This window comes from Bombina bombina, chromosome 4, assembly GCF_027579735.1.
Source record: "Bombina bombina isolate aBomBom1 chromosome 4, aBomBom1.pri, whole genome shotgun sequence".
Classification (NCBI taxonomy): domain Eukaryota; kingdom Metazoa; phylum Chordata; class Amphibia; order Anura; family Bombinatoridae; genus Bombina; species Bombina bombina.
In genome coordinates this window covers 436796060-436868148 of record NC_069502.1, presented here as the reverse complement: position 1 = coordinate 436868148, position 72089 = coordinate 436796060, and positions in this window count along the sequence as shown.

Genomic DNA, 72089 nt, shown 5'->3' with positions numbered 1-72089 from the left:
TTTATTTTCACACTTTACAAATTACAATTGAATGTATCTATGTGTAACTGTATAATTGAACTACATCAGTAGCTGCCATATCTCCTGTTCAGGAGTTGGCCATCTGTTATATCTCTTTAAGTCAAAATATAACATTTACCAAAATTATATTTCTATGAAACGTTGCAGTACTTATAATCATGACCACGTTTCAATTTTTAATCTTATATTTATAATTTGGTACAATCATCATTATGATATCTCATAATGGTTTATTTTTGTTTTTGTTATAGCTGCTATCATGATTTTGTATCTATGCCACTTATTGCACCATTTATAACAGGATTACTTATATTGTATATTCATGTAGGAAAGTATTTCATTTATACATAGATACACTTTGGTTCACATTGATTTTGTATCCACTTCATTAGTGTGTGGATAGGGTAGTACATGCATTGTCTGTCTAGTTTGCAAGTATGTTCATTGCAAAATACTGAAAATAATACATAGATTCTGGTTCAAACATTTATAATGTTCTTCAGTTGTTCACTAATGTGTATTATAATGGATATGAATTCACACGTGGTGGTTCAAACCATTAGGTAACAATATAAGTTCTTCAACAAATATATACAATCACAGCTGCTATACAATGATTGTAATTATGAGCATCCAATAGAATTTCAGTACTGCTTTTAAATATTGGCGTTTTTGTCTGTAGAGTTAATGTCTAAGATTAAGGCCATTGGCCGAAACATGTCCGACTTTTCTTACTGAATTCTGTCATAGCTTTTAACCTGACCATTAAAGTTGGACTTTTTAAATTTAAGGCACCGATGGCTTCTTCTTTTCTACTATATATAAAATATACCTATATAATATATATATATATATATATATATATATGTGCGTGTTTGTGTGTCTACAAGTTATGGGATGCTCACAGCCAGGCTCCAGAGTACCTGAGCTCGGCTATAAGTGTAATTGTAAAAAAAATGGACGTTGGTCAAAAGTTTGCATTTACCCCAAAGTTTTTTTGTGGCTGTTGTCTGTCATGACTTTAAACATTAGTTATATTATTAATGGGCTTTATTAATTATGTACCTTAATAAATATACAAAATTATTGAAGACAGTATTTTTAAGGTGGAATACAAGTTTTTCTCAGATCAAGGACCAAGTGAGCTTTATTGCATTTATATATAATATATATATATTAAAAAAAATAGGTAAAGTTGTGGTTGCACTCTCACCAAAAGTCATCAACCACCAGGGTGCTGTTCCAAATAGCAAATACAGTTCACATATAAAGCACTCACTGGACTTCAGTCAACTGTGATAAAGTGTTATTTATTCAAAGTGACTTTTCAGGATAAAAGAGCCCCTTCATCTGACAAACAAACGTGCAAAATACAAACTTATAGTATATAGGCCTGTTGTACTCCTAAACAAACTCCCAATCACAGAGAAGCATTTGCAAAAAGGACTCTACAGAGCATGCACAAAAACTGTCAGTATCAATAAGTCAAAACAGCAATGGTTTTTATACCATTTAGTGAAAGGAATTAATATAGTAAAGTGTTAAATAGACAGCCTGTATGTGAAGAATACCCAGTATAAGCTCCATAGCTGACCAAATCAATAAGATAAAATATGAAGGAATGTCATCCACTGTGCAAAAACATAACAAATCAAGTAAATACACTGTGAGCGTATTGGCCAGCACAAACCAGCTCCTACCAATCGCAACAGATTACAACTTACTTGGGGCAAGGAGCGCACTATGCGTATGTACTTGATTTGTTATATTTTTGCACAGTGGATGAAATGACTTTTATATTACACTGCAGGAAAACCAGATAGCAATTTAAATATGATAAACTCCCAGAACATGATGACGCTAAGGTCAATAGTTTAGTGTCATGGGAGGCAATGGATGGCCTTAAAAACACTTTTCATTTCCTAATTTAATCACATTTTAAGAATTGCACTAATCTTAATGACTTAAGTTATGCATAGGCTTTATTGTTATTGCTAAAAGATGAATAAACAAAATCCATGCAGTACAGCACAGTGGTAGCGGGTGGTGCAAGCTGTGGGGGTACCACACAAATCCCCAATGGTATAGCACAGTCCAAAAGAAACAGCAGCACTCACCACTTATGCAAAAACTTCCATCTTTATTGAGACTTTAAAGAAAAAGAAGACCTGAATAAAACCTGTATAAAATCCAGATAAAGTTCATTTATATAAAGTAATAATGTTTTCCAATATTGACTCAAAAGGAACGTGAAATTCAAAATTAAACTTTCATGAGCATGTCATTTTAAGACACTTTTAAACACACTTTTATCATCAAATTTACTTTATTCTCTTGGTATCCTTCATTGAAAAGCATATGCACATATCCTTAACAGCAGAAATATACTACTGAGAGCTATCTGGTGATTGGTGGCTACGCACATTTATCTCTTGTTAATGGTTTAGCTAGTTCCCAGTAGTTAATTTCTGCTTTGGCACTGACTTTAACTATGAGTTTAATCCATATGCAGATGTTAAACACTTACGGCTAGATTACAAGTTTTGCGGTAAGAGCGGCCTCGGTACCAACTTGCAAGTTATTGCCACCGCTTACCTCCCTATAGCGCTGCTATTACAGGTTTTCATAAACCCGACATTAGCAGGCAATATGTGAGTGTTGAGCAAAATTGAGCTCCATACCGTACTCAAATACCAGCGCTGCTTTGAGCGGGTTTTATGTGCTCCTGCACAATTTCCCCATAGACATCAATGGGGAGAGCCGGCTAAAAAAAAAGCCTAACACCTGCAATAAAGGAGCGTAAAGCTCCAGAACACAGCTCTATTGATTCCTATGGGGAAAGAAAAGTTATGTTTACACCTAACACCCTAACATAAACCCTGAGTCTAAACACCCCTAATCTGCCGCCCCCTACATCGCCAACACCTACATTACACTTTTTAACCCCTAATCTGCTGCCCCCGACATCGCTGCCACCTACATTATACTTATTAACCCCTAATCTGCCGCCCCAATGTCGCCGCCACCCAGCTACACTTATAAACCCCTAATCTGCCGCCCCCAATGTCGTCGCTACCTACCTACACTTATTAACCCCTAATCTGCTGCCCCCAATGTCATTGCTACCTACCTACACTTATTAACCCCTAATCTACCGCCCCCAATGTCATCGCTACCTACCTTAATTTATTAACCCCTAATCTGCCGCCCCCAACGTCACCGCCACTATACTAACGTTATTAACCCCTAAACCTAACCCTAAGTCTAACCCTAACACCCCTAACTTTAATATAATTAAAATAAATCTAATTAAAAATTCCTATCATTTACTAAATAATTCCTATTTAAAACTAAATACTTACCTATAAAATAAACCCTAAGCTAGCTACAATATAACTAATAGTTACATTGTATCTAGCTTAGGTTTTATTTTTATTTCACAGGCAAGTTTGTATTTATTTTAACTAGGTAGACTAGTTAGTAAACAGTTATTAACTATTTACTAGCTACCTACCTAAAATAAATACAAATTTACCTGTAAAATAAAACCTAACCTGTCTTACACTAACACCTAACCTTACACTACAATTAAATAAATCACATTAATTAAATACAATTAATTACATTTTAAAAAAACAACACTAAATTACACAAAATAAAAGTCTTCATCCAAGCCAGCAGGAGTCTTCATCCAGACGGCATCTTCTATCTTCATCCATCCGGCGCGGAGCATCCTCTTCTCTTGACTGCTAATGAAGAATGAAGGTTCCTTTAAGGGACGTCATCCAAGATGGCGTCCCTTGAATTCCGATTGAATGATAGAATTCTATCAGCCAATCAGAATTAAAGGTGAAAAAATCCTATTGGCTGATGCTATCAGCCAATAGGATTTAGCTTCAATCCTATTGACTGATCCAATCAGCCAAAAAGATTGAGTTTGCATTATATTGGCTGATTAGAACAGCCAATAGAATGTGAGCTCAATCCTATTGGCTGATTGGATCAGCCAATAAGATTGAAGCCCAATCCTATTGGCTGATTGCATTAGCCAATAGGATTTTTTTACCTTTAATTCCGATTGGCTGAGAGAATTCTATCAGCCAATCGGAATTCAAGGGACACCATCTTGGATGAACCTTCACTCTTCGTTAGCCGTGGAAAGAAGAGGATGCTCCGGCCGGATGTCTTGAAGATGGAGCTGCTCTGCGCCGGATGGATGAAGATAAAAGATGCCCTCTGGATGAAGACTCCTGCCAGCTTGGATGAAGACTTCAGCCCGGTTGGATGAAGACTTCTGCCGGCTTCGCTGAGGACTTCTGCCGCTTGGTTGAGGATGGATGTCCGGTCTTCAAAAACTGTAAGTGGATCTTCGGGGGTTAGTGTTAGGTTTTTTTAAGTGTTTATTGGGTGGGTTTTATTTTTAGATTAGGGCTTGGGCAGAAAAAGAGCTAGAATGCCCATCCAAAAGCCCTTTTCAGGGCAATTGTGAGCTTAGGTTTTTTAGATAGGATTTTATTTGGGGGGTTGGTTGTGTGGGCGGTGGGTTTTACTGTAAGGGGGGTTGTTTGTATTTTTTTTACAGGTAAAAGAGCTGATTTCTTTGGGACAAGGCCCCGCAAAAGGCCCTTTTAAGGGCCATTGGTAGTTTATTGTAGGCTAGGGTTTTTTTTATTTTGGGGGGGCTTTTTTATTTTGATAGGGCTATTAGATTAGGTGTTTGCAGAGGCTTAGATACAAGGTAATCACAGAGGCAAAGTGTGTATTATTATAACTGTGTTGGTTATGGAAAACTGGGGATAGACTGCACTATGTGAAGACATATGTCTCCAATGTAATCTGGGAATAATTTTGGACCAGGAACAAGCATCATTAGCACACTTATTCCTGAGTGTAGGTTATTACCAAATTATTGGAAATGAGGGCATTCTTTATAAAATATAACTTTTATTAGTTTATCATTAAAAATAGAGAAATGATGGACTATGCCATCTGTACATAACATACATTTAAAAACACGAAAATCTTAATAAAGAACTAACCTCTCATATATCCAGCTATGACTATCTATAGTAGGGAGCTTACGGTAACTATTAAAGAATGCTAGGGATAGGAGCCATATCACAAGTAAAAGTTAGGTTCAGGTTTAAGCCAGACCCACAAGATAGTAATAGGGAGTATAAGACAATCACCCACCCCTTGTAATTATTCTGTGTGAGACCTGCAGAGACCCAATATTGTCCCTTTTAAGCAAACACCTAACTAACCCCCTATATGCCAATTAAGGCCAACAGAATTAATTTAAAGTAGCTGGTATAGAGAGGCAGTGACGTGCATTTCGCCACTGCTACTTTAATTTAATTCTGTTGGTCCAGCTACTTTTATTTAATTCTGTTGGCCTTAATTGGCATATAGGGGCTTAGTTAGCTGTTTGCTTAAAAGGGACAATATTGGGTCTCTGCGGGTCTCACGCACAATAGTTACAAGGGTTGGGTGATTGTCTTATACTCCCTATTACTCCCTTGTGGGTCCATCTTAAACCTGAACCTAGTTTTTATTTGTGATACGGCTCCTATCTCTAGCATTCTTTAATAGTTATCATAAGCTCCATACTATAGATAGTCATAGCCAGATATATGAGAGGTTATATAATAAAAGTTTTATTTTATATAGAAAGCCCTCATTTCCAAAAAAATGGTAATAACCTACACTCAGGAATAAGTGTGCTAATAATGCTTCTTTCATATACCTTTTTGCTTGTTCCTAATCTACGATTTGGCATTAGGCACTGCCTCCATAAGGCTACATAGGCTTACCTTAGGGGGATAGTTGTTTTGAGTTTAGGTTTACAAACCCCATTTTGCCCTGGGCACACCCAGGGATTTACTTTGGGCTTTGATCAAATGAATGTCTGCCTGCATAATTTCTATTAACTGGAGCAGTGGCGTCACTAGGGTTGGTGTCACCCGGTGCGGTAAGTTATGGTGTCACCTCCCTCCCCCCAGAAAGCAGACACACACAAACACAAAAACACAGGCACACACACATACAAACACTCAGACAGACTTAAAAACACACTCAGATGCACACACAAACACTCAGAAACACACACAAAAACACACACACAAAAACACTCTGACACACACACACACACACACAAAAACACTAAGGCACACACACAAATACTTAGACACACACACACACAAAAACACTCAGACATACACACACACCAACACACACAGACACACACATACACACAAAAACACAGACACACACACAAAACACTCAGACACACACACACAAAAACACTCAGACACATACACACACACACACACAAAAACTCAGACACACACACATTCAAAATATGTAAACTGCACTGCATTAATTATAAAGCTCATGCCTAGAGCTGCTCCCTGGCTCAGCAGACCATCAAATGAAAGATGAACAGAGCACTCTAAAAATAAATCACTAAAGAAAAGGTTTATGCATGCAAACTATGAAAATTCTGCTCTCTGACTCTGTTCCAAGTCTGTCAGTACACAACCCCGGGCCGCGTACCTATCGCTTCTTATGGCCAATCACCTTTGCACTCTGCCCACCCACAGAGCCCCGCCCGCCCTCCCCTCCTACCTCTTCAGAGTGCACTTAGTGTACCGTAACCGTACCGGTCTGGTGGGCATCATACGTGGCTCCTTCACTTTAGAGACAGTGTCAGACAGTCATGCGGTCAGGTGCCAGGCATCCCTCTCACGATTTCCTGGTTCCCATTTAGAGAGACAGCACATCAGTGAGTGACTCCACTGCTCCACACGTCACTGAGCACAGATAGGCAGACAGGTTTAGGCTAGCAGCGCAACTTCGCAAGCCCCACGGCACGCCCACAACATTCATAGTGAAATTGGGCAGGGGCGGAGCAAAGTTCAAACAAGCAAAAGGAGCTGCGAAAACTATTTGTGGAAATTGCAGCGCTGGCTCAAGGGGCAGAAAAATGAAGTGTCTACAACTTCCCCAGTTCCACTAATGTTCACAAATGCTGGCCCCTCTAATAAAAAAATCTATGCATCTCTACATTGTATTTCTTTGAATTTCAATAAATAATTTCCTGGTGGTGTCACTCCCTGGAGGGTGTCACCCGGGTGTGGCCCGCACTCCCCACACCCCCCTAGTGATGCCACTGAACTGGAGGACTGGGATGGCACCTATATAGTTACCCTTCAAATTAATAATCATAATGGGCTAGATTGCAAGTTTTGCGGTATAGTGCGGTATGGCAATACCGCTAAAAAATCGTCCATTGCACGTGGAATGGAAGGTAACGCATATTACAAGTCGCGACAGTATAACTATACCGCAAGCATTTTAGCCTGTAATGCAACATCCATTCCGCACTCAAAAAATTTGTCCAGGATTTTCCATAGTGCCGTATTACAGGTTTTGCGGTCCAGCTAATATGCTAAAAGAAACCTAATTCTACGGAAAAAAAATAAAAAATCTAACATTACAAAAAAAAAACGCTAAAATTCCGAAAAATGAAAAAACACTGATTACAAAAAATAAAAAACGAAATTATCCAAAATAATAAAAATTACACCTAATCTAATAGCCCTATAAAAATAAAAACAACCCCTAACCTAACAATAAAATACTTGAAGCCCTTAAAAGGGCCTTTTGTAGGTCATTGCCCTAAGTTAAACAGCTCTTTTACCTAAAAAATACAAAGTCCCCCTAAAAGTAAAACCCCCCACCCAACCAACCCCCCAAAAAAACCTAAGTGTAAAAAAAATCCTAAACTACCCATTCCCCCTAAAAAGGCATTTGTATAGGCATTGTCCTTAAAAGGGCATTCAGCTCTTTTATTGCCCATCAAAAAATCTAAAAAAAAAACACCCAAAAAAAACAAAAAAAAAACACTAACCCCAGAAAATCTACTCACGGTTCCTTAAATCCGGGCATCCATCTTCATCCAGGTGGCATGGAAATCTAGCGAGGAGGTTCATACGGTCATCGCCGTGCACTGAAGCTGAAGATTATTAGTATTAATATTTGCTGTAAATGATAGACCCATTTATTTTTTATTCAGATGATCAACAAAAGAATGTGCTGAAATAGAATTGCCCTCCCAAATTAAAATCAGGTTGTCAATGTAGCAACCATAGAACACCAGGCTTGCCCCAAATTCCAAGGAATAAATATATTTCTCCTCAAAGGCGCCCATAAAAAGATTGGCAAAACTTGGGAAAAACCTGGTGCTCATCACCGTACCCTTGATCTGTAGGAAAACTGCTCTTGATAAATAAAATAGTTATGCTGGAGAACAAATTTGATTGCTTCCAGCAGAAAACGTTTTTGTTTGGTAGACATAAAAATATCCTTCTCCAAATATTATGTTACTTTAGTAAGAATTTTATTTTCATATTGCCTTTACATAAATAGGTATTGTATTTAATATGGCTGGTACTTTTTAACAACAAAAGTTTCTACCCTAAAATTATTTTGATTTTGATCCTTTGTTTCAATTTTATAAACAATGAATTCCCTGAGATATGTTAGCAATCATATTCTTAGTTTAGCTTTTGTTTTCTTCACTCATTAGGATCTTTCCTCTGATGAACTGCATTCTTTGACTTCATGCATTAGGATTTGGGGGTTTTCAGCGGTCAGACCTTAAGGTATGTAGTATAGACCATTATTGGCCTGTGTGCCTTAGGTATTTTATGTCATTGCATTCTTTATTTGCAACATAGGTATAAATAAGGGAAATTCCAGTGGTACCAGCAGATCTACATTACAAAAATGTATCTTAGAACTTGGTTTTAAAGATCACACTGTCACCATAAACAGGAAGCCCTGTGGTCTGGAGGAAAAATGTAGAGAACTACCATGACCTCTTCAACAGAGAATGTAGTGTACTATTTATAGCTGAAACAGGATAAAGATAGCCTTAACCATACCATTCTGGTCTCCATTATGTATATGAGTGTACAGTATATGTATCTCATTGTAATATTTCACTTCAAATTGCTCATGTTTTAATATCTTTAATAGTAATTGTTTAATTAATGATATTTGATCATTTCAAATAACTGCAACGCAAAGATTTTTTGTTTTTCATTGTTTTTTATTGAGGTTAATACATAAATTGACATCCAACAAATCCCAATATAGTATTTACATCGCTAATGTGACCATCCAATACAAAAAAAAGAAAACGTAGTATATGAGCTTGATACAAATGATACATTCTACATAAAATAATTCTGTGCAATTGCCCATAACAAAAAGAGATATGTTACAAGAAGATAAATACAATTAACATGACAAATACAGCAGGTGTATTAAAGTGATGGTAAAGTGTATTTATAATGTAAGTTGGTGAATGCTTTATGTCATGTTGCAGAAGTAAACCGCGTTTAATTTTTTTTTAATTCTTACTTTAGTATATCATTTTTTTTCTTTCAACTTCTAATTCATGTCAAATTTTTAATGTCTCTGCCCCCAATGTAGTCTCTCAGTAGTTGTAGCGTATCATGTAAGCCAGACATCGCTGAATGCCGACAGCATATGCTGTCGGCATTTATCATTCTAGTGAACTGCTTCTGCAATGCCACCCCCTGCAGATTTGCGGCCAATCAGCCGCTAGCAGGGGGTGTTAATCAGCTCGATCATATAGGATCGGGCGGATTGATGTCCGCAGCCTCACAGGCGGTGGACCAGTTAAGGAGCAGCGGTCTTAAGACCCCTACTTCATAACTGCTGTTTCCAGCGAGCCTGAAGGCTCGTACGAAAACAGGGGCATCAGTGGCCGTTCGTTTCATGGAGCTAACTATCCAAAGTACTACAGGATCACAAGAGTGGTGCTAGTCACAGATAGAAACATACTTGGGTCCAAAAAGTAACAACCTTTAACAGGGTTATCTTATATTTGCAGTTATAAACATTTACATTTTTTGTCTGGGTGATGTACTTACGTATATCAGTAAAACATACTGCAAAATCTTTATGCGTAATCTCAGATTCAGCAAAGCTTAATAATATAGTGAAGTCACTCTAATTTCTGTATAAGAATTTCATGGAGCTGATTAGCCACAGTACTACAATATTCCATTTGAGAACAAGATTGGTGCTAGTCACAGATAAACACTTAGGGCCACTAACTGCGTGAAGTTTAAACGCGGCTGGATTAGTGCATGTATTACAAGTTTCAGGCTGAAAAGTTAGTGCATGAGCGAAACTCCAATGCACTCTAACTTCAGGTCTTTGGATATAGCTACCAAACTAACTTCTCCCCAAAGTCTTCAATGGAATGAGCTGTTTAAAAAAACGTAACACAAAGAAAACAAGTTTTTAATAATTTTAACACAACACTAATGTTTTAACTTGGAAATAGTTCAGAAATCAATATTTGATGGAATAACCCTGATTTTTAATCACAGCTTTCATGCATCTGGGATTGCTCTCCACCAGTCCTTCATATTGCTGTTGGATGAATTTAACAGGGTTATCTCATATGTGCAGTAAGGACCATATACATTTTTTTTATCAGAATAATGTACTTTTGTGTATGAAACTAAATAATAAACTAGACCCTTACATCCATTAAAAGTACAAAATCTTGTATTTATTAATATAAAAATATGTAACTGCAACAAAGATAAAAACAATGTAAGGCATCAAAGTCACTCTGGGTATAGCACTAATGACATAAAACAAGAATTGCAATCTGATGTTCCAAACTTACAACAGTCCTTGATAAACACTCCGCTTAACTTCAGCTCTAAAGTGCCAGGAAGTACCTCACCTTTACTGGAATTTTAAACTGTTCAAAGCAGCCAACAGGATTTAAGCAGCTCTTATTCCTATATTTGAATTTTTCAGTCAATAGAAATGCAACGGTACCCCAATAAAAAGGGGTACCTTGCTTTCAATCTTCAGTGTGCGGCTGTTGATTGCATGAAGAGGACCTCCACGACGGACCGAAGGAAATCCGCCTGGACCTCCGAGCATCCACTAACTGTTCTGCCTCCGCTGGGATGAAGATAGAAGATGCCAGTCCCGCGATGGATACAGATGGAGCTAAGTGATGTGTGCTCCATCCTTTCTCCTTTTTTGGGTAAATATGGGCCATTATGAGTGCTGATCTCCCTCTCTTTTCAGAATTAGCCTGAATAATTCTAATCTCTGCTAAATGTTTTTTGTATTATATATATATATATATATATATATATATATATATATATATATATATATACACTTTGGAACCCTTTCCATTCAAATACCTTAGAACTTAAAACTTTAAAACTAATTTTTTAAATTTTTAATCACTTTGTAATATTTTTAAATGTGTTTTACTGTGTATTTACTGTAAATATATTACATTCCAATGTTCTTCACATAGTAGAAAAATGTATTTTCATTTTTAAATACATATTCCTATATATATATATATATATATAATATATATATATATATATATATATATATATGTGTCTATATCTATACCTGTATATATTAAGCTAATTGTACTGATGATAGCATGGGCTATGCATTGTCATATAGCATGTCATTTAATTACATGTCATATATTTGTGTTTGAGGATCATTGTTGATTCTTCTTTCTCTTAGTAAAAATAAAACTTCTAAAACACATTTTGATACACTGTATACTACTGCTCTTGTTTTCAAAACCAGTTGAATTAAAGCAACAGACAAAACTACTCTATCAAATCATTAAAAAAAAGTTGGATTTCAATAGATAAGGTAGTTTTCTCTTCTATTTTGCTCGATAAAAAAAGGGCTCTGTAGACCTGGAGATAAAAATACCAAAGTAGCATTGTTATATTGTTGCTTGTTTATGAGCACTAGAAGAAAAAAAATGTATTGAACTAGAGCACTGATGAGCATGTTATATCACATGAATGTATGGCTATTAATCACACAAATTATAATATTTTAAAAATGTACAGTGACGCAAGGCTAGGTTTAGGTTGCAGGGAACCTTCAATATGTTCTTTTCCTTACCAAATAACACTTTGGAGTTGTAGCTGCCTTGTTGGCCTATTCACCAGAATCCTCTAAAATGCACATTTTAAGTTCCCCTTATTTGGATGGTGCAGATTATTCTGCTTTTTCCCATGGGACACGTAAACTAGTACAATGGGACGCTTGTGCACATGGGCCACCAGTTGGCTATAACAACACTAGAGCACGTATTTTTCCATTACAATGATCTTGAGATGCTAAATTATTAATTATCATCAACAAGAATATCTAGATTGTGTAAACACATAAAACTGTATTTATTTGAAAAAAAAAATTACGTAATAAACATTAATGTTTATTAACAAGATCATATAGTTTTGATTTATTTTATTATTAACAATTTAATTCATACAACTTTCAACTTCTCTGCCCCAAAAAAGATCACTTAACACCTTTCAATTGTCGCATATTTTATGCTGCTCACAGAAGAGGGAATATAAGGCAGCGCACCAGCTACCTGTCGCAGAAGAACAGCAAAAAAACAGCGAGAAGGAGAGTTCCTAGGATTTTTAGGATCAGAGCTGTAAAAGAAGTACATAGGTAAAAATTAAAACTGATACAACCTATCAGAAAAAAACTTGTTCACATCCACAGGTATCATTCAATTCAGCATTTTTGGTGCAACATACTGGCTATGTGCGACAAATGAGTTGCCCATTTTGTGGCGCACATATTCACACGTTGTTACATTTTTCTATTCATGTAGACAAGATTGTTAAATTATACATATCCAAAAAAGCACATGTGAAGTAAAATTCCAATGAAATATCAATGCTGGAGATTTCTCAGTGTAAAGTGAAAAATAAAAGCAAGCTATCAAATAAATAATGCATTCATTAAAAATCATGTTAAAAATATGTTAAATTTTATTTTGGATTGGTAAGACCCTGAATTTGAAAAATAATTGAAATTTTAATAACGTTATATGGTGCGTACACGGGTTAAGGTGCTGTAAAGGAGGGATCAGTATGAAATATGTTTGCTTAAAAGAATATTCAGGAAGTATGTCAGATTTCAACAGTTAATTGTCTGAAACTCTGTTGTTTCTGTTGCCAAAGCAAATATGTTTTACAGACAACCTATGAATTGTATGATGACGCCTTTTTAAACATTGCACTCTACAGACACTGCAATAAGAACGATGAAAGGGTTGATCACTATCATTTGATATTTTTTGTCTTACTAAAAGCTGTTGATGAGCACTTATTGATTTTGATGCAACAACAATTAGACATTTTTATGTTGTTCATCTTTATCACTTGTCAATTTGTTGAAAAAAATGATACTATACGTGAAGGGACATAAAATTCGATATTTTTCTTTTGTGATTCACACGAATCATTCAATTTAAAAACAGTTTCCAATTTATTTATTTTATCACATTTGCCTTGTTCTCATGCTATTCTTTGTTGAAGAGATATATAGATATATTCCGTAGAATTTTAAGTGATTGTGTCCTTCAAACTTTGCTTTCATCAAATAATCTTCCATGTGCATCCTTGCAGACCTTTTGCAATCTAGTTGTCAATTTGTTGATGTAATCTGAAGAGATTTCACCCTATGCTTCCCAAAGCACCTCCCACAATTTGAATTGGCTTGATGGGAACTTCTTATTTACCTTATGGTCAAGCTGCTCCCATAACAGCTCAATAGGGTTGAGATCTTTTGACTGTGTTGGCCACTTCATTAAAAACAGAATATAAGCTGACTGGTTCTCCCTACATAATTCTTGCATAGTTTGGAGCTGTGCTTTGAGCCATCTTGTTGTAGGAAGAACGTAGCTCCAATTAGAAGCCATCCACAGAGTATGGCATGGCGTTGCAGAATGGAGTTATAGCCATCCTTCTTCAAGGTCACTTTTGCCCTGTGTAAATCTCCCACTTTACCACCACTAAAGAATCCTCAGACCATCACATCCTATCCACTATCCTTGGGGTCAAGTACTCCTCCAACAGCTTTTCATTTGGTCTGCATCTCACAAATGTTCTTTTTTGGGACCCAAACACCTCAAACTTAGATTTGTCTGTCCATATAACTTTTTCTCAGTCTTCCTCTGTCCAGTGTCTGTGTTCTTTTGCCGATTTTAATCTTGTCTTATAATTGGCCCATCTGAGATAGACTTTCTCTTTGCAACTTTGCCTAGAAGACTGGTGTTCTAAATTTTTTATGGGCCCATAAGAATGCAGGACCTGCATCACTTCCGGTGACGAGGCATCAGCTGTTCAATGTGTGAGGCACTCAATGTGCATGTATGTGCGGCCCGACATTGCACAAACAGCTGTTCCAGTTGAATCAAATGGTTGAGGACTTCTATAGACATTAGCCTTCATTGCGCATGCACAAGCAACACCCACCGTGCCTGCACGCATGGCCCGAATTTGCATGATAGCTGTTCAGAGAGTCCAGGAATTTTATAGGCAAGTTGTCTTCAATGCGCATGCGCATTGCCATACATTAATAAAACACTTGGAACCTATATGAAGCCAAAATTAACAACATTTACAGCATAGAGGGGCCACAAAATTTAACGGTTGTCTAGACTCAGGGGGTACACAGACTGGACAGTACACTACACAGTAAACACAATCAGGAAAACATCCATAACATTTCTAGACCAGTCTATGCGAATGCGTGAAACGTCACTTAAAATTGCTGATTGGCTGACAATGTCTTTTAATATTATACATAAAATATTTGCTGATCATGTTTAATGTGTAGGGTATGATCCAGCCTGTGTACCCCCTGAGTCTAGACAACCGTTACATTTCGTGGTCCCTCTATGCTGTAAATGTTGCTAATTTTAGCTTCATATATGTTCTCTGTGTTTTGTTTTTTTATGTACGGCAGCACGCATGCACACTGAAGGCAACTCACCTGTAGAAATCCTCGACCCTCTGATTCAGCTGATCATGCAAAGTTGGGCCGAACGCATGCATGGTAAGTGTTGTGCGCACCTGCGCACCGAAGGCGACTTGCCTATAGAAATCCTCGACCCTCTGATCAGCTGATCCAGTTAATCAGAGGGTCGAGGATTTCTATAGGCAAGTCGCCTTCGGTGCGCAGGTGCGCACAACACTTACAGCGTTGTTAAATTTTATATTCATGTAGACAAGATTATTAAATTAGACATATAAAAAAAAAGCACATGTGAAGTGAATTACCAATGAAATATCAATGTAAAATTCTCTCAATGCAAAAGAATGCTGGAGTTTTCTCAGTGTAAAGTGAAAAAAAAACAAGCTATCAAATAAATAATGAATTAATAAAAATTATGTTAAAAACATATTTTTTTGGGATTGGAAAGACCCTGAATTTGAAAAATACATGAAACTCAAATAACGTTATTTAGTGCGTACACAGGTTAAGGAGCTGTAAAGGAGGGATCAGTATGAAATATGTTTGCGTAAAAGAATATTCAGGAAGTATGTCAGATTTCAACAGTTAATTGTCTGAAACTCTGTTGTTTCTGTTGCCAAAGCAAATATGTTTTACAGACAACCTATGAATTCTAGGTGAATAAACTTCTGGGGGAGAGGTGAATAGGGATTGTTAAGTCTCTTATAGAATCCTAAAAGGGGTAAACCTAAGTATCCTCAGATAGGCAGTGCCTAATACCCAAATATAATAAGACATGGACAGAGAGGACAGCTCTAACTATTAAAGTGTAAAATATAACTTTTATTGTTCAGAATTTAAAATAAATTCAAAACATATAAATACATATATAACACATTCAGATCATACTGGAATTATAAAAGACAAATTTTACTCGTATCAGTGTTGGAATAAAAGTCTTTATATAGTATTATATTACAAAGTCAATCAATATAAAACTGATGAAAAGATAAATCTCTCTATTCCATTATTGTTAGATGTGATTACGTCAGAAAGAGATTGAGAGACATACAAAGGGGAGCGCATTAGAGCATTTGGGTATTACTCATGAAGGATAGAAAATGTATGAATTAGAACTTAACTTTATTCATTGTGACAAATTGTCTAGATTTTGGGGCCTAGTTATCATGCCGTCTACTTACCTGCCTTCGCCGGTTCAATACGCCCGCCTAAGCTCGCCTACCTTCGCCACCGCGGACCTGAAAAATTTAGCCTAAATTATCAAAAAAGCTGTCAAAAAGCCGCGCACCAAGTACTGTGATAGTTATCACTCATCCGATCTTGCTGCTCTTCGGCTTTTTGACAGCTTTATTGCTAGCCTGTCAGTAAGCACCCACACTAAACTACACTGTTCTACCCCCTATACCGGTGCCCCCGGAGCCCCCCGCAACTCAATAAAGTTATTAACCCCTAAACCGCCACTCCTAGACCCCGCCGCAACTCTTATAAATGTATTAACCCCTAAACCGCCGCTCCCGGACACCGCCGCCACCTACATTATACCTAGTAACCCCTATCCTGCCCCCCCTATACCATCGCCACCTATAATAAAGTTATTAACCCCTATCCTGCTGATCCCGGACCTCACCGCAACTAAATAAAGTTATTAACCCCTAAACCGCCGCTCCCGGACCCCGCCGCAACCTATATTAAACTTATTAACCCCTAATCTGCCCCCCTACACCGTCACCACCTATAATAAATTTATTAACCCCTATCCTGCCCCCCCTACACCGCTGCCACTGTAATAAAATTATTAACCCCTAAACCTAAGTCTGACACAAACCCTAAAACCCCCCTAACTTAAATATTAATTAAATAAATCTAAATAATATTTCTCTAATTACCTAACGGCTAGATTTAGAGTTTTGTCGGTAAGGACCCGCGTAGCTAACGCTGGCTTTTTTCTGGCCGCACCATAAAAATAACTCTGGTATTGACAGTCCACATAAAGGCTGCGTTAGGCTCCAAAAAAGGAGCGTAGAGCATATTTAACGCAGCTTCAACTCTCGATACCAGAGTTGCTTACGGACGCGGCCAGCCTCAAAAACGTGCTCATGCACGATTCCCCCATAGGAAACAATGGGGCTGTTTGAGCTGAAAAAAAACCTAACACCTGCAAAAAAGCCGCGTTCAGCTCCTAACGCAGCCCCATTGTTTGCTATGGGGAAACACTTCCTACGTCTGCACCTAACACCCTAACATGTACCCCGAGTCTAAACACCCCTAGCCTTACACTTATTAACCCCTAATCTGTCGCCCCCGCTATCGCTGACCCCTGCATATTATTTTTATCCCCTAATCTGCCGCTCCGTAAACCGCTGCTACTTACATTATCCTTATGTACCCCTAATCTGCTGCCCTTAACACCGCCGACCAGTATATTATATTTATTAACCCCTAATCTGCCCCCCACAACGTCGCCTCCATCTGCCTACACTTATTAACCCCTAATCTGCCGAGCGGACCGCACCGCTACTATAATAAAGTTATTAACCCCTAATCCGCCTCACTAACCCTATAATACACTGTGTGCAGAATTATTAGGCAAATGAGTATTTTGACCACATCATCCTCTTTATGCATGTTGTCTTACTCCAAGCTGTATAGGCTCGAAAGCCTACTACCAATTAAGCATATTAGGTGATGTGGATCTCTGTAATGAGAAGGGGTGTGGTCTAATGACATCAACACCCTATATCAGGTGTGCATAATATTAAGCAACTTCCTTTCCTTTGGCAAAATGGGTCAAAAGAAGGACTTGACAGGCTCAGAAAAGTCAAAAATAGTGAGATATCTTGCAGAGGGATGCAGCACTCTTAAAATTGCAAAGCTTCTGAAGCGTGATCATCGAACAATCAAGCGTTTCATTCAAAATAGTCAACAGGGTTGCAAGAAGCGTGTGGAAAAACCAAGGCGCAAAATAACTGCCCATGAACTGAGAAAAGTCAAGCGTGCAGCTGCCAAGATGCCACTTGCCACCAGTTTGGCCATATTTCAGAGCTGCAACATCACTGGAGTGCCCAAAAGCACAAGGTGTGCAATACTCAGAGACATGGCCAAGGTAAGAAAGGCTGAAAGACGACCACCACTGAACAAGACACACAAGCTGAAACGTCAAGACTGGGCCAAGAAATATCTCAAGACTGATTTTTCTAAGGTTTTATGGACTGATGAAATGAGAGTGAGTCTTGATGGGCCAGATGGATGGGCCCGTGGCTGGATTGGTAAAGGGCAGAGAGCTCCAGTCCGACTCAGACGCCAGCAAGGTGGAGGTGGAGTACTGGTTTGGGCTGGTATCATCAAAGATGAGCTTGTGGTGCCTTTTCGGGTTGAGGATGGAGTCAAGCTCAACTCCCAGTCCTACTGCCAGTTTCTGGAAGACACCTTCTTCAAGCAGTGGTACAGGAAGAAGTCTGCATCCTTCAAGAAAAACATGATTTTCATGCAGGACAATGCTCCATCACACGCGTCCAAGTACTCCAGAGCGTGGCTGGCAAGAAAGGGTATAAAAGAAGAAAATCTAATGACATGGCCTCCTTGTTCACCTGATCTGAACCCCATTGAGAACCTGTGGTCCATCATCAAATGTGAGATTTACAAGGAGGGAAAACAGTACACCTCTCTGAACAGTGTCTGGGAGGCTGTGGTTGCTGCTGCACGCAATGTTGATGGTGAACAGATCAAAACACTGACAGAATCCATGGATGGCAGGCTTTTGAGTGTCCTTGCAAAGAAAGGTGGCTATATTGGTCACTGATTTGTTTTTGTTTTGTTTTTGAATGTCAGAAATGTATATTTGTGAATGTTGAGATGTTATATTGGTTCACTGGTAAAAATAAATAATTGAAATGGGTATATATTTGTTTTTTGTTAAGTTGCCTAATAATTATGCACAGTAATAGTCACCTGCACACACAGATATCCCCCTAAAATAGCTATAACTAAAAACAAACTAAAAACTACTTCCAAAAATATTCAGCTTTGATATTAATGAGTTTTTTGGGTTCATTGAGAACATGGTTGTTGTTCAATAATAAAATGAATCCTCAAAAATACAACTTGCCTAATAATTCTGCACTCCCTGTAAATAGTATTAACCCCTAATCTGCCCTCCCTAACATCACCGACACCTAACTTCAATTATTAACCCCTAATCTGCCGACCGGAGCTCACCACTATTCTAATAAATGTATTAACCCCTAAAGCTAAGTCTAACCCTAACACTAACACCCCCCTAACTTAAATATAATTTAAATCTAACGAAATTAATTAAATCTTATTAAATAAATTATTCCTATTTAAAGCTAAATACTTACCTGTAAAATAAATCCTAATATAGCTACAATATAAATTATAATTATATTATAGCTATTTTAGGATTAATATTTATTTTACAGGTAACTTTGTATTTATTTTAACCAGGTACAATAGCTATTAAATAGTTAAGAACTATTTAATAGCTAAAATAGTTAAAATAATTACAAAATTACCTGTAAAATAAATCCTAACCTAAGTTACAATTAAACCTAACACTATACTATCATTAAATTAATTAAATAAAATACCTACAATTACCTACAATTAAACCTAACACTACACTATCAATACATTAATTAAATACAATACCTACAAATAACTACAATGAAATAAACTAACTAAAGTACAAAAAATAAAAAAGAACTAAGTTACAAAAAATAAAAAAATATTTACAAACATAAGAAAAATATTACAACAATTTTAAACTAATTACACCTACTCTAAGCCCCCTAATAAAATAACAAAGACCCCCAAAATAAAAAATGCCCTACCCTATTCTAAATTACTAAAGTTCAAAGCTCTTTTACCTTACCAGCCCTGAACAGGGCCCTTTGCGGGGCATGCCCCAAGAAGTTCAGCTCTTTTGCCTGTAAAAAAAAACACATACAATACCCCCCCCCCCAACATTACAACCCACCACCCACATACCCCTAATCTAACCCAAACCCCCCTTAAATAAACCTAACACTAAGCCCCTGAAGATCATCCTACCTTGTCTTCACCTCACCGGGTATCACCGATCGGTCCTGGCTCCAAAATCTTCATCCAACCCAAGCGGGGGCTGGCGATCCATCATCCGGTGGCTGAAGAGGTCCAGAAGAGGCTCCAAAGTCTTCATCCTATCCGGGAAGAAGAGTAGATCCGGACCGGCAACCATCATCTTCCAAGCGGCATCTTCTATCTTCATCCGATGAGGACCGGCTCCATCCTGAAGACCTCCACCGCGGACCCATCTTCATCCGGCGATGTCCAACTGAAGAATGACGGTTCCTTTAAGGGACGTCATCCAAGATGGCGTCCCTCGAATTCCGATTGGCTGATAGGAATCAGCCAATCAGAATCAAGTTCAATCCGATTGGCTGATCCGATCAGCCAATCAGATTGAGCTTGCATTCTATTGGCTGATTGGAACAGCCAATAGAATGCGAGCTCAATCTGATTGGCTGATCGGATCAGCCAATCGGATTGAACTTGATTCTGATTGGCTGATTCCATCAGCCAATCAGAATATTCCTACCTTAATTCCGATTGGCTGATAGAATCCTATCAGCCAATCTGAATTCGAGGGACGCCATCTTGGATGACATCATTTAAAGGAACCGTCATTCTTCAGTCGCCGGATGAAGATGGGTCCGCGGTGGAGGTCTTCAGGATGGAGCCGGTCCTCATCGGATGAAGATAGAAGATGCCGCTTGGAAGATGATGGTTGCCGGTCCGGATCTACTCTTCTTCCCGGATAGGATGAAGACTTTGGAGCCTCTTCTGGACCTCTTCAGCCACCGGATGATGGATCGCCAGCCCCCGCTTGGGTTGGATGAATATTTTGGAGCCAGGACCGATTGGTGATACCCGGTGAGGTGAAGACAAGGTAGGATGATCTTCAGGGGCTTAGTGTTAGGTTTATTTAAGGGGGGTTAGATTAGGGGTATGTGGGTGGTGGGTTGTAATGTTGGGGGGGGGTATTGTATGTGTTTTTTTTTACAGGCAAAAGAGCTGAATTTCTTGGGGCATGCGCCGCAAAGGGCCCTGTTCAGGGCTGGTAAGGTAAAAGAGCTTTGAACTTTAGTAATTTAGAATAGGGTAGGGCATTTTTTATTTTGGGGGTCTTTGTTATTTTATTAGGGGGCTTAGAGTAGGTGTAATTAGTTTAAAATTGTTGTAATATTTTTCTTATGTTTGTAAATATTTTTTTATTTTTTGTAACTTAGTTCTTTTTTATTTTTTGTACTTTAGTTAGTTTATTTCATTGTAGTTATTTGTAGGTATTGTATTTAATTAATGTATTGATAGTGTAGTGTTAGGTTTAATTGTAGGTAATTGTAGGTATTTTATTTAATTAATTTAATGATAGTATAGTGTTAGGTTTAATTGTAACTTAGGTTAGGATTTATTTTACAGGTAATTTTGTAATTATTTTTAACTATTTTAGCTATTAAATAGTTCTTAACTATTTAATAGCTATTGTACCTGGTTAAAATAAATACAAAGTTGCCTGTAAAATAAATATTAATCCTAAAATAGCTATAATATAATTATAATTTATGTTGTAGCTATATTAGGATTTATTTTACAGGTAAGTATTTAGCTTTAAATAGGAATAATTTATTTAATAAGAGTTAATTAATTTAGTTAGATTTAAATTATATTTAAGTTAGGGGGTGTTAGTGTTAGGATTAGACTTAGCTTTAGGGGTTAATACATTTATTAGAATAGCGGTGAGCTCCGGTCGGCAGATTAGGGGTTAATAATTGAAGTTAGGTGTCGGCGATGTTAGGGAGGGCAGATTAGGGGTTAATACTATTTATTATAGGGTTAGTGAGGCGGATTAGGGGTTAATAACTTTATTATAGTAGCGGTGCGGTCCGCTCAGTAGATTAGGGGTTAATAAGTGTAGGCAGGTGGAGGCGACGTTGAGGGGGCAGATTAGGGGTTAATAAATATAATATAGGGGTCGGCGGTGTTAGGGGCAGCAGATTAGGGGTACATAAGGATAACGTAGGTGGCGGTCGGCAGATTAGGGGTTAAAAAAATTTAATTGAGTGGCGGCGATGTGGGGGGGCCTCGGTTTAGGGGTACATAGGTAGTTTATGGGTGTTAGTGTACTTTAGAGTACAGTAGTTAAGAGCTTTATGAACCGGCGTTAGCCCAGAAAGCTCTTAACTACTGACTTTTTTCTGCGGCTGGAGTTTTGTCGTTAGAATTCTAACGCTCATTTCAGACACGACTCTAAATACCGGAGTTAGGAAAATCCCATTGAAAAGATAGGATACGCAATTGACGTAAGGGGATCTGCGGAATGGAAAAGTCGCGGCTGAAAAGTGAGCGTTAGACCCTTTTTTGAGTGACTCCAAATACCGGAGGTAGCCTAAAACCAGCAACAACGCTGGTTTTCACGGCTACCGCCAAACTCCAAATCTAGGGCCTAAGTTATCCTATTTAAAACTAAGTACTTACCTTTTAAAATAAACCCTAATATAGCTACAATATAAATAATAATTATATTGTAGCTATCTTAGGCTTTATTTTTATTTTACAGGAACTTTCAATTTATTTTAACTAGGTTACAATAGCTATTAAATAGTTTATTAACTATTTAATAGCCTACCTAGCTAAAATAAAGAGAAATTACCTGTAAAATAAAAACTAACCTAAGTTACAATTACACCTAACACTACACTATACTTAAATAAATTATTCCTATTTAAAACTAAATACTTACCTGTAAAATAAACCCTAAGATAGCTACAATGTAATTAATAATTACATTGATAGCTATTTTAGGATTTATATTTATTTTACAGGTAACTTCTTATTTATTTTAGCTAGTTAGAATAGTTATTAAATAGTTATTAACTATTTAATAACTACCTAGCTAAAAGAAATACAAAATTACCTGTAAAATAAATCCTAACCTAAGTTACAATTAAAACCTAATACTACACTATCATTAAATTAATAAAATAAATTACCTACAAATAACTACAATTAAATACAATTACATAAACTAACTTGAAGTACAAAAAATAAAAAAAGCTAAGTTACAAAAAATAAAAAAAATAAGTTACAAACATTTAAAAATATTACAACAATTTTAAGCTACTTACACCTAATCTAAGCCCCCTAATAAAATAAACAAAGCCCCCCCAAAATAAAAAAAAAATGCCCTACCCTATTCTAAATTAAAAAGTTCAAAGCTCTTTTACCTTACCAGCCTTAAAAGGGCCTTTTGCGGGGCATTGCCCCAAAGAATTCAGCTCTTTTGCCTGTAAAAGAAAAATACAACCCCCCCAACATTAAAACCCACCCCACACCACATACCCCTAATCTAACCCAAACCCCCCCTTAAATAACCTAACACTACCCCTCTGAAGATCATCCTACCTTTAGTCGTCTTCCAGCCAGCCGACCCACCGATAGAACCGAAGAGGAGATCCGAGTGGCAGAAGTCCCATCATCCAAGGGGGCGCTGAAGAAATCTTCCATCGATGAAGTCATCATCCAGGCGGCGCTGAAGAAATCTTCCATCCGGGCGATGTCATCTTCCAAGCGGCGTATTCAATCTTCATCCCATCCGGAGCGGAGCAGAGCCATCTTCAGACGAGCCGACGCGGAGCCATCCTCTTCTTCCCGATGACTACGACGACCATGGATATTCCCTTTAAGGGATGTCATCCAAGATGGCGTCCCTTCAATTCCGATTGGCTGATAAGGATTCTATCAGCCAATCGGAATTAAGGTAGGAAAAATTCTGATTGGCTGATTGAATCAGCCAATCAGATTGAAGTTCAATCCGATTGGCTGATCCAATCAGCCAATCAGATTGAGCTCGCATTCTATTGGCTGTTCCGATCAGCCAATAGAATGCCAAGCTCAATCTGATTGGCTGATTGGATCAGCCAATCAGATTGAACTTCAATCTGATTGGCTGATACAATCAGCCAATCAGATTTTTCCTAACTTAATTCCGATTGATGCTTACGTCACTAAATTCTACTTTTGCCGTGTCTAGGGCTTGATCTACCTAAGGTGAATCAGCCTACGCCACAAATACGCTGTTGAATTCCAGCGTATTTGAGGTTGACGGCTTGATAACTAGGCCCCATTGCCCGTACACAGCAATCTGTGTATACATTGACATCACTTTCTAATCTTGTAAATGATATGTTTAAAATTATTTTTTGTTCAAGGGTGGAAAGTAGTGCTAAAAATTTACAAAAATACTATAGTATTCCAAAGTCCAATCAATATAATAACCTAAAGTGAGAAGATAGATCTCTCCATTCCAATATTGTTAGATCTGATTTCATCAGAAAGGGTTGAGAAGACACAAGAAGGGATGCGCAGTAGCGTATTTAGATGTTATTCATAAAGAATAGAAAAACACTGTATATTCATATATTTTGTATTGGGGGAGGGAAGACAGTGTAATTCAAAAGAAGTTCCCTTAAAAATGATAGTCATTCTTCATGTTTTAAGACCATAGTTTATGTTATTTTAAGATTTCTAGGGCACAGTATATTTTGTTTATACAGAGTATCAGTATTATACTCATATATAGTTATTGAGGCTGTAAAGATTATTTAGTTAAGAGATAAATATATGTATATAATCTTTAACAGGAATATCGATTACTCCAGATTTATCCTTATTGGACTTGATCGTCAGTTTGTCCTATAAAAATGGACCAAAACTTAATTGCTCATTTAGACCTTTCGGAACAATGGTCTGTAGGCAAAATAATCCATTTTGTTTCTTCTCTGAGGAGCATTGTTTCTATAGTGACCCATCTTATGCCTGGTTTTACCTTTTGTAGGATCCAGCATTTTTAGTTCTGCTTTTCCTCCATGATTCATTAGAAAAACATAATTTATGCTTACACTGATAAATTTATTTCTCTTGTGATGTATCGAGTCCACGGATTCATCCTTACTTGTGGGATATTCTCCTTCCCTACAGGAAGTGGCAGAGAGAGCACCCACAGCAGAGCTGTCTATCTAGCTCCCCCCCTTAGCTCCACCCCCCAGTCATTCGAACCGAAGGCTAGGAAGAAAAAGGAGAAACCAAAAGGAAAGAGAGGTAGCCGTAGCCTTTTGGGCCTCTCCGCTTACCAGAATAAACAACAAAAAATTAAGATGTTTGACGGAAATCTTTGGTTGTTTGTAAGTAGAACTTTAAAGCATGAACCACATCAAGATTGTGCAAACAGACGTTCCTTCTTTGATGAGGATTAGGACACAGAGAAGGAACAACAATCTCTTGATTGATATTCTTATTAGAAACAACCTTAGGAAGAAAACCAGGTTTGGTACGCAAAACCACCTTATCTGCATGGAAAATAAGATAAGGTGAATCACACTGTAAAGCAGATAGCTCAGAAACTCTTCGGGCCGAAGAGATAGCAACTAAGAAACAAAACTTTCCCAAGATAGAAGCTTAATATCTATGGAATGCATAGGTTCAAACAGAACCCCTTGAAGAACTCTAAGGACTAAGTTAGGCTCCAAGGCGGAGCAACAGGCCTTAAATACAGGCTTAATTTCTGACCATAGCCTGACTAAAGTTTGAACATGTGGGATATCTGCCAGACGTTTTTGTAGTAGAATAGACAAAGCAGATATTTGTCCTTTTAGAGAACTAGCTGATAATCCCTTCTCCAAACCTTCTTGGAGAAAAGACAATATTCTAGGAATCCTAATCTTACTCCACGAGTAACCTTTGGATTCACACCAATAAGATATTTGCGCCAAATCTTATGATAGATCTTCCTGGTGACAGGTTTTCTAGCCTGAATCAGGATATCAATGACCGACTCAGAGAACCCACGCTTTGATAGAATTAGGCGTTCAATCTCCAAGCAGTCAGACGCAGAGAAAATAGATTTGGATGCGAGAACGGACCTTGGATTAGAAGGTCCCGCCTCATTGGCAGGGTCCACGGTGGAACCGAGGACATGCCCACTAGGTCTGCATACCAAGTCCTGCGTGGACACGCAGGTGCTATCAGAATCACCGAAGCTCTCTCCTGCTTGATTCTGGCAACCAGATGTGGGAGGAGAGAAAGCGTTTGAAATACATTGTCCAGATTGAAGGACCAAGGTACTGCTAGAGCATCTATCAGTACCGCCTTGGGATCCCGGGACCTGGACCCGTAATGAGGAAGTTTGGCATTCTGACGCAATGCCATCAGATCCAATTCTGGTGTGCCCCATAGCTGAATCAGCTGAGCAAATACCTCCGGATGGAGTTCCCACTCCCCCGGATGAAAAGTCTGACGAATTAGAAAATCCGCCTCCCAGTTCTCTACTCCTGGAATGTGGAATGCTGAGAGATGGCAAGAGTGATCATCTGCCCATCGGATTATTTTGGTTACCTCCATCATCGCTAGAGAACTCCTTGTTCCTCCTTGATGATTGATATAAGCTACAGTCATGATGTTGTCCGACTGAAACCTGATTAATTTGGCTGCAGCAAGCTGAGGCCACACCTGAAGCGCCTTGAATATAGCTCTCAATTCTAGGATGTTTATCGGAAGAAGAGATTCCTCCCGAGACCATAAGCCCTGTGCTTTCAAGGAGTTCCAGACTGCACCCCAGCCTAGCAGGCTGGCATCTGTTGTTACAATGAGCCACTCTGGCCTGTGGAAGTACATTCCCTGAGACAGGTGGTCCTGAGACAACCACCAGAGAAGAGAATCTCTGGTCTCCTGGTCCAGATACAGTTGAGGAGATAAATCTGCATAATCCCCATTCCACTGTGTGAGCATGCATAGTTGCAGTGGTCTGAGGTGTAGCCGGGCAAAATGTCCATTGTCGCTACCATGAGTCCGATTACCTCCATACACTGAGCCACAGATGGCCCAGGAATGGAATGAAGAGTTCAGCAAGTGGTTAAGAGTTTTGATTTTCTGAGCTCCGTCAGAAATATTTTCATTTCTACCGAATCTATCAGAGTCCCTAGAAAGGAAACTCTTGTAAGAGGGAAGAGAGAACTCTTTTTTTTTTTAGAATCAAAGTTTTTTATTGAGGAATACCAGATATACAAGGGTAACATACAATAAACATTATACATAGAATTGAAACACGTCACCTCTGAGGCTTTGTCAAGCGATTAACCTCTAGCATAACATAAAGTAAACACATTCTGGCATTACCTCTTTTTCGTTTTGTTTCCTATGTTATAACACAGAAAGAAGAAAAAAAAAACATTCACAGTTTAAATATCCATAACAACTTATACATCCTATAGTATGGTAGACTAAATATAACATAAAGATGTATTTGGATTCTATAGAAATAAAAAAGGGTTATAAGAAAACTATGTATTAACAATTGCGGATAAACAATGCTTATTTGTTCACTTACTATAAGGGTGAACAGTAGCTAAAGGTAAGGGCGGGGGGCGTAGCCATAGGTTATATTGGAGCTAACGAGTTTCCCAGGTTGTTATCATGAGGGCTGATCTCTAGAAGTATACTTAAGTGGAAACCTGATAAAAGTCCCTGGGCTTTTGTGTATAGAATGAATACGATTACATTCTGAATCAGTTATTCTCAAAGAGGGGTATTAGGATGTATGCACTATGAGATATAAGACAGATGATAGCATACATGGTATAAGATGAGATATAGGGGGCTTCTAGATAAGCTCCTCTCCTGGGAAGATGCCACCTACAGGTGATGAGGGAAAAGGGAGTAGGGGTATGACCCGCAGGCAACAAGTACCGGCGGGAAAGGGAGGAGAGGAGCCTAACAAAAATAAATGATGTAGTAATGAGTTGGCGCTGTGTCTGAAACTACATACCTAAATGATATAGGGCTAACTATGATATCTCCCCCCACGGGTTGTTGTCACCACTTGACAAAGCCGAAAAAGGGAAAAGGGATATGACCCACTCTCTCTAGAAGTGGGACAGGATGAAGGGAGATGGCTTTAACCCATGTCACTAGAGCAATAACTATCTAGATTTCCATCTATATAGAACATCTGAAGAACTAATATCAAGTGTAGAAGCACCTAGCCGCTAATTGCTCAAGTAGGGAGACAGGGAACCTTGTCAGATGTTAGTGGAATACTAAGAAAAGGTTACCTATCTAAAGCATACTTAGGTTATTGGATAGGACAGCCCTATAAAAGTATATTCGGATTTAGACAGTGATAACAACTTGGGGTGCCCCTTTTAAATTACCTGCTTACAAAATAGGATATAGAGATATATATATATATATACAGGGAGTGCAGAATTATTAGGCAAATGAGTATTTTGACCACATCATCCTCTTTATGCATGTTGTCTTACTCCAAGCTGTATAGGCTCGAAAGCCTACTACCAATTAAGCAAATTATGTGATGTGCATCTCTGTAATGAGAAGGGGTGTGGTCTAATGACATCAACACCCTATATCAGGTGTGCATAATTATTAGGCAACTTCCTTTCCTTTGGCAAAATGGGTCAAAAGAAGGACTTGACAGGCTCAGAAAAGTAAAAAATAGTGAGATATCTTGCAGAGGGATGCAGCACTCTTAAAATTGCAAAGCTTCTGAAGCGTGATCATCGAACAATCAAGCATTTCATTCAAAATAGTCAACAGGGTCGCAAGAAGTGTGTGGAAAAACCAAGGCGCAAAATAACTGCCCATGAACTGAGAAAAGTCAAGCGTGCAGCTGCCAAGATGCCACTTGCCACCAGTTTGGCAATATTTCAGAGCTGCAACATCACTGGAGTGCCCAAAAGCACAAGGTGTGCAATACTCAGAGACATGGCCAAGGTAAGAAAGGCTGAAAGACGACCACCACTGAACAAGACACACAAGCTGAAACGTCAAGACTGGGCCAAGAAATATCTCAAGACTGATTTTTCTAAGGTTTTTATGGACTGATGAAATGAGAGTGAGTCTTGATGGGCCAGATGGATGGGCCCGTGGCTGGATTGGTAAAGGGCAGAGAGCTCCAGTCCGACTCAGACGCCAGCAAGGTGGAGGTGGAGTACTGGTTTGGGCTGGTATCATCAAAGATGAGCTTGTGGGGCCTTTTCGGGTTGAGGATGGAGTCAAGCTCAACTCCCAGTCCTACTGCCAGTTTCTGGAAGACACCTTCTTCAAGCAGTGGTACAGGAAGAAGTCTGCATCCTTCAAGAAAAACATGATTTTCATGCAGGACAATGCTCCATCACACGCGTCCAAGTACTCCACAGTGTGGCTGACAAGAAAGGGTATAAAAGAAGAAAATCTAATGACATGGCCTCCTTGTTCACCTGATCTGAACCCCATTGAGAACCTGTGGTCCATCATCAAATGTGAGATTTACAAGGAGGGAAAACAGTACACCTCTCTGAACAGTGTCTGGGAGGCTGTGGTTGCTGCTGCACGCAATGTTGATGGTGAACAGATCAAAACACTGACAGAATCCATGGATGGCAGGCTTTTGAGTGTCCTTGCAAAGAAAGGTGGCTATATTGGTCACTGATTTGTTTTTGAATGTCAGACATGTATATTTTGTGAATGTTGAGATGTTATATTGGTTTCACTGGTAAAAATAAATAATTGAAATGGGTATATATTTTTTTTTTGTTAAGTTGCCTAATAATTATGCACAGTAATAGTCACCTGCACACACAGATATCCCCCTAAAATAGCTATAACTAAAAACAAACTAAAAACTACTTCCAAAACTATTCAGCTTTGATATTAATGAGCTTTTTGGGTTCATTGAGAACATGGTTGTTGTTCAATAATAAAATTAATCCTCAAAAATACAACTTGCCTAATAATTCTGCACTCCCTGTATATATATATATATATATATATATATATATATATATATATATATATATACATATATATATATATATATATATACATATATATATATATATATATATATATATATATATATATATATATATATGTAGTTCAGAACCCTATGGGGGAAACAGCATATGTAATTAAGTTAAGTATGGGAAATCTGTGAGGTGAGTCATCAGCAAGTAATTATACATATAGAACAGCATCTAACCCACTCTCAGCTTGTTATAGAAAGAGCCTCCTGACCTGTATAACACATGAGATCTTATGAGGCAAATCAAGAGTCAATCATAAAACCATGAGGGGAGAGTTCTGGCGGTGGAGGAATATAAGAATCTCTGTGAACCGATAAACCTCTGTTAGCAGCTGGGAACATCAACAGAAATGTGTAAACATGTAAGTTTAAGTAGCGTCTTCCCAGTTTAGAAACAAACCATTTTTGACATTAAATACAAGTGAATAAAAGTATCTCCAGACATTTACCCCTCACAGTACAGAAATATTACTCCTCAAATATACCACGATATTATATAAAGTGACAAAATGCTAATAACACAATAAGTCTCTAGTCAATATGGGGGACAATATGAGCTAGCATTAGGGCATACGTGCTGTTATTTAAAATCCTTAAATGAATAGTAAGTCCCATTCGCTGTAACTTATAGGTTAAGATCCACCCCTGTGGCAGGAATAAAACACATAATTCTGTGGCAAACCACCTCGGCCGCAGGTAGCTCCCAAAATAGATTGCCAAAGTCCCACAACAGGAGGGAGGTTATGGTATCAATGAGGCAGCATAAAGTCCAGGGGGATATTAATGCATAAACATAGGGCACATAAAAGCACATTTGACATATGTTGTATATCTCTAATAATATATCACCCCAATCGCCAACTTAGTATAATTCAATGTCAGGGGAGATGTAGCCTCCAACAAAACATAAGAACAGAGATATACTCCCATTAATATTTAAATAAGACATTTAGTGTGGACAAGTTTAGTATTCCAGACATGCGGCATCATAACATAAATTGCAACAAACACATGTGGGACCCAGCTCACAAGTCCTTAATGTCAGTTTGTGCTGTACTCTGTAGCCCTGTTTCTGAACCGATGCCCTCTGCGGGTGTAGCTCCCACCTCAGACTTCTGTTAGAAACTCATGGAGATGTGTGCATTGAACAGTAACCTAACTCCTTTCTGTAGCTATAATCCTAATATAGTGAGTATTGTTTATATAGTATGCAGTAATAAACATGGTATAATAGAGGCACTTCCCCACATAAGCTCAATATTTATAACAGCAGCAATAGATAATATATAGAGCGCCTGACAAATTAGGATAAGACCTAAGCCTCACACATGAATATCCTGAGATATAATAGTAAAAATGTACCACTGGTAATCTACAATAAAATATATATGGGGTTAAGACAAATGGCACTATTATACTTTATCAGTTAAATACAAATACCTGGTGTCACTAAGTATAAGGAGCACTAATATACATAGCAAAGAGCCGCAATGCTAACTTTCTGGTTGTGAGGGTATCTATGAGTAGTAGATGGAATTTTAGTTTTTGGGAAGAATAGTGAAGGCTGAATATAATATTTAGTAATAAACAAATGGAACCATATAAACAAAACATGGTTAAGCAGACTATTGGAGCATATAGACAAATAATTTGAACCACAAACTAAACAATAGTATGAATAAAAAATAAAACAAATAGGCATATGCTTCATGCGTAGTTCCAACTATACACAGTAGTTAAAATAAACCATAATAACCATGCTGAGTGCCTTGAAATTTAAACAGCAAGTACATAATCATTCACCCAGTAACAGAGAAATATAGTAGCTTTTAAACATAAATGATTAGATTTAACTATGAGCATATAATAAACCAATGCTATGTAATGCCTTAGAGACAATGAATCAAGAAAGGAACATGTTAACCCCTCTAATAAAGCAGGATATACTTCAGCCCACCCAAATCGCAATTATCTAGTCTGTTACCATATGCGAGTATGAGCTCGCTGCTGAAAATGTAATGTGCTGCACATTGCGTAATAAAGTTATTCTGCTAGGGCCTCAAGCAATAACTAGGAATACCAATAGTGAAAGTCTAAAGTCTCAAAATAGAGCTCACAAATAATTCCAAGCTCAGTCCCCAAGGAGCATCATTCCAGATTTGGGCTGGTGAGTCTCACAAATGTATCTTTATTTGTAAATACTTGGTGGGCAGCCCCTTTACAGTTCCTTTAACCCTAGCCGATCCCAACTCTACTGGTCTGTCTATGATAAAGTCCCATAAAAAAAACAGCTCCAGAGCCCCATATCGGTCAAAGACTGCAGGCAAAGAACTATTACCGCGACTAGCAATCTTGAGTGTAGTGCAGTCTCCATAGGGGTGGAGAACATGACCTGTATGGAAAGTAAGTCCAGAGCTAGCGTTGGCCATGTCTTCCTCTGAGGCAAGGTACATACCGGAGCAATTAGGTCGTTGCCGTATATCCCCTCATGTACTCCCGCATCTTTCTGAGCGTGAGACAGCTCCCAATCCGGCTCCACGTCCTGCCGCTCTATAGGGGTGATGTGTGGCTGTTTCTGTGAAGTCCCCTCAGCACTGCGCACTATTAGTGCTGTGGCTTGGCCAGTTGGTGAGTCTTGCTCATGAAGTTCCCCGTTAGAGCAATTGACCACAGCTCTGAAGGTGAGGAGGAGGTCTGCTCGTTGCCAGTCGAGTCAGGAGCTGAGCTGCGCAAGAAGGTAGGCCGGGTCTTCCATTCTGAAGATTCTTTGAGCTGTTTTTTGTTAAGGCGTACCACGGCTCCCACGTCAAGATAGATACTGGACAGTGATACTGCACTCCCGGTTCATGCAACTATAGAGGAAAGAAGGTTGCGTAGAAGCTTGTAACTTCGGATCAGGTCGTCAGACAAAACGGGTCTCTAGGAGTAAGGAGCTGGTAAAGTAAATATCCCCGATGGCTCCCTTGCTTGTGCTGTCGGCCACCATGTGGCTTTCTTGTTGGGCTTGAATCCCTCCTGCCATCTAAGTCACAGATTTTGGAAATCTACCAGCATGTAATAGGGATCTTCTGTTTATAGCTGGATAGGTTATGCCCCATGAAAAACAAATAAGCTTAGATAATAGGCATTAATACTCCATTAGTCCCCGAAGCACTGCAAAGATGCGTCCTGTCATGGCGGAGATTGGCTCCGCCCCCGAGAACTCTTTTTTATGTTCACCTTCCACCCATGAGATCTCAGAAAAGCCAACATAATGTCCATGTGAGACTTGGCTAGCTGAAAAGTCGATGCCTGGATTAAGATGTCGTCTAGATAAGGCGCCACTGCTATGCCCCGAGGTCGTAGAACTGCCAGAAGGGACCCTTGCACCTTTGTGAAAATTCTTGGAGCCGTGGCTAACCCAAAGGGAAGAGCCACAAACTGGTAATGCCTGTCTAGAAAGGCAAATCTGAGAAATTGATGATGATTTCTGTGAATAGGGATGTGTAGATACGCATCCTTTAAGTCCACGGTAGTCATATATTGACCTTCCTGGATCAGAGGCAGAATAGTCCAAATGGTCTCCATCTTGAATGATGGAACTTTGAGGAACTTGTTTAGAATTTTGAGATCCAAGATTGGTCTGAAAGTTCCCTCTTTTTTGGGAACCACAAACAGGTTTGAGTAGAACCCTAACCCCTGTTCCTCTTTTGGGACTGGGCGGATCACCCCCATGGTAAGAAGATCTTCTATACAGTGTAAGAACGCCTCTCTCTTTGTCTGGTTTACAGACAATCGAGAAATATGAAATCTCCCCCTTGGAAGGGAGTCTTTGAATTCCAGAAGATATCCCTGGGACACAATTTCTAAAGCCCAGGGATCGTGAACATCTCTTGCCCAAGCCTGAGCGAAGAGAGAGAGTCTGCCCCCTACTAGATCCGGTCCCGGATCGGGGGCTACCCCTTCATGCTGTCTTAGAGGCAGCTGCAGGCTTCTTGGCCTGTTTACCCTTGTTCCAAGCCTGGTTAGGTCTCCAGACTGACTTGGATTGGGCAAAATTCCCCTCTTGCTTTGTAACAGAGGAAGCTGAAATGAAACCACTCTTGAAGTTCCGAAAGGAACGAAAATTATTTTGTTTGATCTTCATCTTATTTGATCTATCCTGAGGAAGGGCATGACCTTTCCCTCCAGTGATGTCTGAAATAATCTTTTTCAGTTCAGGCCCGAATAGGGTCTTTCCTTTGAAAGGGATGTTCAAAAGTTTAGATTTAGATGACACATCAGCAGACCAGGACTTAAGCTATAATGCCCTGCGTGCTAAAATGGCAAAACCTGAATTCTTTGCCGCTAATATAGCCAGTTGAAAAGCGGCATCTGTAATAAAAGAATTAGCCAACTTAAGGGCCTTGATTCTGTCCACAATCTCCTCTAATGAAGTCTCCATCTGAAGAGCCTCTTCTAGAGCCTCAAACCAGAAAGCAGCTGCAGTAGTTACAGGAACAATGCACGCAATAGGTTGGAGAGAAAAACCCCGATGAACAAAAATTTTCTTCAGGAGACCCTCTAATTTTTTATCCATAGGATCTTTGAAAGCACAACTGTCTTCGATAGGTATAGTTGTATGCTTAGACAGAGTAGAAATAGCTCCCTCCACCTTAGGAACTGTCTGCCACAAGTCCCGCATGGTGTCAGATATGGGAAACATTTTCTTAAAAACAGGAGGGGGAGAGAACGGAATACCTGGTCTATCCCACTCCTTATTAATAATATTCACAATCCTCTTAGGGACTGGAAAAACATCAGTGTAAACAGGAACCTCTAAGAATTTATCAATTTTACACAATTTCTCTGGAACCACTATAGGGTCACAATCATCTAGAGTCGTTAGTACCTCCCTGAGCAATAAGCGGAGTTGTTCAAGCTTCAATTTAAAGGCCTTCATATCAGAATCTGTCTGAGGAAGCGTCTTTCCTGAATCAGAAATTTCTCCCTCAGATAACAAATCTCTCACCCCCTACTTCAGAGCATTGTGAGGGCATATCAGATACGGCTACTAAAGCGTGAGACGGCTCAGCATTTTTTCTAAACCCAGAGCTGTCCCGCTTTCCTTGTAAACCAGGCAGTTTAGATAAAACCTCTGTGAGGGTTGTATTCATAACTGTGGCCATGTCTTGTAAAGTAAAAGAATTTGACGCACTAGAGGTACTTGGCGTCACTTGTGCGGGCGTTACTGGTTGTGACACTTGGGGAGAGCTAGATGGCGAACCCTCATTTACTTCTGACTGAGAATCATCTATTGCTCTATTTTTAAGTGCTAATATATGTTCTTTATAGTTTATAATCAAAGAGGGGGAACTGCACAAAAGGTTCTTTCAGTAATTCAAATATAAACAGCGTTCTCGCTTAACTGTCCTAAAGTATACAGTCCTTATCCACAGAGCAGGGCACATGAATCAATTGCTAAGAAGTAAATAGGAGTCTGTCTTACCGCGTCCGGTCCGTGGGTGCGATCAAAGTTGCTGTATCTTGTTAGCAGACCGAAGTCCCTGTTAACACTTTCTCCCGGAAACCTCCTCCGATCCAGCGGTATCCAGGGTCTCCAGGTTTCCTGAATCGGCTCGGTACATAGTAGACACACCCTCCTCAGACGCGTGCAGTACTCTCCAATAGTTACTGTGTCTTGACGTGCTTGCCCTGCTCGGTATCGGACCAATCCGGAGTAGAAGTGGGAGGAGACACTCAAACCTATTGGTGTCTGCGTCCGTGCTCACTGTTGGGAATCCTCTGAATATTTCAACAAATGACAGGTCAGGAGCGCCGATAGATGAGAAAGGTAGCTTTTATTCAAGCATAAACAGTTACAACTTAAAAGTTCCAATATAATGGCTTACAAAGTAAAAACTCCATTTGCATAGATAGTAAACAAGCTTGACAGCAGCTGGTTGGTCAAATTGGAGAAAAGGAAAAAACAGCTGACATGTTTCGGCTTTGCAGACGTACTCTAAGCTGATAAAAAGTTAAAACCACGCGCCCTTTTTCTAGGGCCTTGCTTCCTCCAATTGGCCAAACAGTGAACCAATCCAAATGCTTTTGCTGACAAGCCGACATAACTTTTAACATAAACATAAAATAACATTTCTATTCATGTTACAAATTAATGCACACATCCCCAAATTATTAAATGGTGTTAGTCCAGTTCCAGTACATTGTTTCTGTATTTATCACTATCTAAATTTGAATACTACTATATTAATAGATATTGTTACCTGTTAATCACTTAAATAACTTTTTAGGTATCCATATTAATTATATCCTGAAATGTGCTGACTAAATGGGGATATGAGTGTGCTATTTGCTTGTAAAAAATGGGTTGCTAATATGAAAAGACCTGGAAAATGTGTGCCATCCTCTCATATTACCTGATAATGTATGAGCTATAAGAAAGCTGTATATTTACTTACTATGAGCTATACGAAAGCTGTATATTTATTTACTTACTGAAAGAACCTTTTGTGCAGTTCACCCTCTTTGATTGTTTTACATTTTGGGCGTGAATCCCGCTCACACTATACATTGGATCATTTGGTTAACTTCTTTTCACCGGAGTTGGGGGTTCATGATGAATACCGGGACTGACAGCAGTATGCAAGTTCAAGCACATATCTTTAATTCATTAAAGACTGCCACTGAAAGGGATGAGCATATAAGGGAAATTGATGCCATCTTTTCTACTGATCCAACAAAGTTAACTCTGACGGCCTTATCTGAGGATATGGAAGATTTGCTGATAAAAGAAAATAGACTCAAATGGGACATTATAACGTTAAACAAATATAATGAACTGGGTTTAATTCCTAGGGGATTACGTATAAATAAGTTTCCCACATTTGTAACTGAAGACAGAGAGTTTATACAATTATGGAATGACACTTTATCTGAATGTTCAGCTAGGTTGATGGTACTTTTAGTACAATATAAGACAACTCAGCTTAAAGTTATAACTGATAAGATTACTCTCATTCAGAATGAGCTAAACACACGTAGCTCAGAGTTAGATTACCCAGCACTTGATCAGATCCTTCAAGACACTATAGCCGAATCCAAACAATTATTACTAGATAAAAAGCACAACAAATTCATACGTGATCAGACAGATTTCAATAACAATTTGGCATACATTTGGAATCGTAAAGAACGTTTCTCCAGGAGGAGAGAATATAATTCTAGAAGGGGATTTGGCAATGTGAGAGGCAATAGACAGAGAGGCAGAGGAAGGAGAGGCCAGCACAGAATACAGTTCTCAGACAATGAAACTGACTCACAGGTTGAGAGCTCAGGTTCAGGAGGGGAGGATACTGATATAGGCTATACACCTTATCCGCTCAGTACTGATACACCACAACCCAGCCACGAAGTCACAACACAAGCAGTTAGGCCTAAGGAAGATAGCACACCTAAGGCATCTATCCTTAAGAATGCAAGACCCTATGCTTATTCCAAATATAATTTGAATAAACCTGAGACAATTGTGGGTAACAATTTTAATACTGTTACCAATATAGAAAAAGCACAGACCAATCAGGTTTTTTCGCTGCCCCCCCCCAAGAGGAGACGTGGGGGGGCAAGATACAAGAGATACTCCAAAGGGAGGATACACATTAATGAAAAAGTAAAAGATTCAGAGACTATGAGTATCATTAATCTGTCTACTTATGTATTGAATAAAGCAGAAACAAAAGTTTTGGAATTGGGTTTGGGATTTGTCCCTACTGTTAGTTTTAATCTTTTCAACACATTGTTGGACGTGAACAAACTAGTTAGGAAGTTGACGCTTCACAAACATTTTCAAAAATGTAAATCACAGAGGGTCTCTGTGGTGACTGACTTGGTTCAGTCACCAATTGGAGCTTTGGTGCAAGAGGATACATTGAGTTTTGGAGAACAGTGTGATGTTAGAGCTCTGCAAACATTAATGGATGAGGATGAGTCCAACATGGATGATTCACAAACTGTTCTGCCCAAATTCAAAAAGCCCTCAAAATTCGATCCAGTTCAAGACAGAGGTTCCGTAATTGAAAAGTTTCACTTGAGAGTAGAAAAAGATCTCACGAATCTACACTATCCAATATATATACAAGCCGAATATCACAGCGACTGAGAGACAGGCATTACAAAAACTAAGTGAGAACCCTAATCTGGTGATTCGCTCAGCAGACAAGGGGGGGTCTGTAGTTATCCTTGACAAGGATGATTTTGTCTTGGAGGCAAACAGACAACTTTCAAACATAAAGGAATACAGGGTATTGAACTCTGACCCTACAAAGGATTTTCAGAGGCAGCTTAAGGATCTTATTGATGATGGTCTCGAATTGGGACTACTAGATAAAGATACTGGTGAATATCTATTTGTGAGCCACCCCAGAATGCCAATATTTAACCACCTACCCAAAGTGCACAAGTCACTTGCAGATGTTAGAGGTAGGCCCATTGTCAGTGGCATTGGGTCACTCTTTGAACCTCTATCGGAGTGGCTTGATGCACTTTTACAACCAATGATCAGACGTCTGTCAAGTTATGTTATAGACACCAAACACGTTTTAAATTTGGTGTCAGACATTGACTGGCAAGAGAGTTACAGGTGGGTCACAGTTGATGCGAAATCTCTCTACTCTTCTATCCACCATGAGAATGTGCTGGAAGCGGTCGACTACTACATGAAGAAATATTATGGCAATCACTCCACACTATGTGATTATGTGAATAGAGTCACACTTTTTCTTTTGACGCACAATTTCTTCGAGTTTGATGGCAGCTTCTTTCTCCAAATATGTGGTACTGCCATGGGGGCTAAATTTGCCCCCTCCTAGGCCAACCTGTTTATGCGTTGGTGGGAGGAGTGCCACATATTTGGAGAAAGAAACCCATATATAGACGATATAGTCTTTTTCAGGAGATTTATTGATGATCTCCTGTTTGTGTGGAGAGGCAGCAAAACGGGAGTTGATGCTTTTATTGACTACCGAAATGACAATGACAAAGGGATTGAATTCACCTTTGAAAGTGACAGTAGCAGCATCAACTACCTTGATGTCACCCTTATAGGTAAAATTGGTGAGAAAGTAACTTCCATTATTTATAGGAAGCCAATAACAGGGAACACGTTGCTTCACGCAAAAGCTGTCACCCCCAACACGTGTTTGGAGCAGTAGCAAAGGGAGCAGTACATAAGGGTCAAAAGAAACTGCAGCATCATGACCACTAAGTGATGGGAGAGTAATGAGTTAACAAGGAGACTCAAAAACAAAGGTATGAGCATAGAATAAATCAAAAAAGCTAGAAAGTTAGCTGAAGGATTAGAAAGGGAAAGACCTTTTACTACCCAAGGATAAGACCATCCATCTCAAAAACAATTTGAAAAAGGCCCACTTTTCATCACAAATTTTTCCATGGAATACAGTGAAATTTATGGCACTCCTTAAGAAGCATTTTAATATGCTTTCTGCAGATGATGATCTAATGGATGTTGCCAATCAGGTTGTCATTTGCCTATAAAAGGAACATGACAATTGGTAACAAGGTGGCTCCTATCAACCTCAAGACCGTACAGCCAGGAGGCTCAGCCTGGCTAACAGTGAAGGGAATGCACAGATGCAATTTCTGGTACTGTGTGGCTGTGAAAAGGTAATTTGTGGAGATACTTTTCAAGTCCACAACCACAGGTCAGTCCTTTGAAATAAAGTCTTGTATCACATGTAGATCTAAGCATGTCATTTATTTGATCATTTGCATAATTTGCAAAATTCAATATGTAGGTCTTACGACGAGAGAGATAAGGTCACGCATTAGGGAACACCTTTCAACAATTAGGATTAGCAGATCAAGTACCCCATTGGTTCAACATTTTGCACAGAATCATGATAAAGGGACTGACAGCTTCAGAAGGACGGCCATAGAGAAGATTTTTGCTCCATCAAGAGGGGGCGACAGAGAGGTACTCTTGGGTAGACAGGAGGTGTTCTGGATTTTCAAATTGGGGAACAGAACACCTTCTGGGCTAAACTCTTCCTATGACTTGATTAATTACTGGCATTGAGATAATCTATAGAGATGTATACAGAAAATTTGTCCTAAAAAGGACTAGGCTCTCTTAGGAAATAATACACCTCATTCTCGCATCATATGCAAAATGACATATTCTGTAGTAAGTAAATATACAGCTTTCTATAGCTCATACATTATCAGGTAAATGAGAGGAGTGGCACCACATTTTCCAGGTCTTTCATATTAGCAACCCATTTTTTACAAGCAAATAGCACACTCATATCCCCATTTAGTCAGCACATTTCAGGATATAATTAATATGGATACCTAAAAAGTTATTTAAGTGATTAACAGGTAACAATATCTATTATTATAGTAGTACTTCAAAATTTAGATAGTGATAAATACATGAAACAATGTTACTGGAACTGGACAGACACCATTTAATAATTTGGGGATGTGTGCATTTATTTGTAACATGAATAGAAATGTTATTTTATGTTTATGTTAAAAGGTATGTCGGCTTGTCAGAAAAAGCATTTTGGATTGGTTCATCTGTTTGGCCAATTTGAGGAAGGAAGGCCCTAGAAAAAGGGCGCGTGGTTTTAACTTTTTTATCAGCTTAGAGTACGGCTGCAAAGCCGAAACATGTAAGCTGTTTTTTCCTTTTCTCCAATTTGACCAACCAGCTGCTGTCAAGCTTGTTTACTATCTATGCAAAACAGAGTTTTTACTTTGTTAGCCATTATATTGGAACTTTTTAAGTGTAGCTGTTTATGCTTGAATAAAAGCTACCTTTCTCATCTACCGGTGCTCCTGACCTGTCCTTTATAGTTTATAAGACATATCAGTACAACTGGACACATTCTAAGAGGGGGTTCACAAGTGGCTTCCACACATATTAACAAGGATTTTCCTTGGTGTCAGACATGTTAAATCAGACAGTAATGTAACAAGCAGCTTGGAAAAACACAGAAATCAAAGTAAAAAACACTTTCACCAGTTCTTGCAAAACAGTGTACAAAAGCAGTAAATTAATGAAATTTTTACATTAGCATTATAAAGACTTAGGCCTAGATTTAGAGTTGGGCGGTAGCCGTCAAAACCAGAGTTAGAGGCTCCCTAACGCTGGTTTTTTACCGCCCTCTGGTATTTGGAGCCAGTCATTAAAGGGTCTAACCGCTCATTTTCCAGCCGTGACTTTTCCATACCGCAGATCCCCTTAGCGTCATTTTGCGTATCCTATCTTTTCAATGGGATCTTTCTAACGCGGGTATTTAGAGTCTGGCTGAAGGTGAGCGTTAGAAATCTAACGACAAAACTCCAGCCGCAGAAAAAGTCAGTAGTTAAGAGCTTTCTGGGCTAACGCCCGGTTTATAAAGCTCTTAACTACTGTGCTCTAAAGTACGCTAACACCCATAAACTACCTATGTACCCCTAAACCGAGGTCCCCCCACATCGCCACCTGTACCCCTAATCTGCCGACCACACACCGCTGCCACCAACATTATCCCTATGAACCCCTAATCTGCTGCCCCTAACACCGCCGACCCCTATATTATATTTATTAACCCCTAATCTGCCGCCCCCGCTATCGCTGACCCCTGCATATTATTATTAAACCCCTAATCTGCCGCTCCGTACACGCTGCCACCTACATTATAGCTATGTACCCCTAATCTGCTGCGCCTAACACCGCCCCGCCGACCCTATATTATATTTATTAACCCCTAATCTGCCCCCTCAACGTCGCCTCCACCTGCCTACACTTATTAACCCCTAATCTGCCGAGCGGACCGCACCGCTACTATAATAAAGTTATTAACCCCTAATCCGCCTCACTCCCCGCCTCAATAACCCTATAATAAATAGTATTAACCCCTAATCTGCCCTCCCTAACATCGCCGACACCTAACTTCAAGTATTAACCCCTAATCTGCCGATCGGAGGCTCACCACTATTCTAATAAATTTTTTAACCCCTAAAGCTAAGTCTAACCCTAACACCCCCTAAATTAAATATAATTTAAATCTAAACGAAATAAATTAACTATTATTAAATAAATTATTCCTATTTAAAGCTAAATACTTACCTGTAAAATAAACCCTAATATAGCTACAATATAAATTATAATTATATTGTAGCTATTTTAGGATTAATATTTTTTTACAGGTAACTTTGTAATTATTTTAACCAGGTACAATAGCTATTAAATAGTTAATAACTATTTAATAGTTACCTAGTTAAAATAATTACAAAATTACCTGTAAAATAAATCCTAACCTAAGTTACAATTAAACCTAACACTACACTATCAATAAATAAATTAAATAAACTACCTACAATATCTACAATTAAACCTAACACTACACTATCAATAAATAAATTAAAATACAATTCCTACAAATAAATACAATTAAATTAACTAACTAAAGTACAAAAAATAAAAAAGAACTAAGTTACAAAAAATAAAAAAATATTTACAAAACATTAGAAAAAAATTGCAACAATTTTAAAACTAATTACACCTACTCTAAGCCCCCTAATAAAATAACAAAGACCCCCAAAATAAAAAAATGCCCCTAACCCCTATTCTAAATTGCAAAAGTTCAAAGCTCTTAAAAGGGCCCTTTGTGGGGCATGCCCCAAAGAATTCAGCTCTTTTGCCTGTAAAAAAAAACATACATACACCCCCCCAACATTACAACCCACCACCCACATACCCCTAATCTAACCCAAACCCCCCTTAAATAAACCTAACTACTAAGCCCCTGAAGATCTTCCTACCTTGTCTTCACCATGCCTGTATCACCGATCGTTTCCAGGCTCCGAAATTTCATCCAAGCCCAAGCGGGGGCTGGTGATCCATAATCCGGCGGCTGAAGAGGTCAGAAGAGGCTCCCAAAGTCTTCATCCTATCCGGGAAGAAGAGGCGATCCGGACCGGCAACCATCTTGATCAAGCGGCATCTTGTATCTTCATCGATGACGACCGGCTCCATCTTGAAGACCTCCACTGCGGACCTCATCTTCTTCTTCTGACAGCTTCCCGACAAATGACGGTTCCTTTAAGGGACGTCATCCAAGATGGCGTCCCTCGAATTCCGATTGGCTGATAGGATTCTATTAGCCAATCGGATATAAGGTAGGAAAATTCTGATTGGCTGATGGAATCAGCCAATCAGAATCAAGTTCAATCCAATTGGCTGATCTGATCAGCCAATCAGATTGAGCTCGCATTCTATTGGCTGATCGGAACAGCCAATAGAGTGCGAGCTCAATCTGATTGGCTGATTGAATCAGCCAATCGGATTGAACTTGATTCTGATTGGCTGATTCCATCAGCCAATCAGTATTTGCCTACCTTAATTCCGATTGGCTGATAGAATCCTATCAGCCAATCGGAATTCGAGGGACGCCATCTTGGATGACGTTCCTTAAAGAAACCGTCATTCGTCGGTCGTCCCTTTGGCCTCCAAACTCTAAATCTAGCCGTTAGTAACTTTGCACAGCTATGCAAATAAACTATTAACCCCTTAATGGCAAAAACGGATTGAAAAAACGTTAAACCCAGTAAAAAAGACTTTCAGCACCTTGCCACAGCTCTGCTGTGGCTCCTACGTGCCCTTCAGAACAATTTGTGGGGGAAAAAAACTTCTTTAACAGCCCCCAAACACAGCAGAAATGACAGGAGAAGCAGTGATATGTCTCAGAGGAAAGGAAACTGCGCAACTGAGGCGTGAAAATAGGCCCCTCCCACCTCACTCGATGTTTTGAGGCCTATCAGAGAAACACCAGGTGTCTCTTAATCAACCATGTGAGTTACAAAACTCAAAACCAAGCCACAATGATCAAAAAACTTATAAATGCATCAATAAACAAAACGTTTTTTCCTAAACAGTGTCACCAGTAACTAATAAGCCCCTTCAAGCAAGCTGAAATTCCTATTAAAATGTCTGAATACAGCTTACCCTTCCCTCATGGGGGATATTGCCAGCCTTTTCTAGAATTAACACAGTCTGTCTAGACTGAACATACCTCATATGCAGCTTAGCCTGCAAACTGTTCTCCCAACTGACGTTTTCCAGTACTCTTCAGGCCTTGTGAGAACAGCAGTGGATCTTAGTTACAAAGTGCTAAGATCATCATCCTCCTTGCAGAAATCTTCATCCATTTTCTGCCAGAGAGTAATAGTACACACACCGGTACCATTTAAAATAATAAACTTTTGCTTGTGAAATAAAAAACTAATATTTTAGTCACCACATAGCTCTTTGCCCTTCCTAGCAGTTAAGCAGGCAGAGAGAATGACTGGGGGTGGAGTTAAGGGGGGAGCTATATAGACAGCTCTGCTGTGGGTGCTCTCTCTGCCACTTCCTGTAGGGAAGGAGAATATCCCACAAGTAAAGATGAATCCGTGGACTCGATACATCTTACAAGAGAAATGTTCTGCTACCGTTGTAATTTTTTTCCTTTTTTAAGATCACTTCTAGCATATCGGATATTCCCAGATGCTCACACTAATCTGGGTTCTGAGCCCTCTGGTAGACATCCCAACGTATCTCAATCCCACAGCAGCAGTCAATACAGTATATGATATTCTTATTAAGACAGTTATAAAAATTGTTTATATATTTTACTCCTTTAGGGAACACTTCAATCTGTTTTACTGTAGTGATGTATGTACAGAATTTACAGGTACTAAATGGATAGGTGCCCTTTAGGTTGTCTTTCTCCTATTCCCATACCTAGTGAAATGACTTCTCACAATTTTATCCCTTATAGTGGGAGCTCTTCTCCATGTGACTGAGACTTTGTTGCCTATTTGTTTAGCAAGGTTATCATCAGTATGTAATATGTGAATATGTCTATTCAGGATTTCAGTGATTTTCTTATGGGTTTCATTATAAGTCCCAATTAATCTTATTTTGTTATCTGTTTCTCTTTTCTTTTTGGTATAAGAATATCTGATCTTACCAAATGAAGTGATCGGTGATATGCCTTTTTAAGAATTGGATTAGGATAGCCTCTTCTTTCTTTCAGTCTTGCTTTCAGGACTTTTGCCTGTCTCTTAAAGTTATCCAAATCTGAACAGTTGCGTCTTAGGCATAAAAATGCCCCAAAGGGGATCGCCCTTTTTGTTGGCTCATGATGTGCGCTTTCGAATCATGAGATAGAATTAATTGCTGTTTCTTTCCTGTAGAGGCTAGTTTCTATTTTACCACACATGTCCCTGATGATCTTTAGGTCTAGGAAGGTTACTTTATCATAATTAATTTCATACGTCAATTTAAGATTTAGATCATTAGAATTAAGATCTTTTATGAACATTTGAAATGTGTTTATGTCACCCTTCCATAAGATAAAGACGTCATCTATGTACCTCAGCCATAGTATGATGTTCTCTGCATATTTGACCATATTTTCTCCAAAAATGGTTTCCCGTTCCCACCATCCAAGATACAGATTTGCATATGTTGGGGCACACGCTGTCCCCATGGCAGTACCCCTAGTTTGGAGATAAAATCTTTCGTTGAATACAAAATAATTATGGCTAAGGATGAACTTCAGTAACCGTATTATGAACTGATTCTTCCCAGTACAGCTAGACGCTTCCATTTTAAGAAAATAGTCTGCTGCAAAACAGCCCCAATCGTGATCTATTGAGGTGTATAGTGATTCTACATCACAGGTTGCAAGTAAAGTATATTCATCCAGAAAAATGCCTTCGATTTTATGTAAGACATCCATAGTGTCCCTGACATAGGAGGGTAAGGACAACACGATATCCCTTAGTCTAAAGTCTATATATCTAGAAGCTTGTTCACATAGACTTCCTATGCCAGAGACAATAGGTCTTCCTGGGGGTGTCAGACTGTTTTTATGGATCTTAGGTAGGAGGCACAGTGTAGCTATTTTTGGTTTCTTGACTGTCAAATATTTGTACTCTTTGTTGTTAATGAAGTTATCTTTCTTACCAATTTCAATGATATTTTTGTATATGGACAGATAGTCCAAGGTTGGATCTCCAAAGAGAGGCTCATTGCATCTTTTGTCTCTTAGTTGTTTTAAAGCCTCGATTATGTACATATCTTTTGGCCAAAGAACAATATTTCCACCTTTATCGGATGGCTTCACAATAACGTCTGACCATGTTTGTATAGCCTTCAATGCTAGTTGTTTATGTTTGCTGAAATTTGAGGATGTTTTGTTTTCCATTTTAAGAATGTCTCATGTAACTACATTTAAATAGTTGTCCATTTGTGAAAATTGTGTCACCTGGGCACCATGAAGGTTGATTTTGTTCTGATTTTAGACAACTAATCTAAATTGGTAAGCGATTCTTCATTATTGTCTTCTAAGAGAGAGACTACATTTGAAAACGCTATATCATCTAGATTGCTGTCTTCATGTCTAGTATAAAGTTTCTTTAAGGCTATCTTTCTAACAAAAAGGTGTAGATCTTTAATAGTCTCAAAATGGTTGAAATTTTGTGTGGGGAAAAGGATAGCCCTCTATTCAAAACACTCGTATGGTGCGGGGTAAGGGCTTTATGGGAGAGATTGATCATTTGGAGGCTTCCTGGTTCTACCAGCATGGTCTCTTCCCCCAATCCTCCCTGGTTCCCCCATTGTTTTTGTAACCCCATCTGGTCCTGTTTCTGAGATTTCTGTCTTGGTTGCCCACCCCTTCTTTTTCTTTTGCTTTTGATTTTTTGGCTTCCTCGTTTTTTGACAACATAGCCTGTCTGTCACTTGGGTTTTGTACCAGTAAAGTTCTATTGGTTAATACTTCATCTGTGTTCTCTGCTGCTGAGGTTTCACATTCTGAAGATACAATTTTGTCTATATTTTTATTAGAAGGAATCCTGCATCTTGGATTCATTTCATCTCACGTTAAAATACAACCTTTTTCAAAATCTTTTATATCCCTAGTTAGTTTATCGCATTTTGTCTGTATTATTTCTTTTAGCACTACTTTCCATCTTTGAACAAAAATAATTTTAACATATCATTTACAAGATCACACAGTGATGTCAATGTATACACTGATTGATGTGTATGGACCATATCTAAAAAAAATTGTCACAATGAATAAAGATAAGTTCTAATTCATACATTTTCTATCCTTTATGAGTAATACCCAAATGCGCTAATGCACTCCCTTTTATATGTCTCTCAATCCCTTTCTGCCGAAATCATATCTAACAATATTGGAATAGAGAGATCTATCTTTTCAAATCAGTTATTATATTGATTGACTTTGTAATATAATACTCATAGGCATGTTTATGTTGGCATTACTTTCCATCCTTGAACAAAAATAAGTGTTACATATCATTTATATGATCACAAAGTGACGTCAATTTATACACTGATCGCTGTGTTTGGATAAAACTTGTAAAAATTGCCACAATGAATAAACATAAGTTCCAATGATTCCATGTATTACTACCCTCTGTTAGACGAAATGTAAACATTTACGTCAATTGGCAGCTGTAATTAGATGTCCAGATCACACCCCCTCTTCGGATTGGCCGGCGACTTCAAAAATATGGACATCAGACGAGGACGCCTAGCCCCTTTGAGAAAGCTGTTGATGAAACGTGCGTCAGGCATTCGCACTGCTTCTCCTGTAGCTACTCAGTTGATATTGGTTTTGAACTTAATTCTGTTGGCCTTAATTGGCAATGGTGCTTTTTATAAAATTGAACCTTTACCCGCTACAGTTGATAATTGAAAACCGTCTGATACTACATACTTCCTTTTATATGTTTGCATATGTTTGCGAACCTGGGAGACTAGATTGCTAGTATTTCTCCTTAGATAAACAAGCGAGTTATAGCATCTTGGGAAACGTAGGTTAACTTATGTATTAAACTACATATACACTTAAGAAGCATCACTACTTTTAAAGAGTTACATCTAACCCTTTATCTCTGATATATAATCTTATATCTTATACAGGAGGAGTGTGTGTTAGAGAAACCTTGTGTTCCCCTCTGGAACACATTTTCATACTTTATTCTTTACTTCTATGTATGTTTTGGATGATGCTGATATCATTCATTTTAATCAATTTTATCTAACTTAACACTGAGGATAATTTGGAATCAGACTCTAAGTTAATTTCCTTATCTATAAGAAATGATATATAGATATAATTGTGATGGTAATATATACTTGATTGTTACCATCTCCCTTTCAGGGATATTTTCAGTTGGTCTCAATCATATTATAAAGACTTCTATTCCAACACTGATACAAGTATAATTTGTCTCATAATTACAGTATTATCTGAATGTGTTATATATGTATTTATATGTTTTGAATTTATTTTAAATTATGAACAATAAAAGTTATATTTTACACTTTAATAGTTAGAGCTGTCCTCTCGGTCCATGTCTTATTTAAGATAAGTATCTTATAATAAGTGTGCCCCATAATACCTTCTGTTCTTTACCTTTCATTAACCCCTTAATGACCGGACCATTTTTCAATTTTCTTACCCTTAATGACAATGGCTATTTTTAAATTTCTGCAGTGTTTGTGTTTAGCTGTAATTTTCCTCTTACTCATTTACTGTACCCACACATATTATATACCGTTTTTCTCGCCATTAAATGGACTTTCTAAACATTCCATTATTTTCATCATATGTTATAATTTACTATAAAAAAAAATTAAAATATGAGGAAAAAATTGAAAAAAACACACTTTTTCTAACTTTGACCCCTAAAATCTGTTACACATCTATAACCACCAAAAAAGACCCATTCTAAATAGTTTCTAAATTTTGTCCCGAGTTTAGAAATACCCAATGTTTAAATGTTTTTTGCTTTTTTTGCAAGTTATAGGGCAATAAGTACAAGTAGCACTTTGCTATTTCCAAACCACTTTTTATCAAAATTAGCGCTAGTTGCATTGGAACACTGATATCTGTCAGGAATCCCTGAATATCCCATGACATGTATATATTTTTTTTTAGAAGACATCCCAAAGTATTGATCTAGGCCCATTTTGGTATATTTCATGCCACCATTTCACCGCCAAATGCGATCAAATAAAAAAAAACTGTTACATTTTTCACAATTTTAGGTTTCTCACTGAAATTATTTACAAACAGCTTGTGCAATTATGGCACAAATGGTTGCAAATGCTTCTCTAGGATCCCCTTTGTTCAGAAATAGCAGACATATATGGCTTTGGTGTTGCTTTTTGGTAATAATAAGGCCGTTAAATGCTGCTGTGCACCACACTTGTAATATGCCCAGCAGTTAAGGGGTTAATTAGGTAGCTTGTAGGGTTCATTTCTAGCTTTAGTGTAGAGATCAGCCTCCCATCTGACACATCCCACCCCCTGATCCCCCCTGACCTCCCTCAAACAGCTCTCTTCCCTCCCCCACCCCACAATTGTCCCCGCCATCTTAAGTACTGGCAGAAAGTCTGCCAGTACTGAAATAAAAAGCTTTTTTTTTTTTTATTATTATTTTCCTTATACAGTCTGCAGTGATGGATCCCCCTTACCTCACAACCTCCCTGATCCCCCCATACATCTCTCTAACCCTCCCCCCTACATATTTGCTGCCATCTTGGGTACTGGCAGCTGTCTGCCATTACCCAATTTGCCCCCAAAAAATGTTTTTTTTTTTACTTTTTTATTTAATACATTCGTTTTCTGTAGTGTAGCTGGCCCCCTCAATAATATACATCCCTCCCCCTCCCAGATCCCTTACTTGATAATGGAGAGACCCTTCCTTCAACTGCATCAACTTTTTTTTGGGAACAGGAGTGCATAAGTTGCCCCAAAGCCCCCCGGCCGCAATCGCCGACAGTGAGACATTAGAGCCGATCGGGCTACTACTGAGAAAAAAAACAGGCCACACAATTGAGAGAAGTTGCTCCCACCGACCAACGAATGTGTTAGCCGCAATAGCCGATGCCGAGAGGGCCACAGAGTGGCCCTCTCTGCATCGGTGGCTAAATTATGGGATTACAGTGATGGCTCAATGTTGAGGCATCACTACAATCCCTTGTAAGCAGCTGGAAGCGATCATGATCGCTTCCAGCACTTCAAATAACAGAGGACGTACCAGGTACGTCAATTGTCATTAAGGGGAGCTTTTCCTATGACGTACCTGGTACGTCCTCTGTCATTAAGGGGTTAACCTATGAATTTTATAATGATGCCTTTTTAAACATTCCCCTCTACAGGCACTGCAGTAAGTAAACGATGAAAGGGTTGATCACTATAATTTGATATTTTTTGTTGTATTAAAAGCTGTTGATGAGCACTTTTTTATTTTGATGCAATCACAATTAGACATTTTTATGTTGTTCATCTTTATCACTTGTCATTTTGTTAAATAAAATGGTACTATACTTGAAGGGACATAAAACTCAAAAATTTTCTTTTGTGATTCAGACGAATTATTCACTTTTAAAAAAAAATCCAATTTATTTATTTTATCAAATTTGCTTTGTTCTCATGCTATTCTTTGTTTAAGAGATATATATATATATATTCTGCAGAATTATACATATCTCATTTTATTGCGCTTTGTTTTATTGCTCTTCGCAGATATTTCTCTTCTTATAAATTGAAGTTTTGTGGCAACCTGATGTAGAGCAAGTCTATCAGTGAGATTTTTCCAACATATATACACATATAAACTCATAAATACACATGAATACACAGATATACACACCACAAGCAAAAAGAATATGACTCAATGAAGACTCAGATCAAGGTTAAAAATTTTTTAGCAATAAAGTATTTTTTAAATTTAAGTATGTACATTATTTTTCAGACATGATGCTATTGCACACTTATTAGACTGCAATATAGTGTAAATATAACTTTTATGTGCACTGGGACACATTAATGTGACTCGTCACTAACTTTATTGCTATATTCGCTTTATTGCGGTTGGTGTGGAGCCAAACTCGCAATATCTCTGAGGTACTCCTGTATATATATATATATATATATATATATATATATATATTGTATATACACACATAGGATAGATAGATAGATAGATAGATAGATAATATATAGATAGATTTAGATAGATTTATGTGAAGATAATATTACATATGAATGTTTGTAAAAATATTAATCATAATGGGCCAGATTACATGTGGTGCACTATTTAACGCTCCCACTCACGTACTAACCCGACAGGCGCAAAAAGCCAAACATACAATATTGTGTGCGTTTTCACGTATTCCCCCATAGAATAACTCAACATGAAAATATGAATATTTCACATTCCAGTGTTCTTCACATGGCAGAATACAGTAGTTCTATTTATTCAGAAATAAATATTTCTACCTATATTTGATGGTATTTTGGTACAAAAAGGGCTAGATTACAAGTGGAGTGCTAAATTATTCTACTCCCGCAAACTGTATATACAAATCTAAATCAATTTGGCAGCCTTAGAGGTTTCTGGGATCAAAAAAAAAAATGCACACACACACCTCAATAACGTCTGACCATGTTTGTATAGCATTCAATGCTAGTTGTTTATGTTTGCTGAAATTTGAGGATGTTTTGGTTTCCAGGTTAAGAATGTCTCTTGTAACTACTTTTAATTAGTTGTCAATTTGTGAAAATTGTGTCACCTGGGGCATGAAGGTTGATTTTGTTCTGATTTTAGACAACCAATCTAAATTGGTAAGGGATTCTTCATTATTGTCTTCTAAGAGAGAGACTGCATTTGAAAACGCTATATCATCTAGATTGCTGTCTTCATGTCTAGTATAAAGTTTCTTTATGGCTGTCTTTCTAACAAAAAGGTGTAGATCTTTAATAGTCTCAAAATGGTTGAAATTTTGTGTGGGGAAAAAGGATAGCATTCTATTTAAAACACTTGTATGGTGCGGGCTAAGGGGTTTATCAGAGAGATTGATCATTTGGAGGCTTCCTGGTTCTACCAGCGTGGTCTCTTCCCCCAATCCTCCCTGGTTCCCCCATTGTTTTTGTAACCCCATCTGGACCAGTTTCTGAGGTTTCTGTCTTGGTTGCCCACCCCTTCTTTTTCTTTTGATTTAGATTTTTTGGCTTCCTCGTTTTTTTGACAATATAGCCTGTCTGTCACTTGGGTTTTGTACCAGTAAAGTTCTATTGGTTAATACTTCATCTGCGTTCTCTGCTGCTGAGGGTTCACATTCTGAAGATACAATTTTGTCTATATTTTTATTAGAAGGAAGATAATTCCTCCTGCGTCTTGGATTCATTTCATCTCACGTTAAAATACGACCTTTTTCAAAATCTTTTATATCCCTAGTTAGTTTATCGCATTTTGTCTTTATTATTTTGTTTTCTTTGGTGTCTAATTCTGCTCTCAGATTATTGTAAGAGGTCTTAAAATTCTCCAATGACTCAAATTTGTGTAATTTTGTATTTAGGTCAGATATTTCTTTACTCAGTTTTTCTATGATTTCAGTTTCATAACTTTGACTTTGAAATACTATAAACATAGGTATTTTTCTAATTTTTTTAGCACTACTTTCCATCTTTGAACAAAAATAATTTTAACATATCATTTACAAGATCACACAGTGATGTCAATGTATACACTGATTGATGTGTATGGACCATATCTAAAAAATTGTCACAATGAATAAAGATAAGTTCTAATTCATACATTTTCTATCCTTTATGAGTAATACCCAAAAGCGCTAATGCACTCCCTTTTGTATGTCTCTCAATCCCTTTCTGACAAAATCATATGTAACAATATTGGAATAGAGAGATCTATCTTTTCAAATCAGTTATTATATTGATTGACTTTGTAATATAATACTCATAGGCATGTTTATGTTGGCATTACTTTCCATCCTTGAACAAAAATAAGTGTTACATATCATTTATATGATCACAAAGTGATGTCAATTTATACACTGATCGCTGTGTTTGGATAAAACTTGTAAAAATTGCCACAATAAATAAACATAAGTTCCAATCATTCCATGTATTACTACCCTCTGTTAGATGAAATGTAAACATTTACGTCATGTAAGTACATGACGTCACAGCCGCAATTCAATTGGCGGCTGTAATTAGATGTCCAGATCACACCCCCCTCTTCGGATTGGCCGGCGACTTCAAAAATATGGACATCAGACGAGGACGCCTAGCCCCTTTGAGAAAGCAGTTGGCGAAACGCGCGTCAGGCATTCGCACTGCTTCTCCTGTATCTACTCAGTTGATATTGGTTTTGAACTTAATTCTGTTGGCCTTAATTGGCAATGGTGCTTTTTATGAAATTTAACCTTTTCCTGCTACAGTTGATAATTGAAAACTGCCTGATACTATATACTTCCTTTTATATGTTTGCATATGTTTGCGAACCTGGGAGACTAGATTGACAGTATTTCTCCTTAGATAAACAAGTGAGTTATAGCATCTTGGGAAACATAGGTTAACTTATGTATTAAACTACATATACACTTAAAAAGCATCACTACTTTTACGGAGTTACATCTAACCCTTTATCTCTGATATATAATCTTATATCTTATACAGGAGGAGTGTGTGTTAGAGAAACCTTGTGTTCCCCTCTGGAACACATTTTTATACTTTATTCTTTACTTCTATGTATGTTTTGGATGATGCTGATATCATTCATTTTAATTAATTTTATCTAACTTAACACTGAGGATAATTTGGAATCAGACTCTAAGTTAATTTCCTTATCTATAAGAAATGATATATACATATAATTGTGATGGTAATATATACTTGATTGTTACCATCTCCCTTTCAGGGATATTTTCAGTTGGTTTCAATCATATTATAAAGACTTCTATTCCAACACTGATACGAGTATAATTTGTCTTCCATAATTACAGTATTATCTGAATGTGTTATATATGTATTTATATGTTTTGAATTTATTTTAAATTATGAACAATAAAAGTTATATTTTACACTTTAATAGTTAGAGCTGTCCTCTCAGTCCATGTCTTATTTAAGATAAGTATCTTATAATAAGTGTGCCCCATAATACCTTCTGTTCTTTACCTTTCATTAACCTATGAATTTTATAATGACGCCTTTTTAAACATTCCCCTCTACAGGCACTGCAGTAAGTAAACGTTGAAAGGGTTGATCACTATAATTTGATATTTTTTGTTGTATTAAGAGCTGTTGATGAGCACTTTTTTATTTTGATGCAATCACAATTAGACATTTTTATGTTGTTCATCTTTATCACTTGTCATTTTGTTAAATAAAATGGTACTATACTTGAAGGGACATAAAACTCAATATTTTTCTTTTGTGATTCAGACGAATCATTCAATTTTAAAAAAAATCCAATTTATTTATTTTATCAAATGTGCTTTGTTCTCATGCTATTCTTTGTTGAAGAGATATATATATTCTGTAGACTTATACATATCTCATTTTTATTGTGCTTTGTTTCTCTTCGCAGATATTTCTCTTCGTATAAATTGAAGTTTTGTGGCAACCTGATGTAGAGCAAGTCTATCAGTGAGATTTTTCCAACATATATACACATATAAACTCATAAATACACATGAATACACAGATATACACACCACAAGCAAAAAGAATATGACTCACTGAAGACTCAGATCAAGGTTAAAACATTTTTAGCAATAAAGTATTTTTTAATTTAAGTATGTACATTATTTTTTCAGTCATGATGCTATTGCACACTTATTAGACTACAATATAGTGTAAATATAACTTTTATGTGCACTGGAACACATTAATGTGACTCCTCACTAACTTTACTGCTATATTCGCTTTATTGCGGTTGGTGTGGAGCCAAACTCGCAATATCTCTGAGGTACTCAAATGTGTATATATATATATATATATATATATATATATATATATATATATATATATATATATATATATATATATATATATATATATATATATGTTCTGTCTATTATATGCTTATTATGTTCATGTTGATGACATCTGGTGGTTTCATGTTGCAATTACAGCTTGGTTCCTCTCAAGAATAAAACAGGAAGGGTTAATAAAGTTTGTTAATAAAAAGTCTTACTTTCAGTTTCTCAGCAGCCATCTTAGCTTCAAGAAGCATGGAAATCAGCTCTTAACATTTGCCTCTAAATATACATATGCCTGTAAGTTATTTGTTGTTTGCTAAGAGTTCCTTGTACATTTGAATTGCATTGCTATTTGCTGTAAGGATTAAATGTAAGCTCTCTGTGTTAGAAACATGTATTATTGTATGTATTGCAAGCACCACGTGTAACTACATATTGTAATTTCAACTTTTCTTATTGTATTGCAGTTTTACAAAATAACTATTCAGAAGTAAAATCAGTTTGGAATAATCACAAAGCTATTTCTGTCTGGTTTGTTAACTAGCTGTCTAGCTATCAGTACTGAGGACAGTACTATATATATATATATATATATATATATATATATATATATATATATATATATATATATATAAATTGTATATACACACATAGGATAGATAGATAGATAGATGATATATAGATAGATTTAGATAGATTTATGTCAAGATAATACTTACACATATATATATATCACCTCTGATGAAGCGCAGGTACACCTGTGCGAAACATGTCAGGTGTTTCAGTCTGTGACTAACCAATGACTGTGGTTGAATAAACTTCTCACTTGGATTTTACTGCACTTCTTGTTGTCTGGTAGCAGTTTCTTTCTTCTTGTTCCTGATATATTTAGATAGATTTATGTGAAGATAATATTACATATGAATGTTTGTAAAAATATTAATCATAATGGGCCAGATTACATGTGGTGCACTATTTAACGCTCCCACTCACGTACTAACCCGACAGGCGCAAAAAGCCAAACATAGAATATTGTGTGCGCGTTCACGTATTCCCCCATAGAATAACCCAACATGAAAATATGAATCTTTCACATTCCAGTGTTCTTCACATGGCAGAATATAGTAGTTCTATTTATTCAGAAATAAATATTTCTACCTATATTTGATGGTATTTTGGTACAAAAAGGGCTAGATTACAAGTGGAGTGCTAAATTATTCCACTCCCACAAACTGTATATACAACTCTAAATTAATTTGGCAGCCTTAGAGGTTTCTGGGATGAAAAAAAAATGCACACACACCTCAACTCATGACCCGGCAGTTTGATAAAATATTGTTGCAAGCTTGGTGTTATTCCATCAAGTCAAAATTATCACCTACTATCTTCACTTATTGAAAATGTTTGGGTTTTTTTTAATTGCAGGTGTTTACTATCCCTTTAAAATGCTTTCGTTTTTTTTAAAAATGTAATTATAACTATTACGGCTAGATTACGAGTTTTGCGTTATGAGTGAAAAAGCTTCATAACGCTGCTTTTTCACTACCGCTGGTATTACGAGTCTTGCAGGTATATCTGTACTGCACACTTTTTTGGCCGTAACGCAACGTAACTACCGCAGCATTCAAAAAGTCCTTTTTCAATGGGACTTCCATAATGCCGGTATTAAGAAAAAGTGAGCGGTACAGCCCATAACTACAAGATCCGTACCGTAAACTGAAGGTCAGTAGTTATGGCTTTTATGTTGCAAAGCAGTACCATAAAACTCATAACTAAAGTGCTAAAAAGTACACTAACATTCATAAACTACCTATTAACCCCTAAACCGAGGCCCTCCCGCATCGCAAACACTAAATTAAAATTATTAACCCCTAATCTGCCGCTCCCGACATCACTGCCGCTATAATAAACATATTAACCCTTAAACCACCGTACTTCTGCATCGCAAACACTAGTTAAATATTATTAACCCCTAATCTGCTGTCCCTAACATCGCCGCAACCTACATTACTGTTATTAACCCCTAATCTGCTTCCCCCAAAATCGCCGTCTCTATACTAAAGTTATTAACCCCTAAACCTAATCCTAAATCTAACCCTTACCCTAACACCCACTAACTTTAAGATAATTAAAATAAATCTAAATACAAATTACAATTGATACCTAAATAATTCCTATTTAAAACTAAATACTTACCTATAAAATAAAACCTAAGCTAGCTACAATATAAGTAATAGTTACATTGTATCTAGCTTATGTTTTATTTTTATTTCACAGGTAAGTTTATATTTATTTTAACTAGGTAGACTAGTTAGTAAATAGTTATTAACTATTTACTAACTACCTATTTAAAATAAATACAAACTTACTTGTAAAATAAAACCTAACCTGTCTTACACTAACATCTAACCTTACACTACAATTAAATCAATTACATTAATTAAATACAATTAACTAAATTACACAAAATAATAAACACTAAATTACACAAAATAAAAAAGAAATGATTAAATACAGTATTTAAAATAATTACACCTAATCTAATAGCCCTATCAAACAAAAAAGCCCCCCATATTAAAAAAAAAACATAGCCTAAACTAAACTGCCAATAGCCCTTAAAAGTGCCTTTTGCAGGGCATTGCCCCAAAGAAATCAGCTCTTTTACCTGTAAAAAAATACAAACAACCCCCAAACAGTAAAATCCACCACCCACACAACACCCCCCCCCCCAAAAAAAAAATACCTAAAAAACCTAAGCTCCCATTGCCCTGAAAAGGGCATTTGGATGGGCATTGCCCTTAAAAGGTCATTTAGCTCTTTTTCAGCCCAAACGCTAAGCTAAAACTAAAACCCACCCAATAAACCCTTAAAAAAACCTAACACTAACCCCCGAAGATCAACTTACAGTTTTTGAAGACCGAACATCCATCCTCAATGAAGCTGGGAGAAGTCTTCATTCAAGTGGCCAGAAGTCCTCAATGAAGCTGGGAGAAGTCTTCATCCAAGCGGCAAGAAGTGGTCCTCCAGACGGGCAGAAGTCTTCATCCAGACGGCATCTTCTATCTTCATCCTTCCGACGCGGATCGGCTCCATCTTCAAGACAATCAGCACAGAGCATCCTCTTCTGATGACTGCTACTGAAGAATGAAGGTTCCTTTAAAGGATGTCATCCAAGATGGCATCCCTTGAATTCCAATTGGAATTAAAGTTGAAAAAATCCTATTGGCTGACGCAATCAGCCAATAGGATTGAGCTCTTCATCCTTCCGACACAGAGCGGCTCCATCTTCAAGACATCTGGCGTGGAGCATCCTCTTCTAACAATGGCTACTGAAGAATGAAGGTTCCTTTAAGGGACATCATCCAAGATGACGTCCCTTGAATTCCAAATGGCTTTTCCAATCAGCCAATAGAATGTGAGCTCAATTGTATTGGCTGATTGGATCAGCCAATAGGATTGAAGCTCAATCCTATTGCCTGATTGTGTCAGCCAATAGGATTTTTTCAACTTTAATTCTGATTGGCTGATAGAATTCTATCAGCCAATCGGAATTCAAGGGACGCCATCTTGGATGACCTCCCTTAAAGGAAGCTTCATTGTTCAGTAGCCATTGTTAGAAGAGGGTGCTCCAAGCCGGATGTCTTGAAGATGGAGCCGCTCTGTGTCGGAAGGATGAAGATAGAAGATGCCGTCTGGATGAAAACTTCTGCCCTCCTGGAGGACCACTTCTTGCCACTTTGATGAAGACTTCTCCCGGCTTCGTTGAGGACGTCTGCCCGATTGGATTAAGACTTCTCCCGGCTTAGTTGAGGATGGATGTCCGGTCTTCATAAACTGTAAGTGGATCTTCAGGGGTTAGTGTTAGGTTTTTTAAGGTTTTATTGGGTGGGTTTTTTTTTTAGCTTAGGGTTTGGGCTGAAAAAGAGCTAAATGCTCTTTAAAGGGCAATGCCCATCCTAATGCCCTTTTCAGGGCAATGGGGAGCTTAGGTTTTTTAGGTAGTTTTTTTTTGGGGGGGTTGGTTGTGTGGGTGGTGGGTTTTACTGTTGGGGGGTTGTTTGTATTTTTACAGGTAAAAGAGCTGATTTCTTTGGGGCAATGCCCCGCAAAAAGCCTGTTTAAGGGCTATTGGCAGTTAAGTTTAGGCTAGGGTTTTTTTTATTATGGGGGGCTTTTTTATTTTGATAGGGCTATTAGATTAGGTGAAATTATTTTAACTATTTGATCATTTCTTTTTTATTTTGTGTAATTTAGTGTTTATTTTTTGTAATTTAGTTAATTGTATTTAATTAATGTAATTGATTTAATTGTAGTGTAAGGTTAGGTGTTAGTGTAAGTTAGGTTCGGTTTTATTTTACAGGTAAATTTGTATTTATTTTAACTAGGTAGTTAGTAAATAGATAATAACTATTTACTAACTAGTCTACCTAGTTAAAATAAATACAAACTTACCTGTGAAATAAAAATAAAACATAAGCTAGATACAATGTAACTATTAGTTATATTGTAGCTATCGTACGGCTAGATTTAGAGTTTTGTCGGTAACGACCCGCGTATCTAACGCTGGCTTTTTTCTGGCCGCACCTTTAAAATAACTCTGGTATTGAGAGTCCACAGAATGGCTGCGTTAGGCTCCAAAAAAGGAGCGTAGAGCATATTTAACGCAACTTCAACTCTCGATACCAGAGTTGCTTACGGACGCGGCCAGCCTCAAAAACGTGCTCGTGCACGATTCCCCCATAGGAAACAATGGGGCTGTTTGAGCTGAAAAAAAAACCAAACACCTGCAAAAAAGCCGCGTTCAGCTCCTAACGCAGCCCCATTGTTTCCTATGGGGAAACACTTCCTACGTCTGCACCTAACACTCCTAACATGTACCCCGAGTCTAAACACCCCTAACCTTACACTTATTAACCCCTATTCTGCCACCCCCGCTATCGCTGACCCCTGTATATTATTTTTAACCCCTAATCTGCCGCTCCGTAAACCGCCGCTACTTACATTATCCCTATGTACCCCTAATCTGCTGCCCCTAACACCGCCGACCCCTATATTATATTTATTAACCCCTAATCTTCCCCCCTCAACGTCGCCTCCACCTGCCTACACTTATTAACCCCTAATCTGCCGAGCGGACCGCACCGCTATTATTATAAAGTTATTAACCCCTAATCCGCCTCACTAACCCTATAATAAATAGTATTAACCCCTAATCTGCCCTCCCTAACATCGCCGACACCTAACTTTAATTATTAACCCCTAATCTGCCGAATGGAGCTCACCGCTATTCTAATAAATGTATTAACCCCTAAAGCTAAGTCTAACCCTAACACTAACACCCCCCCTAAATTAAATATAATTTTAATCTAACAAAATTAATTAACTCTTATTAAATAAATTATTCCTATTTAAAGCTAAATACTTACCTGTAAAATAAATCCTAATATAGCTACAATATAAATTATAATGATATTATAGCTATTTTAGGATTAATATTTATTTTACAGGTAACTTTGTATTTATTTTAACCAGGTACAATAGCTATTAAATAGTTAAGAACTATTTAATAGCTAAAATAGTTAAAATAATTACAAATTTACCTGTAAAATAAATCCTAACCTAAGTTACAATTAAACCTAACACTACACTATCAATAAATAAATTAAATAAAATACCTATAATTATCTACAATTAAACCTAACACTACACTATCAATAAATAAATTAAATACAATTCCTACAAATAAATACAATGAAATAAACTAACTAAAGTACAAAAAATAAAAAAGAACTAAGTTACAAAAAATAAAAAAATATTTACAAACATCAGAAAAATATTACAACAATTTTAAACTAATTACACCTACTCTGATCAGAACAGCCAATAGAATGCGAGCTCAATCTGATTGGCTGATTGGATCAGCCAATCGGATTGAACTTGATTCTGATTGGCTGATTCCATCAGCCAATCAGAATATTCCTACCTTAATTCCGATTGGCTGATAGAATCCTATCAGCCAATCGGAATTCGAGGGACGCCATCTTGGATGACGTCATTTAAAGGAACCGTCATTCGTCGGCCAGGATGGATGTTCCGCGTCGGAGGTCTTCAGGATGCTGCCGCTCCGGATGGATGACGATAGAAGATTCCGCTTGGATGAAGACTTCAATCGGATGGAAGACCTCTTCTGCCCCGCTTGGATGAAGACTTCTACCGGATGGAGGACCACTTCTTGCTCCGCTTGGATGAAGAATTTGGCTCGGCTGGGTGAAGACGACTCAAGGTAGGGAGATCTTCAGGGGCTTAGTGTTAGGTTTATTTAAGGGGGGTTTGGGTTAGATTATGGGTATGTGGGTGGTGGGTTGTAATGTTGGGGGGGGGTATTGTATGTTTTTTTTTACAGGCAAAAGAGCTGAACTTCTTGGGGCATACCCCGCAAAGGGCCCTGTTCAGGGCTGGTAAGGTAAAAGAGCTTTGAACTTTAGTAATTTAGAATAGGGTAGGGCATTTTTTTTATTTTGGGGGGGCTTTGTTATTTTATTAGGGGGCTTAGAGTAGGTGTAATTAGTTTAAAATTGTTGTAATATATTTCTAATGTTTGTAAATATTTTTTTATTTTTTGTAACTTAGTTCTTTTTTATTTTTTGTACTTTAGTTAGTTTATTTCATTGTATTTATTTGTAGGAATTGTATTTAATTTATTTATTTATTGATAGTGTAGTGTTAGGTTTAATTGTAGATAATTATAGGTATTTTATTTAATTTATTTATTGATAGTGTAGTGTTAGGTTTAATTGTAACTTAGGTTAGGATTTATTTTACAGGTAAATTTGTAATTATTTTAACTATTTTAGCTATTAAATAGTTCTTAACTATTTAATAGCTATTGTACCTGGTTAAAATAAATACAAAGTTACCTGTAAAATAAATATTAATCCTAAAATAGCTATAATATCATTATAATTTATATTGTAGCTATATTAGGATTTATTTTACAGGTAAGTATTTAGCTTTAAATAGGAATAATTTATTTAATAAGAGTTAATTAATTTTGTTAGATTAAAATTATATTTAACTTAGGGGGGTGTTAGTGTTAGGGTTAGACTTAGCTTTAGGGGTTAATACATTTATTAGAATAGCGGTGAGCTCCAGTCAGCAGATTAGGGGTTAATAATTGAAGTTAGGTGTCGGCAATGTTAGGGAGGGCCGATTAGGGGTTAATACTATTTATTATAGGGTTAGTGAGGCGGATTAGGGGTTAATAACTTTATTATAGTAGTAGTAAAAATGTATTATAGTGGCGGCGATGTGGGGGGGCCTCAGTTTAGGGGTACATAGGTAGTTTATGGGTGTTAGTGTACTTTAGAGCACAGTAGTTAAGAGCTTTATAAACCGGCGTTAGCCCAGAAAGCTCTTAACTACTGACTTTTTTCTGCGGCTGGAGTTTTGTCGTTAGATTTCTAACGCTCACTTCAGACACGACTCTAAATACCGGAGTTAGAAAGATCCCATTGCAAAGATAGGATACGCAAATGACGTAAGGGGATCTGCGGTATGGAAAAGTCGCGGCTGAAAAGTGAGCGTTAGACCCTTTTTTGAATGACTCCAAATACCGGCGGGAGCCTAAAACCAGCGTTAGGAGCCTCTAACGCTGGTTTTCACGGCTACCGCCAAACTCCAAATCTAGGCCTTAGGTTTTATTTTATAGGTAAGTATTTAGTTTTAAATAGGAGTTATTTAGGTATAAATTGTAATTTTTATTTAGATTTATTTTAATTATGTTAAAGTTAGTGGTGTTAGTGTTATGTTAGGGTTAGGCTTAGGGTAAGCTTTAATGGTTAATAACTTTAGTATAGTGGCGGCGACGGTGGGGGCGGCAGATTAGGGGTTAATAAGTGTAGGTAGGTGGCGGCGATGTCGGGGGCGGCAGATTAGGGGTTAATAACTGTAATGTAGGTGGCGGCGACATTGGGGGCGGCATATTAGGGGTTAATAATTGTAATGTAGGTGTCGCCGGTGTCGGGGGTAGCAGATTAGAGGTTAATAAGTGTAATGTAGGTGTCGGCGATGTCAGGGGTAGCAGATTAGGGGTGTTTAGACTCAGGGTTTATGTTCGGGTTTTAGGTGTAAACATAACTTTTCTTTCCCCATAGGAATATATGGGGCTGTCTTACAGAGCTTTACGCTCCTTTATTGCAGGTGTTAGGCTTTTTGTTTAGCCAGCTCTCCCCATTGATGTCTATGGGGAAATCGTGCACGAGCACGTAAAACCAACTCAAAGCAGCGCTGGTATTTGGATGCGGTATGGAGCTCAATGCTGACATATTGCCTGCTAACGCCGTGTTTTTGGAAACCTGTAATAGCAGCGCAATAGGGAGGTGAGCGGTGGAAATAACTGGCAAATTAGAACCGAGCCGCCCATAATGCAAAACTTGTAATATAGCCATTTGTTAATAGGTATATATACATTATTTGTCTAACACATTCACATAAGCAAGGTTTCTAGCATCTGGCCAACAACACATCTTTCAGGGACACGAAACCCCAAATTGTTCTTTTCTTATGTAGCTAAAACATAGCATTTTAAACTACTTCACAATTTACTTTCACATATGCTTAATTTTCTTGTTATCCTTTGTTGAAGGAGAAACAATGCACTATTGGGAGTTAGCTGAGCATATCAGGTGAACCAAGACCAAAGAGGGAAATATGCGTAGCCTCCAATCATCAGGTATCTTCCAGTAGTGCATTGCTGCTCCTAAGTCTTTTAGAGTGGGATTTAGGCCAAAGACAATAGAAACTAGACATGCAAATGGGCAAAATTTTCGGTTTGACCGAATTTTTCGTTCTGAATATTCAAATTACTTTTGAATATCTGTTACCCGTGCTATTCAATATTTGTCTTATCTTAAACTAAACAAATACCGATCATTTGTGGAATTTTTACATTTGTTTTTATTAAACGGATGTACATGTTCCATTGCTATAGGTGAAAAAGTTCACATTAGTGTAAAATTCTTATCTTTAGCGCGCTGGAGAGCTGCACTAATCCCGATGCTTCTTCACAGAGCCCTGGCATGAGCTAATAGGATGCTTAGTGCGGCGGCTTCCAGGGACTGCACTATGGGACCTTTTACTATAGTTCAGGCCCTGGTAGCCGCTATGCTAAGCCTCCTAATAGCGCGACCGATGCTCTGTAAAGAAGACAGAATTAGCTTAGTTCTCCAGCACGCTAAAGGTAAGTATTTTAACTATTTAAAGGAAACTAATGAATACTTGACAAATGTGTCCTTATTCATTCATTTTTTTTACATTTTGTGCTGCATTCGTTCACATATTTGTTTTGTGTGTTTCGTTAACGAATGTGCATTCATAACAAAGCACATTTGTTTACGTGAACAAGCTAGATGATTGCTATAATTAAAATGTATGCCATCTTCTTGGGTTTGATTGAGGTCAAATCTCAATTATGTCAATGTCGACTAAGATTTTGCACTTCAGGGGTTTTAAGGGAAAAATAAATTTGGCATTGTGAGCACTTGAAAAGCATGTTGACAATTCTGACCGAGGTTCTTAAATTGTTATCAACCAAAAATATAGACTGAATTGTTATCAACTCCGAAATGAGCAATTCGATCAGTACAGAAATGTAGGACTGAAGATGTGGTGTTACACAGAATACATAACAATATAATTGATATTTTATATTCTACAGTACCTAGACATAAGGTAACTTAATCTTGATATAAGGAATAAAATAATGTCAAAAAGAAAATTTACAGTGTCACGGGCACCAGGGTTAAAACCCTACCCTCCCTACTACCTACCCCCTGTTGTTTCTCAGTGGTTTTGGGCTCCTCAGAGCAAGGTGTGTCCTAGGAGCTTCTGTTAACTTACTGTGTGTTCTAAACTCATTTTGAAAGAGCTGGACTTAGAACCGCCTACTGCCTCTGTGGCCAGCCGGCTCCCTGTGAGTACCGGCCGGCCGCACATGGACCCACATTTCTGCTCTCTTTACCTCCGGTCGCCTCAGAAGCCCCTTGCCCTAGAGCTCCTCTCTCTTGGTACTTGTCACCCCTGGGAGAGGGCAGGATGTGGGCCAATTGCAGGAAGTGTGCTCCACAAGGAACCAGGGATTTTCAGAGCCTTCTCAGTGGACCGTCCATCGGTTGACCGGGCTATGGAACTGCCGGTCGGCCGCCTCAGCTCCGATCCCTGGTCCCCTTCAAGCCCGTTCACTCCAGCGGCTATTGGTCCTAGAGCTCTGCTATTTTGGGGATGCTTAGTCCATGGGTAGGGCCAGAGATGGGGTGATTGCCGGAGGGGAGCTCCCTTTGGAACTGGGGTCCTGGACCCCACTTGGACGCTCACTCATGGTGTATGTTTGGTCGGATGTAGCTTCAGCACCCAGCCATGGATCATGTCGATTTTTGGACTGTAGAAGCGGGGGCCAAGAGCTTTCCAACGACACCTTGGGCATGCCGCCGCTCCCCTGGAATTACCCCAGAATCCCCATCCTGGGGCCGCTAGGACACAATGAAACATGGTGGTCTATGGAGGTGCCAGCCTGTCTGGAGGGACGGGTATGGCGGGAAAATTGTGGGATTGTCCAGTGTCTTATCAAGATGGGTTTCTGTATAAATGTTGTGTGTTTGTCCCAATAAAATGTCTTCTTGTTTCACCTGAATGCTAGTATATCAAGTTATTTGGATGGGAATCACTACTATCACTTCTTCTCCGCTACATAGCAGCGGGTTCCAGGTTTTGGGAGGTCGGTCAGTGGAGCTACCCAGTTGGGGTAGCCGGTAATCCATCACACACAGCTATTAATTTGGTAATTGTCTATACCACAGATTTGTTGAATAGTCGCCACATTACCAGTATAGTTGCATTTGTAATTTTAATATATAATATGCAAGTTTATTTTTTTTGATTACTACAAAATAAAATATTGACCACAAAGCTTTAGAAAAGCTGTTTAAATGATTTATATACAAAAATCCCCACAGACTGTAATTGTGAATTTCGCAGAAAAATCATGAGATATTTTTATCTATAGGAATGGTATTGACCCTTTAATGTAACAAAACTACTTTTATTTGCAATATTTACAGTCTAATGCAGTTGGCAGTCTTTCTTAAAGGGACAGTAAAGTAAAAAAAAAACTTTCCTAATTCAGATAGAACATACCATTTAAACATTTTTCCAATGTACTTGTATTATCTAATGGGCTTTGTTTTATTGGCATCCTTTCTTTAAAACCATACCTAGGTAGGCTCAAGAGCAGCAATGCACTACTGGGAGCTAGCTGCCAAAAAGGTGGCTGCAAATCTATGCCTCTTGCCATTTGCACATCACGTGTTCATTTAGCTCCCAGTAGTGCATTGCTCTTCCTTCAACAAATGATTCCAAGAGAATGAAGCACATTTGGTAATAGAAGTAAATTGTAAAGTTGTTTAAAATTGTATGTTCTATCTGAACCATGAAAGAAAAAAACTGGGTTTTCATGTACCTTTAAGCAAATCTACCTATCTAGCTATCTATCTATCTATCTATCTATCTATCTATCTATCTATCTATCTATATCTTTCTGTCTGGCTGTAAAGAATTGTTAAATCGATTGTAGATGATATGATACCAAAGTAGGTTGTACTACAATTTGTTTATTTATACCTTCCAATTTAAAGTGATGCCAGAATATATAAAACAAAGATTCAGAATACTTGTATGATATTAATTTAGCTAATCACAGAAATGTGTTTTGACACAAAAATGACACAAGGTGAGAACAGCATGACTTAAACCCATCACAACCAAATTAGGGCTGGATTACAAGTGGTGCGCTATTTAGCACTTTCGCACAAGCAAGCTGCAGCATGGTTTAGCGTGCTTATTACAAGTTAAAAGTAAACATTTTTTGCACAAAGGAAACCTGGCGTACGTTAACTAAAGGGTCTTTGGATACTGTGACCATGCTTCGGGTTTGCATCAGCCAATCAGATTTTTTCGATCTTAATTCCGATTGGCTGATAGAATCCTATCAGCCAATCAAAATTGAAGGGACGCCATCTTGGATGACGTCCCTTAAAGGAACCTTCATTCGTCGGGAAGTCGTCGGTTGAAGAGGATGGCTCCGCGTCGGCTCCATTGAAGATGGCTCCGCTCCGGATGGATGAAAATTGAAGACGCCGCCTGGATGAACACTTCTACAGGATGGAGGACCGCTTCTTGCCCCGCTTGGATGAAGACTTCTACTGGATGATGGACCTCCTCTGCGCACCTTGGATGAAGAATTCGGCTTGGCTGGGTGAAGACGACTCAAGGTAGGATGATCTTCAGGGGGTTAGCGTTTTTTAAGGGGGGTTTGGGTGGGTTAGAGTAGGGGTATGTGGGTTGTAATGTTGGGGGGGTATTGTATTTTTATTTGCAAGTAAAAGAGCTGATTACTTTGGAGCAATGCCACGCAAAAAGCCCTTTTAATGGCTGGTAAAAGAGCTGATTACTTTTGTATTTTAGAATAGGGTAGGGCATTTTTTTATTTTGGGGGGCTTTTTTATTTTATTAGGGGGCTTAGGTTAGGTGTAATTAGTTTAAACTTCTTGTAATTATTTTTTATTTTTTGTAATTTAGTGTTTGTTTTTGTATTATAGAATAGTTTGTTTTATTGTATTTTAATTTAGCTAATTGTAGGTAATTTATTTAATTAATTTATTGATAGTGTAGTGTTAGGTTTAATTGTAACTTAGGTTAGGATTTATTTTACAGGTAATTTTGTAATCATTTTAACTAGGTAGCTATTAAATAGTTATTAACTATTTAATAGCTATTGTGCCTAGTTAAAATAAATACAAAGTTGCCTGTAAAATAAATATAAATCCTAAAATAGCTATAATGTAATTATTAATTATATTGTAGCTATATTAGGGTTTATTTGATAGGTAAGTATTTCGTTTTAAATAGGATTAATTTATTTAATTTTAGGAATATTATTTTGTTTCATTTAAATTATATTTATGTTAGGGGGGGGTTAGGGTTAGAGTTAGGTTTAGGGGTTAATACATTTTTTTATAGTAGCGGCGACGTTGCGGGCGGGAGATTAGGGGTTAATAATTGTAGGTAGGTGGCGGCGATGTTAGGGATGGCAGATTAGGGGTTAATACTATTTATTATAGTGTTTGCGAGGCGGGAGTGCAGCGGTTTAGGGGTTAATACATTTATTATAGTGGCGGCGAGGTCCGGTCGGCAGATTAGGGGTTAATAAGTGTAGGTAAGGTAGCGGCGACATTGGGGGGGCATATTAGGGGTTAATAAATATAATATAGGGGTCGGCGATGTTAGGGACAGCAGATTAGGGGTTCATAGGTATAATGTAAGAAACGGCGGTGTCCTGTCGGCAGATTAGGGGTTAAAAAAATGTATTATAGTGGCGGCGATGTGGGGGGGGGCCTCAGTTTAGGGGTACATAGGTAGTTTATGGGTGTTAGTGTACTTTAGAGCACAGTAGTTAAGAGCTTTATATTCCCGCGTTAGCCCATAAAGTTCTTAACTACTGACTTTTTTTGTCGGTAGGAGTCTTGTTGGTAGAGGGTCTACTGCTCACTTCTCCCAAGACTCCAAATACCGGCGTTAGGCAGATCCCATTGAAAAGATAGGATACGCAATTGACGTAAGGGGATCTGTGGTAGCCTGTAGTTGCAGTAGGGAAGTGAGCGTTAGACCCTTTCCTGCCTGACTCTAAATACCAGCGGGCGGTAAAAAGCAGTGTTAGGACCCCTTAACGCTGCTTTTGACGGCTAATGACAAACTCTAAATCTAGGTGATAGTTTTCTGACTTTTATGCCTTCTGTGTTTTACATACTATTATATAATATCTCCATCATGTGGGCATAAAACTTATTGCACTTGGAATTATTACATATGGAAATACTGTCATCATGTGGACATAAAAATGTCTTCAAAACAAAAATAATATATGAACAAAAAACAGGGACAGTGATAGGATTTTTGGCCACACAGTCGAGGATATATTTTGCCCCCCTCCCCCCGTTTACATACCATTACGTTGCTAGTTAAAGGGATATGAAGCCCAAATTTTTATATCATGATTCAGATAGAGCATGACTTTTTAAGCAACTTTCTAATGAACTACTATTATGAATTTTCTTCGTTCTTTTGGTAACTGTATTTGAAAAGCAGGAATGTAAGCTTAGGAGCCAGCCCATTTTTGGTTCAGTTTCTGGGTAGCACTTGCTAATTGGTGGCTAAATTAAAATCAAACAGTAGTAGTGTTGCATAGCAAATCAAACAGTGGTAGTGCTGCATAGCAAATCACTAACACACAGTCACAGACACTAATACACATACACACACATTCACTAACACACAGTCACAGACACAAATTCTCATACACTAACACACAGTCACAGACACTAATACACATATACACATATATACACACACATACACTAACACAGTCAAATACACTAACATATATATACACACACACAAACATACACTAACACACAGTCACAGACACTAACATATATAAACACACTAATACACAGTCAGACACTAATACACATATACACACACACACTAACACACAGTCACAGACACTAATACACATAAACACACACACACTAACACACAGTCACAGACACAAATTCTCATACACTAACACATAGTCACAGACACTAATACACATGTATACACACACATACACTAACACAGTCAAAGACACTAAAACATACACACACACACACAAACATACACTAACACACAGTCACAGACACTAACATATATACACACACACTAACACACAGTCAGACACTAATAAACATATACACACACACACTAACACACAGTCACAGACACTAATACACATAAACTTCTGTGTTCTACATACTGTTATATAATATCTCCATCATGTGGGCATAAAACTTATTGCACTTGGAATTATTACATATGGAAATACTGTCATCATGTGGACATAAAAATGTCTTCAAAACAAAAATCATATATGAACAAAAAACAGGGACAGTGATAGGATTTTTGGCCACACAGTCGAGGATATATTTTGCCCCCCTCCCCCCCGTTTACATACCATTACATTGCTAGTTAAAGGGATATGAAGTCCAAATTTTTATATCATGATTCAGATAGAGCATGACTTTTTAAGCAACTTTCTAATGAACTACTATTATGAATTTTCTTCGTTCTTTTGGTAACTGTATTTGAAAAGCAGGAATGTAAGCTTAGGAGCCAGACCATTTTTGGTTCAGTTTCTGGGTAGCACTTGCTGATTGGTGGATAAATTAAAATCAAAACAGTAGTAGTGTTGCATAGCAAATCAAACAGTGGTAGTGCTGCATAGCAAATCACTAACACACAGTCACAGACACTAATACACATACACACACATTCACTAACACACAGTCACAGACACAAATTCTCATACACTAACACACAGTCACAGACACTAATACACATATACACATATATACACACACATACACTAACACAGTCAAAGACACTAACATATATATACACACACACAAACATACACTAACACACAGTCACAGACACTAAAATATATAAACACACACTAACACACAGTCAGACACTAATACACATATACACACACACACTAACACACAGTCACAGACACTAATACACATAAACACACACACTAACACACAGTCACAGACACAAATTCTCATACACTAACACATAGTCACAGACACTAATACACATGTATACACACATACACTAACACAGTCAAAGACACTAACACATATACACACACACAAACATACACTAACACACAGTCACAGACACTAACATATATACACACACACTAACACACAGTCAGACACTAATAAACATATACACACACACACTAACACACAGTCACAGACACTAATACACATAAACACACACACTAACACACAGTCACAGACACTAATACACGTAAACACACACACTAACACAGTCACAGACACTAATACACATAAACACACACACTAACAGTCACAGACACAAATTCTCATACACTAACACATAGTCACAGACACTAATACACATGTATACACACATACACTAACACAGTCAAAGACACTAACACATATACACACACACAAACATACACTAACACACAGTCACAGACACTAACATATATACACACACAGTCAGACACTAATACACATATACACACACACACTAACACACAGTCACAGACACTAATACACATAAACACACACACTAACACACAGTCACAGACACAAATTCTCATACACTAACACATAGTCACAGACACTAATACACATGTATACACACATACACTAACACAGTCAAAGACACTAACACATATACACACACACAAACATACACTAACACACAGTCACAGACACTAACATATATACACACACACTAACACACAGTCAGACACTAATAAACATATACACACACACACTAACACACAGTCACAGACACTAATACACATAAACACACACACTAACACACAGTCACAGACACTAATACACGTAAACACACACACTAACACAGTCACAGACACTAATACACATAAACACACACACTAACAGTCACAGACACTAATACACATAAACACACACACTAACAGTCACAGACACGTATACACATAAACACACACACTAACAGTCACAGACACTAATACACATATACGTACACACAGTCAAAGGCACATACACACACTAACACACAGTCACAGACACTAATACACATATGTACACACACACACACTAACACATAGACACTAATACACATATACAGACACACACACTTACACAGTCAGACACACTAATACACAGTCACAGACACTCATACACATAAACACACACACTAACGCACAGTCAAAGACACTAATACACATAAACACACACACTAACACAGTCACAGACACTAATACACATAAACACACACACTAATACAGTCACAGACACTAAAACACATATATACACAGACACTAAAACACATATACATACACACAGTCAAAGACACATACACAAATATATACACACACACTAACACACAGTCACAGACACTAATACACACTAACACACAGTCACAGACACTAATACACATATGTACACACACACACACACACACACTAACACATAGACACTAATACACATATACAGACACACACACTTACACAGTCAGACACACTAACACACAGTCACAGATACTCATGCATATATACAAACACACACACACACACTCTAACACAAAAAAGTGATGATGCACTGCAAATATTTAAATGGATACATAAAGAGTATGTAGTAAGATAGCAAACAGAGCCAGACCAGTATTGCATACATGTAACCAATATGACTAGGTTTTCTGATGTAAGGGAAGAAACAAAGCCCA